At 41.6% G+C, this 71881-nt stretch overlaps 2 protein-coding genes, 2 long non-coding RNA genes and 1 pseudogene across 8 annotated transcripts in view; 4 read left to right on the top strand and 1 right to left on the bottom strand.

Annotated features, from left to right (window-relative positions):
* LOC113019361 (alpha-tectorin-like) overlaps positions 1-7335 on the top strand; it is a 14343-nt gene extending 7008 nt beyond the window's left edge. Inside the window, exons 8-22 of the mRNA XM_026163021.2 lie at positions 323-875; positions 968-1566; positions 1996-2153; positions 2381-2781; positions 2948-3144; positions 3323-3718; positions 3806-4089; positions 4347-4624; positions 4743-4862; positions 4999-5183; positions 5304-5464; positions 5749-6000; positions 6169-6328; positions 6431-6533; positions 6631-7335. Coding sequence (XP_026018806.2) covers positions 323-875; positions 968-1566; positions 1996-2153; positions 2381-2781; positions 2948-3144; positions 3323-3718; positions 3806-4089; positions 4347-4624; positions 4743-4862; positions 4999-5183; positions 5304-5464; positions 5749-6000; positions 6169-6328; positions 6431-6533; positions 6631-6761 — 3978 coding nt within the window. The 3' untranslated portion in view covers positions 6762-7335. The remainder of the gene's footprint in view (positions 1-322; positions 876-967; positions 1567-1995; positions 2154-2380; positions 2782-2947; positions 3145-3322; positions 3719-3805; positions 4090-4346; positions 4625-4742; positions 4863-4998; positions 5184-5303; positions 5465-5748; positions 6001-6168; positions 6329-6430; positions 6534-6630) is intronic.
* Positions 7336-23539: 16204 nt separating this feature from the next.
* Positions 23540-25515, top strand: LOC145430409 (uncharacterized). The gene is made up of 3 exons (XR_013910981.1): positions 23540-24140; positions 24859-24947; positions 25145-25515. It is a non-coding gene; the product is annotated as an uncharacterized LOC145430409 (long non-coding RNA).
* Positions 25257-33834, bottom strand: LOC145430408 (uncharacterized). 3 transcript variants are annotated; one of them, XR_013910979.1, is made up of 4 exons: positions 33534-33834; positions 29257-30020; positions 27490-27584; positions 25257-27351 (listed from the first exon to the last, which is right to left on the bottom strand). It is a non-coding gene; the product is annotated as an uncharacterized LOC145430408 (long non-coding RNA). The 3 variants fall into 3 exon arrangements; XR_013910980.1 differs by lacking the exon at positions 33534-33834 and adding an exon at positions 28150-28217 and having other exon boundaries at positions 29257-32288; XR_013910978.1 differs by lacking the exon at positions 33534-33834 and having other exon boundaries at positions 29257-32282.
* LOC113019362 (alpha-tectorin-like) lies at positions 30780-59723 on the top strand. 2 transcript variants are annotated; one of them, XM_080305500.1, is made up of 20 exons: positions 30780-30886; positions 32996-33019; positions 33211-33326; positions 34169-34447; positions 34742-34837; positions 34937-35102; positions 47496-47896; positions 47983-48559; positions 48661-49244; positions 49362-49914; positions 50007-50605; positions 50774-50931; positions 51082-51482; positions 51639-51835; positions 57640-58035; positions 58133-58416; positions 58492-58766; positions 58854-58973; positions 59149-59333; positions 59422-59723. In XM_080305500.1, exons 1-20 carry the CDS (start codon positions 30853-30855, stop codon positions 59611-59613), a joined length of 5637 nt encoding a protein of 1878 aa, XP_080161626.1. In that variant the 5' UTR covers positions 30780-30852; the 3' UTR covers positions 59614-59723. The 2 variants fall into 2 exon arrangements, with proteins under 2 accessions (XP_080161626.1, XP_026018809.2); XM_026163024.2 differs by lacking the exon at positions 30780-30886 and adding an exon at positions 32325-32841.
* A 6311-nt stretch (positions 59724-66034) lies between these two features.
* On the top strand, positions 66035-67884 carry LOC145430529 (uromodulin-like; annotated as a pseudogene). The gene is made up of 3 exons (XR_013911107.1): positions 66035-66285; positions 66388-66544; positions 66662-67884. The product of XR_013911107.1 is annotated as a uromodulin-like (transcript).
* Positions 67885-71881: the final 3997 nt, after the last annotated feature.

Raw genomic sequence — 71881 nt, 5'->3', positions numbered from 1 at the left:
ATTGGCACTTTAAAGCATAATAAATTAAAACAGTCAGGATGTAAGATAGACAGAAAAGGCTGTTGCAGAGTTTTGGAGCTGCATTAAGGAAGACCAGTTAGCTCTAAGAGTCAATCTGGAAATTGTTACAAATAAAAATGATCTAATATAATAGCTCCAAACTGGTTGTTTGGTAAAAAAAAAAATTATCTACTACATTCTACAATAAGTACCAAGCTTAGGACTTATTGGGAAATGACAGATGGAAACATCATTAACAAAATGGTCTTTACTTAAAAGTGTTATTATAATTATTATGACTGACTATTTTAATGCCTTTTAGGTGGCTGGTCAGGTGATCAGGCTGCCTTTCAGTGCTGGGTCCAATGGAATCCAAATTTTCTACAGCAACCTGCGCAGTGTCATCATTCGCACCTCCTTTGGTGTAACTGTGCAGACAGTCTGGCCTCACTTTGTCCGTGTCACTGCTCCTGGTGTCTACAGCGGTTCACTGGGTGGACTCTGTGGTAACTACAATGGTCGTCCGCATGATGACTTCCGCACACCCAACGGTGTCCTGGTCAACAGTTCTCAGGACTTTGGAGACAGCTGGCGAGTTGGCTCTCTGGCTGCTCACTGTGTGGAAAGCAGAGGTCATGATCCTAGGACCGATTTTAATTCTAGTCAGTACTGTGGCATTCTCAGATCACCAGATGGGCCATTTGTACCCTGTTGGTCTGTGGTTGACCCAAGGCAGCAGGTGGATGTATGTGTGGAGATCATGAGGGGCTCTAACAATCCAGCATCAACTCTGTGTGACGTCCTACGAGATTATGCACTAATGTGTCAACAGAAGGGTGTTGCCTTAGGACAATGGAGAAATGCAACTGGCTGTGGTAAGCATTCAACTGTTTTTGAATTAATTCTAGCCACGATCTCCAAATGTTTAAAAATGCTTTCATATGTTAACCTGTTTGTTTTTCTCCAGCACTAACCTGCCCATCAAACAGCCATTATGAACTCTGTGGAAGCTCTTGTCCTTCTGCTTGCCCCAGCCTCTCTTTCCCCTTCACCTGTGATAGTGTGTGCCAGGAGGGCTGTCAGTGTAACAGTGGTTTTATCCTCAATGGTGACCAGTGTGTTCCACCAACATCTTGTGGATGCTATCATCAAGGACGCTATCGCGAAAGTGGTGAGCAGTTCTGGGATGGTGAACAATGTCAGAGCTTGTGTACCTGTAACGGAAATACAGGGAACGTCCACTGTACTCCCAACTCCTGTGGGCCCCAGGAGTCCTGCCGTGTGGTGGAGGGCGGGTTTGGCTGCCATCCCAACCCTTCTGGCACGTGCTCTGCCTCTGGAGACCCTCACTATTTCACCTTTGATCGTAAGGCTTATGACTTCCAAGGAACATGTCGCTATGTTCTGGTGACCCTTTGTAATGCCACTGATGAGCTGAATCAGTTTTCTGTGGAAGCTAAGAATGAGGCATTGAATGGGTTGCCAGTTTCAGTCACAGCAGAAGTTTTCGTGAATGTGTGGGGCTATCATGTGCACATGTCAAGATACAACAGGGGTATGGTAGAGGTGAGCGGAACTGTTTCTGAACAATTACTCATATTTTACATTATAAAAAGCAAAATTTAAAGCCACAGACAGTTACAGATGAACCTACCATGAGAGAGACCTCCACTTAACTGCAAAGTATTGTTAGAAAATGGACAACAAAAAATTGCTGTAAAGGAATGTTAAAGAGAAAGTAGTCTGGAAACTTCAATTTCTTCACTAGAGAGCCTCACTGAATTTATTTTTAACAATGAGCTATCACTTACACTTGTAGGGACAGTAATAAAAAATAACCAAATGTGAGAGACCCTTGGTAAATAATTGCCATGTGCTGTTGGTCATTGTGCTGCTATTACATTTGTTTAGTGCTGACATATGACTACGGATAAAGGGCATATGAATAAAATTAAATATTTTTGGCTTTCCTAAATTGTTCTTCCAATGTCTCAGGTAAATGGAATAACACAGAATGTACCAATTCTCTTGAATGGAAGTCGAGTATCTATCTTTGCCAGTGGATCTCGAACAATTGTCCGCACTGATTTTGGCTTAAGCGTCATATACGATGGATGGAGTACAGTTTCTATCACTGTGCCTCCAAATTACAGGTATCTGCCATTCATCTTCGCTCAAAATCAGCTGGTGTTGCAATTACTCACACACTCACACCTTTAAAAGTGTTCATAGTTGTGCACTACCACACTTTTATAACATAATTCGAATGTACAGGATTTTATTTGGCTCAGAATGGTCTTTTGGGGTGTCCCATAAGATTGATAATCCTCCCCACAGTAAAACCAATGAATCTGTTTTATCTTACTGTTCTCATCAAAAGGGGAAAAACATGTGGACTTTGTGGAAACTTCAATGGAAATTCAAATGATGACTTCTACACCCCATCTGGAATAACAGTCGCATCTCCAGATGAGTTTGGGAGAGCCTGGAAGGTCCCAGGAAACTACACCTGCAGTGATGGATGCGGCTCATCATGTCCGAGATGTCCCAATGAACAGCCCGCTAGAGATCAATGTGAGGTGATCCAGGCAGCTGATGGGCCCTTCAGTTTCTGCCACGAGGAGGTGGACCGTGCACCATATTTCAACGACTGTGTGTTTGACGTGTGTGTGGCAGGAAATCGAGGTCATGACCTCCTTTGCAGGGCTCTTGAAACATATGTTAGAGCCTGTCAGTCTGCTAATGTTCGAATCTACCCTTGGAGACAAAATACCACCTGCGGTGAGTGAACCTGCCATTGTGTTGCTGATATAGTATCAAGCACAAGAAAATAAAATGCTTCTTTTTTGTTGTTGTTTTTGTAAGTGTGTTGAAATATGGTGTCTAAGTTTCATGACTGTTTTTTTTAACCACCTGACATCCATCTTTTGCTTTCTTGATTTTTTAGCACTGGACTGTCCAGCCAACAGCCATTATGAGCTGTGTGGTACTGACTGTGGCCACACCTGTGCCAGCAGTAATGATACCACCTGTGAACGGGCTTGCTCTGAGGGATGTTTCTGTGACGAAGGCTACCGCAGGAGTGGAACCAGTTGTGTCCCAGTGGAACGCTGTGGCTGCCAGTATAATGGATTCTACTATAATGTAAGTTCTACAAAGAACCATAGAGCTATATAAAAGAGGGATATAGTTTAAAGGTTTTAATTGCATAAATGATTTGAGCAGATAATTAACAATGACAGCTTGGCAACAGTAAATACATGGTAGGCTTTACTATAAACTGCGGTTATTCTTCCTCTTTTTGTTACATTCTCTCACACAGGCTGGCGAGTCCTTCTGGACAGACGGTTGCTCACAGAGATGTGAATGTCACGCTCCAAATGACCTGCGATGTTCTGCCTCGTCTTGCACTCCTGCACAACAGTGCTCCATCAGAGACGGCCAGCTGGGCTGTTATGATGCCATGTCCACCTGCACAGTGTGGGGGGATCCACACTACATCACCTTTGATGGAGCAGTGGCTCATTTCCAGGGAACTTGCTCCTACATCATCACTGAGAGCACAAACCATGGCACCAATGAAACCCAGTTTCAGGTGATAGCCACCAACAATCACCGTGGAAACAACCGTGTGTCATTTGTGTCTGCAGTGGACATATACCTCTCAAACCATCCAGAAAGTGTGCACATCAGGATCGGACCCAATAAAAGAGTAACGGTAAATACTAAGCTTTCTATGTTTCGCTCATATGAACACCTTCACAGCAGGTACTTTGCATGTCTCTCATAACTCTTGTTCTTCTAGGTAAATGGTGGAGAAGTGTCTCTTCCCACCTCTGCAAGAACTTTAGCTCAGGTGGTAAGGGAAGGAAGCTACATAGTTGTCGATGCACTTGACCTGGCGGTCCAGTTTGATGGCCAGAGTACTTTGTTGGTAAGAATCGCCCAAAACCGTCAAAACAGAGTCACAGGTATGTGTGGAAACTTCAATGGCGACTCTGGGGATGACAAAGTCTCACCCAATGGCACACTGGCACAAAATGACAATGACTTTGGACAGAGCTGGAAGTCAACAAGAAGCCAACCAGGGTGAGCTGTTTGGAACTTCTTTAGGACATTCCAAAAATAGAGTCTTGTTGACCTTCATCAACTCATATAACATAATGTCTTGCTTTGAATGAGAAGATTTTATGGACATTTAAGGACAACAGCATATATATTACATCCCAGTAAAAATAATAAATGTACCGTTGTGTTGAGTGTGAATTGGGAGTGTAGATGTACAGGACATTTTACCAAAGTACACAAAATTTCCCAAAGTGTTAAACATATAATGTCTTTTCCAGATGTGGGTCTACTGATCAAAGAAGTGGTGATGGACTGAATGACTGCACCTTTAGAGAAGAATACTCCCAACTCTGCAGTGTCATCACCAACACCACCGGTCCATTCAGAGCCTGTCACCTGCACTCTGACCCCGAGCCATTTTTCACTTCCTGTGTCTATGACCTCTGCCTCTACACTCCAGCCAATGGCATGCTGTGTTCTGCTGTCTCAGCCTATGAGAAAACCTGCTCTGTTCTAGGGCTAGACATCCCTGACTGGCGCTCTGGTTTACTGTGTGGTAAGTTTGTGCTGGATAATTAAGTGATGTCTTTTTGATGTCTTTTGATAGAGCTTAACAGGTTTTTCTTGAAAGATTGGCTTTGTTTTATTGTACTCCTGTCACTCTTCTTCTGCAGAGGAGTCAGACCCATGTGAACAGCTGGACTGCACAGAGTACGAGTGGTGTGGTAAGAAGGACGGTGTCTATGGCTGCTTCTGTGATGAACACCATGACCGAGGCAACAGTGAAAGCTATGGTGAAGGAAGCTCCTATTTAAACCTTGTTTTATTTTTGGGTCATTGGCAATGGTACTGCAGTGCAGTTTGTACAAGAAAAATGGGATTTGTTAGTTATTTGTTTTCTTATTCTTCTTTTTAAACTTGTATTAACAGACTCAACCATCACTTGTGCCAGTAGTTCAGGCACCATGTCCGTGTCCCGTTGTCAGCTATTTGAGGCTGGCTTTCACTCTGATGCCCTCCATCTCCGAGATGAATCCTGCAATGGGACTCTTGAGTATGGTCGACTGGTTTTCCACTTTGACAATGACAACCATCTGTGTGGGACAGCACTCAGGGTACAGTTATAAAACCAAAATATTATGGATAGTCACTGTTATTATACATGTCATGTTTTGTCATTTATATTATAAATGACATCATATTCAATTTGTAATGTTTTGTTTTTTTAATTTTAGAGCAACGGAACACATTTCATGTATGAGAACATCGTCCAGGGTTTTGTGGATCCTCATGGAAGTCTTATCAGCCGCCAGAGGAGCATCAATCTGCGTTTCTGCTGCGAATACCCCCTGAATCAGGCCCTGTCTATGGCTGTGGGCATCAATCCTGTAGAAAGGTAACAATACATCTCCTATGCATTATATACAATACTTAGATTCGATTTTTATATATTCCAGTGTTTTATGTAATTAAATGTGCACTTCAGGCATCTTTTGGGAACTTATTTTGAAAGATAGTGCTTTAAGATCACAATACTGACAATGAGACAAAATAAAAACATGAAAATGAGAACGTCATTTTTGCCGCACATTAACATTACACTTTTTGATATTCATGCATGTTAATAATGTTCATCATTTAATAATGAACTCATTTGTAGTATTATTATGTTTTTTGTAGCATCATTAGGAAGAAGATTGCAACCGGTCAAGGACAGTACAGCATGAGAATGATCCCCTTCCAGGACCCTGGCTTCCGCTTCCCATTCAGGAGTGACACAAACATACAAATGGAAATAGATCAGAGGTTATATGTGGCGGTGAGAACAGAAGGAGTGGATCAAAGCCAGATCTCCACTATTTTGGACTCCTGCTGGGCCACACCAGTCAACATGCCAAATTACCCCGTCCGCTGGGATCTTATTACTGCAGAGTAAGAGCACGTTTGCAGTGTCACCTTGTCTTAGTATACTTTATTAAAAACTTGAAAGAATCAGACCCAGACAGACTTCTCCTCGGTTTTTCTCCAATTCTTCCTCATAATGAATTCTGCTGCTTTGCTTTATAATGTGGGATATTTAAACGTCTGCCTGTCTTCCAGGTGTCCCAATGAAGCCGATGGAACGGTAGAGCTGATTCAGAACGGCATCTCTACTGAGGCCCGATTCTCCTTCAGGATGTTCACTTTTACCAACTATTCATCCATTTACCTTCACTGCAATGTCCACCTGTGTCTTTTGAGACACAACAATTGCACAGCTGTACGTACCACTGTTTTAAATTCTTATTGGTTTTCATTTTTACCTAATAAATTTAAAAACTGTTAAATCTGCAGAAGCCTATAAACATTTTTTTTCTCTCAGCGCTGTTACCCGGGTTACCACAGGCGAGTTCGGAGGGATGCATCCTTCCATGACACTTCATCCATCTCACTTGGACCGCTTGTTTCAAGGCCAGGTAGCAGAGGTACATTGAAGCTCTCATGTCTCTTCACCTTGCACTCTTATTGATCACATAAAGTTCACGGATAAAGTAAATGTAAACTTTGGTTCTTCTCTTGCAGACCCAGTGATGCAATTAAACAGTGGCCAAAGCCAGGTGACACCTCTGCTGGCCCTGCTGGCCAGTTTGATCCTAGCCAGCATGCTGGTAACCCTGCTGGTCAAACGGTTTGCTCCCAAAATTCCAGTCTAGAAACTGCCAAAACTCTGGAGATCAAAAATGATCCATATTTTGAAAATCATTCATTATTCAGTTACTTCTAAATGGTATTTTTCATCTGAGTGTTGTCTTTGTCTTTCTTGAGGAGTGTTTCTTTAGTTGTGGTAAGGTTTGCAGTAAGTTGGCTTTAAATCTAAATGGGATAAAATATGTGTGATATTAAAGTTTTAACCTTCTTGTTGCATTCACTGTTTGTTGATAAGATTAACTTGTTCTTGGTTTCTGTGTGAGATTTTTATAATTAAATCTACATCATAATTAAAATAATGATGTATAATCAAGGGCAAATCAAGGATTAAATAAAGTATTTAGTGCACATATACTTGTCTCTCAGAAACGCAACCAACACTACTTTGGATTTACAAAATAAAGTGATAGTACAAAGTGAAGTACAATAAACTGGGTACCTACTGTTTGAGCTACAATTTAATATCATAACATGATTACTATTTTTGCTTCGTTTTATCAGTTGAAATAAAAGTTAATGAATAATCGCCTAAATGTATCACAAATCATTCATAATATGTAATAAAAATCTGATTATGAACAATGTCTATTTTTTTTTTATCTCCAGTAAGATCATACAGTAAAATGTGTTGCTGAATAAAGTCTCACTTAGTCATTCTGTTATTGAAGTAGAAGGCCAAGTTGATCTTTAGCACCCAGCTGCAACCCGCAATACTGTTATAGATTTTTATCCATGTTTATTTTTGGAGTAAAGGTATTTGTGCACAATATGCAATCTTTGCTGTCACAATTCCACAAATCAGTGACTCATCTGTTAAAACATTTGTGCTTATGATTCTAAATTGAGAGTAGGAATGATCACCCAAATAACATAGTTTTAATTGTTGCTCATTGATTGTTAAGCGCATCTGTGCTTGTTTGTTGCAAGCGTTACCTTTAAGACATTGTAGCTTAAACCTATTCGCTGGAACGTTCAAGACAATTTAATTACACAGCAAAGCAAGACAAGAGTAGGCAAAGTTGTTTTTGTTTCTCGTGCACGGGAGAGAACTGGACAAACGCCGTTCCTTCGCTTGACCCCAGTCGCTCTCGTCCGCTCCCCCGTAACACTGCTTTTTTATTGAGGTTACATGAATATACATAGGTTCATTAACATATGACGTCTACATACACACAAAGAGTACCTTGCCTGTGCGTTGTGTAAGTGTGTGTGTGGTCTGGAAGTCCAGCAGTTCATCTAAACAAAAGGCACTTAGAGTAAAACAGATATAGATGTGTTTGCTATACCATATATCAGCAAGAAAAGATAAAACCTTGCTCATGATCCCAAGAGGTGTGTGATCTATGCCAGAACACTCTGGAGAGGAGTGAACGCACCCCCCTCTTCATGCTACACAGAGTTGTTACAGACCTCCTAGGATGAGACATTCTTTCAATCTACAAATGATTATATACTTCTAAGCATATATGAGTAGATATTTCTAAGCATAAATGACAATCGACAATATAAACCTGACATAATGACCTATTTAAGAATAAGACGAGGCTTGGCTTGATAGCATTTATTATAAGACATTTTTCCTCCTTCCCTGCTCAACAAAAATTGGGCTGTCACCACAAATTCAGGCCACAAATTCTTACTATGGTTAATTATTAGAATCAAGAACTCATGAAGGAAAGGAAAATACCGGGAAAATCAACTTGGATTACAGTTACAGGAGTAAAAACATTAGACCCACCTGCTTAAATGATGCTTTGCCCATGAAGAGGTTTTGATTGTGGCATTCATAATACTTTAACAGAAAAGTAGCTGTGATTTGAAGGCAAGTTTCACAATGATTTATGTGAATCCACAGATCCATGTGAATATTGGGCAGTGTGTTTGCCTGACAAATTTCCTTTTACTTACTTTGTTCATTTACAACATGGTGATTATGTTTAACAGTTATCTGTCGCACTCTCTCGTGATATTTCCATGACGTGGCTAGCACATGCACTGGTGTTTGAAAAGTTGAACTTTTCTCAGGATTTCAACACAAGCACTGTAAGTGAAGCAACCAATGTCACGTTCAGTTTCTAATTGTCTTCCCCATGTGATGTTTTTGTGTAATGTATGTATGGTCGGAGGGTAAGATGGCGCCGCCATTGCGTGCAATAGGTCGGCAGCCTTAACATGAAATTTCCCACTCGTGGGACTAATAAAGGTATCTTATCTTATCTTAATTATATGAGTGCTGGAACTGTAGATGTGTAAATACTGCACTGGGTGAACTTTGACGGGAAGCCAGGAATTATTGGGTTGGGTGAAAGCCAACTTGATGGTGGAGTAATGAATAGGTTGAGCCTGCACACAGCTTTAAACCTGTTCTTACTCTAAGTAGGCTAATGCTGTGCAATAATTGCTGACCTAAATACATAAGAGAAACAATTATTATCCACATCCCATTGTCATCATTGCTGCCAGGACATTTCATGTTATTCCTATCAAAGCTATTGTTTATTCTGATAAATTGCAAAGATTATGTGATGATTATGATTACTATGTGATTGATATTAGTTTCATTTCTCAGTAAATGAAAATGAAAGAATGAAAGGAGGAATGTACCCAAAAGGAGCCGCGCAACCTGCACAAGGCCCACATTTTTGTTTTTTACTTATGGTATCTTGAATACTTGGATGAGTGACAAAACGTTTCTCCCACTGAAGACGCTACATCCAGATGAACAGAATCAACTTTTGGGCATTTACTTACCTGGATGATTGAGCATGTGTTACCGGCACCAGACCTAGGGGAATCTGGACCGGCAGCAAGCGGCACACAGGCTAGAGAGCACTGCGTAGCCAAGTATGAGCAAACTGTGGATTAATAGAGAGGACACCGAAGTTAGCGTCTTGCTCAGGCCGGAGCTCATTTATTTCTGCAATATATACACAATACAAATCACACTAGACCATGCATTCTTCCCATAAAATAACAGAGTTCATAAACAAAAATAAAGTTACAAATAGCATTCTCTCAAAAGTAAAATAAATACAAACTAAGTCAAAATAACTTTACATACTCACAACTTAAACAAAACATGGCTAAAGCATAACAACACCAAAATAACCCATCTCACATTCACACAACCTTTCCCCACACTCGCGCCATATACGCTATTACTTTTGAACATGGCGTCCCGTGAACGCAACACAACATGGCGGCAGACGACTGCAAACGTTGTTTCACCAACGAAAAGCTTTCCCCTTAACACATGTACTCAGTACTGCTTGGCTAACACTAAAACAAACACTACAACACATTTTCTGAAGTCGCAGGTTGCCATCGTCATAGCATATACTTATAGTGCTACGTAGCATTATAGCATTATGCAGATGACACAACAATACTCATTACAACATAATACCACAAAACAACATCAACACAATCATCTCAAAATATGGCCGAACAGTTGCTACTCAACTTACATGACATTAGGAACCAATTCGGTAACATAAAAGTTTGTATGTCAGTACCTACGGATTAATAGAGAGGACACCGAAGTTAGCGTACTGCTCAGACCGGAGCTCATTTATTTCTGAGCTGCGCATGCACAGATCCTATAGCTAGAGTCAGGGTTCATACGCCTTTTTCAAGGTCCCTTTTCAAGCTTTTCCAGCAACCCCCCCCCCCCCCCCGTCCCCTTACCAAAAAAAATAAATAAAAAAAAATAAAATAAAAATGCATGTTTCAATTCGCATCACCTCAGTAAGACCATGTAAAAAGACACCTTTGTTCCCGTTTTGTTAAGACATAGAAAAACACACCACACAAAAATACTGCAAAAGGAAACGGCCACCTTATATACATAGTGTATAAACTCAAAATGCACATTTCACTTAAAAATTAAGATGTGAAAATGTGAACAAATCAACTTGTTAGAGATATTCTTCTCCTTTTGGGGAAAAAAAAAAAAAGGAAAAAAAAAAAAGAAATAAGTCTTCTCATCAGATATTGATGCTTCTTTCCTGTGTGACAAAAAATAGGAGACAGATGTTTGTTTGTTGTTTGTTTTTTTAAGTTAATTCCCAATAAAACAGTTTTATTGCTAACTACATTGCTGTCTGTATTATTGCTGAAGTCCTAAATGATCACCTTTAAAGTGTTTGTGCTAATAACATCATGGCAGACAGGCATGGAGAACAGCACTGATTGTTTAAGTAGTTTAATGTGTCGGTGCTGACGATAAACACATTTTGAATGAAAGCCGGGGAACTTTGGTATCACAGAAACATGTGGCTATTCTTTGTGACCATATGGATCGATCCCTCATATTACCATTATTTCACCAAGTTAATACTCAAAAAAGCTGCAGCAATACACACAAATATAAAAAGTACTTGGTGACAACTTTGCTTTTAGCCTTTAACCCTCTGGGGTCCAGGGTATAATTGACTGTTTTTGACTACTTTTGATTTGTCCTCTATATTTCACCTTTAAAAACTGTTTATCTTGCCAATCTGTTATTTACTCATTTTGACATAATGTGTCAGCACAATTTATCTATATTCAGACAAAATTTAAAATACGAGTAGAAAGTGATATTTTTGACTGTAAAAACCACAACCATGTTTAAGGAATCATTTTCATAACTCTAAAATGCAAATAGAAATTATACATTTTTTAAAAATATGCACAAGTTTTGCAAACAAAGTTATATGGTACTATTTACCTAAAAATGCAGCCAAGGCTCAGATGTTTTTCATATAACCATTTAAAACTATTTACAGAACAATCAGGTGCTCTGCGTCAAATAAGAAGGCACACAAATTATTTATGCAACTCCAAAAAATAGTTTGTGTCCACTATAACACAGATGAGAACAGCACAGGGATAAACCTGCAGGTCTGACAGCAGGTGTGTCACTCAGCATTTACACTGCAATCTGCCTTTGGTGGCTTTTTTGCAGCAACTGTGACATTCACTAGTAGAACTGACACACAAAACAAAACAACGACTACACTACACACTAACTACACAAGACAACACACTAACTTGACTCCAAACATGGTAAACGTCACAAATCTCTCACGTATCAAAACTCGCTTTCTCTCTCTTTCGCTCACTCGCGCTCTCTCTCTCTCTCGCCGGCCACTCCTAAAACTTCCCTCTCTTCCCAAACGACCAAATTGCACATGTTGCCATATCATTTTTTGATTGGTCGACATGGTACATTTTTCCACCAATAGGAAAGGAGTGTTTTTTCTTTTTTCACTCACAAGCAAAGCGTGTTTGCTAGCGCTCTCCTTGGAAAACGCCATTTTTACCGTTTCTTCCCGGAGTAAACGCCACTGTTTTATTCAGAAAAAAACAAAAAACATCGGTTTTACGTGGCCTATCAACACAAAACTGGTATATAGTTTGAAGTCCGCACGTTCGACCCAAGTTGAAATGGAGACTCTGGGTCCGTCAACCCCAGAGGGTTAATCAGAAAGCCTTAAGTTGGCTAGTTATGTATCGAGCTAATGTTTAAAGCTTTCACTTGAGTAAATTAACTCATATTACTGCTAAGTAATGTTAGCTAAGTTCACAGAATATTCCATGATAGCGCTGCCATACTGCATCACACTCAGTGCATTTCAATCATTTCTCCAACGAGTTTGGTAGCTAGCAAAATAATAATCATAATTTTAAAAATAGCATGTGTAACGTACACGTACTGGAAAATTATTTACTAGGACTCACCTATCACGCGACTGGAGAGCGCAAACTCCGCCATTGTCGTTTTCCATCAAACACTCATCAACATCATCAACAGCAACCTACAGGTATGTTAGCGCACTCATCCCCGACTGTCCGAGGGAGGGGCGGGGTCACATATTGAAACAGACGCAAGGCAGCTGAGATGGGGAAATTTTGCTTTTACATTTTTTGACTGATTTTATTTCTCTATCTGATAAGAAAACTATTCAATCAGATAGTTATTTATTGTGAATGAAATACAGTTACGTTTTCAAGCACTTTTAAGCACCACATCTGAAATTCAAGCACTTTTCAAACCTTGAAAAGACAACATTAAAATTCAAGCATTTTCAAGGATTTCAAGCACCCGTACGAACCCTGTAGAGCATGGCTATTCAACTACGAAGTTAGTTGGGCCAGATTTTCAAACCGAGGAATTTATCTGGGCCAGATATTTTTTTGAAGCCAGTAAGCAGCAGATCATGATCAATTTCAAACCCACACAACTGTATTGAAAAACAAGTATTTTTTTTATTCCTATTCCCCTGTAAATCTGGTGACCTCTCACAAATGCACACCAAAAGGTCCATTTAAAAAAAAAAGGGAGCTATAACTAAACTATTTTTTGCACATTTGAAATAATAATAATAATAACAAAAAAACATTTTGATAATTCCCTTTCAAATTAAAATAAATATTTCGCTGACCACTCACGTTTCCTGCCATGGATGGAGCCCCATCCGTCACAAGTATACAGACACGCTTCATATCCAGACCATTTTCCTCAAAAAGAGCTGAAATCTTCTCAAACATTATTTCGCCAGCCGTGTGTCCCTCTAACGGTAGTAAGCAATCAATTTCCCATCCAAAAAACGGACATATACGCACAACTGTGCATTATCAGTTCTGTCAGTGACCTCCTGCTATAGACATTACATCAGTTTTCTTCAGGTCATCTAACAGTATTTCAAACTCGTCTGACGCCAGAACTTCAACTCTACGAATATTTGAACTGTCTGACAGGGGTACGTTTTTAATAGCAGATGTCACACTTACTTTAATTTTTCATCACTTTTCACCGCATCCACCACGGTCAGCATGCAGTATTTCGCCTTTTCTTCTTCGCCAAGAAGCAAACACGAAGGGAAGCTGCTGCAGCTCTCTCTTGGGCTGTACAGGACCCTCACCATGGTAGTACAACTCCGGTTGTAAGATTATTAAACTCGGTAAAATGAATAAGTATTTGTCAGTCCAGGCAGGGTTAAACAGACAGTTTTCATTGTCAATATTGCGCTTTTGGAGTGAGAAAGACATGCTGTTGTCACATCATATATTACGATGATTGTTTAATATGTTTACATCACGGTGCATTGTGGGTTAAATATTGCTAGGCTACTAGGAGTGTTGCATTCACAGTCTACACTACGCTGTAGGAATTTTTTTTTTTTTTTTAATTAACTAATTTTTTGCGTTTTCTCTGTGTTTCTGCCAGGACCACAGGCAGGGCCACTCGCAGGTTGCTTCTGGGCCGCATTTGGCCCGCGGGCCGCCATTTGAATAGGCTTGCTGTAGAGTCTCTCTGGTAGTTCCACAGCAGTGCAAGAGCACCATCTACTGGCATAATGAAATATAACCATGGTCTGGCAACGCATAACAATGTCAAAAATAATCACAATAATAAACCAAAAATAAGGGGGTAATTGGTTTTCTTACAAAAATAAACATGTAGCCTTTTCCAACCTGCTACACATGCATCAGGACGTTTCATGGGTTATGTTTTGAAACAGGATCAGGATTTTGTGCTATTTTACCTTAAATTGTTATCCATCTGCTTGAGTGCAGTAACTGAAGCAGATATCTTGTAACTTGTTTAGCCATCCTGGAGACCGTGAAGTTCTTTACAACAAAATAAAACAAAACAAAAGACAAGGAAAAGTTAGTATGCAGCCACTTACAAAGCTTACAAAGACACAAAAAATATCACCTTCTGTGAATAAAAAAATATTCAATCCACCATTCTTTGTACTATAAAATACTTTAAATGTAGACCTTAAAATAGCAATTTCAGTTTTCCAGGAGTTAGAGTTTGTAATTCAATGTATTTCAATTCAATTCAATTAAAATGTATTTATGTAGCAAATCAAAACAACAAGAGTGTTTTGATTTGAGTGTTTCCCATCCAATCACGGGCTTCCTGACCGGCCAAACCGCACACCTCAACAACAAAAACACTTCCTGTATACAGTCCTCATGACACTTCACTGGTCACTCAGAAGCCAGGAAATCCTATATTCGGACAAATGTAGGGAAAAAAATGAGGTAGATTCAACACATACTTATAACTGGTTTGAAAGTGCAGGTGTGAACATTCAAATGTGCAAACATGTAAATATCAAAACATGTAACCACCAAATGGGTACATAACTAACTCTATAACCCTCCTAAACACCTCTTTGTGTATTAAATGACATAGAAATTTACTTCTACACTTTACACATGCATTGATTCATAAGGAAAGCATTTTCAATTTTGGAATTTTGCACACAGTGTGCCATCTCTGCTGTCACGTTTCACAATCAGTGAACATGTCAGTGGTAAAATGTTGATTCATACTGATCATAAACAACGCCTGTGCTCTTTTGTCTGAGGATCCAGTGGCACGTATAAGACATGAAAACTTTATCTAGGAACAAAAAAAGGCTTGGCTTGATAACACTTGGAATTTGATCGAATGATGGGTGCATGCAAGAAGCACAACACAACCGCTAGCTGGCTTATCAGACACAGCGAGGCCCGGCTAACATGCAACGGGCGAACCGCCTGAGTGTTCTCCGGCCTGGCGCTGGCTGAGCATCAGACACAGCGAGGTCCAGCTGGCACGTAAACTGGCAAAGCGCGGACAATACGCCAGGGGAACACAGCCTGCAGCAGCAGCAGCTGCAGCATCAGCAGCGGCGGCGTCTTAAGCTGCAGTCAGAGCCGAGAAGCCGTCCAACTCAAGCAATGACAGGAACCATGCTGGCCTTGTAAACTGCGCACTGCGGGGAACACGCCAGACAGAACAGGCTACACTAGGCTGGAGAACACTCTGTCGCTGGCTGAGCATCAGACACAGCGAGGTCCAGCTGGTGCGTAAACCGGCGAAGCGCGGGCAATACGCCAGGGCAACACAGCCTGCAGCTGCAGCTGTAGCAGCAGCGGCGGCAGCTTAATCTGCGGTCACAGCCGAGAAGCCGCCCCACTCAAGCAACGATAAGAGTCCTGCTGGCCTTGTGAACCACGCACTGCGGGCAACACACCAGACAGAACAGGCTACACTAGGTTGGAGAATGCCACTCCGCGCAGCGAGGTGCAACTGGCGTATAAGCTGGTGAACACGGGCAAAACGCCAGGGCAACACAGCCTACCAAGCCACTCGAGCACAGCAGCTGGCTATGATATGCGAATGATGCCCCAGAAGGGAAGGCGGATTCGCCAGCTGGATAAGTCAAGTCACAACAGATCCCTGCCTGGCACTAGGCAGTGACACAGTGCCAGGGAGGGAGAGCCCGTCGCAGCAGCTCGGCCATTCAGTGGATGGCCGACGTAGGATGAGGCCCAGCGCCTGTCCCAGGAGTAGAGCACCTGCACCATCCACGACAGGGGAGGTGCTAGTGGCTCAGGCCACTGAGGGCCCAAGTGAGAAGCAACCCAAGGTTCGTCACCAGAGTATAGCAGCCACTCTGCGCCGTCTGTAGACAGGGGGCCAGCAAGAGTGGGCCCGATGAGACACTGGACAGTCGGGAAGCGTCAGCTCACTGAGCGGGCACCTGCTGGTCATGTGACCCGCGACACAGGGGCAACACACTAGACAGAGAGCCAGCGCTGCGCGCTGGAGAACACTCGCCCGCCAGCTGACGTACCAGACACAGTGAGGTCCGACTGCCGTGTGTGGCGGCGAAGCGCGGGCAGTACGCCAGGGGAACACATCCCACACCAGCAGTACAGCTGCAAGATGCAGGGCCTAGGCAGGGATGCGACCCAAAGGGTCCATCCAACCACAGAGCCGCAACGAGGACCGGCTGGCGTGTGAACCGGCGAAGCGCGGGCAATACGCCAGGGGCTGCAGCAGCTGATATGCCAGAGAGAATCCAGCTAAAAAGGCTGGAGAACGCTCACTCGCCGCAGCGAGGTCCAACTGGCGCGTAAGCTGGCAAATGCGGGCAACACGCCAGGGGAAGACAGCCTGGCACTGCAGTGCAGCCAGGGTCGTGATTCGCAGGTGGGGGTCAGCTCACTGAGCGGGCCCTGCCGGGACTGTAGACCCGCACATTTGTGCAATGTGCCAGACAGTGAGCCAGTGCCGCAGGCCAGAGAACTATCAACCCCTGGCCGAGCCGTCAGACGTAGTGAGGTCCGACTGGCGTAAGAACCGGCTAGGCGCGGGCAATAGTCCAGGAGACACAGCCTGCAGCAGTGCTGGCCACTAGGCCCACCCATATGGAAAAGATACATATAAATCTTATAAAGTTTGTATCTGTCTTGTGTGAAACTTGTAGGCGTTGAGTAGGCTAACCACGTTATTACATAAATGCATGTAAGGTGAACTAGCAAACATCATCATAGCTTCATGCAGCTGTCTTCTTGTTTGATGGCAGATACTCCCTTCACCCTGGCCAAAAAGGCTAAAATGACCAAAGAAAAAGTGGAAAACAGTTAAACGTGAGAGGTTTAGGACAAAGTTTGTGTTTTTTCCATTGTTTAAGCACTGCTTCCAGCCAAGAGTGATACCATATATGCCCCATAGCTGCAGAAAAGGCTAACATTGTTATCTTTTTACAAAAAACAGCTGAACATGAGAGGTTTTTGGACCAATTTTGTGTTCTCCATTCTTTAAGCACCGGTTTGAGCACCGTTTGAGCACCGGCACCGTTTCAAAAGTACCGATTTGGCACCGGTATCGGATAAAACCTAAACGATACCCATCCCTCGTCAGGAGGGCGGCTGGAAGACAGCTGAGCCTAGGCTCCGAGTCCTCCCCGCCTCAACTGAACGCCAAGCGTCATACACATCAACCTCCTGACAACACCATCGCATTAATCTAGCTAAGTGTAAGCAGCAGTAAATACTAAATATTGAATGTTGTTGTGCAGCACGCAGGACAGACAGCGCACAATGTGCTTTGAAGTAGCAGCCAAGAAAGGTGTAGTTTATGTCTATGAACAGTGAACACCCGTGTGCACACCTGTGTGAATTAGCGTGCTTGTATTCAAAAGGTTTCCCCATGTAACGCTCTGCTAGAGTGTGTAGAGAGCCATAGCCCTGTCGCCCAGGGCATGAAGCATGCATGGAGGAGATCCAGGCTCCAGACATCCAGAGGCCCCAGAGTGCGGGAGCCCAAGGAGGACCACCGGAGGGGCATCCGTGCCACCCTCCTGGGAAGAGCTGAGGAGAGCCCCAGATGAGGGGTCACCCAGTAGCCACGGAGCAGAAGCCAGAGGGGGCTGGACAGGCGTGCCCGCCGGCTGTGCCGGCAGCCAGCTGTGCCAGAATGAACCGAGCCGCAGGCCCAGAGGCCGAAGGCCCGAGGGCCCCCTACAGAAGAGGCCTGACCGAGCAACAGGTGCCAGGCCCCGCCAAGTAGCCACCGGGAGTGAGCTGGTACATACCTTAGCGCCCAGCCCTGGACACCAAGAACCACCAACGCACTGATGCCCCCTGAGGGAGTTCCCAGAGAGGTGGAGTCTAAGACCCGACCTGACATATAGACACAGACAAACAGGCACACACAGACACAAACATGCATTCCCACCTTCCCACCAAGGCAAGGGAGCCCAGGCCCATCCAGACCGGGGCCTACAGCAGCAGCACCGCCAAGCCCACAACCTCAGTGACACATCAACAAGGACCGAAGCCCCCAAGGCCCAGCCAGAGGCCTAGCACGGAGGCGAAGCACCCCCGAACCCTAAGCCCCCACGCCTGCCCCGGATCCACTCAGGGGCAGCCAGCCTCCAGGCCAGTAACCTACGTCCGCCAGCACAGACCCTCCCCCAGCCCTGCTGCATGCAGCCACAAGGAGAACACCCTCTAAGAGCAACCAGGGCCACTAACCAGGTTATGACCACAACCCCCGGATTAAGCCCTCCAGGTATAACGTCCCTAGGGATTCTCCAGACGCCCTACGTCCATCCCAACCTCCATATCAACCACAATGGCGAAGGTGGGACCAAACCACGACCCCCCACCCCCGCTAGGTGATAGAGCCGATTAAAGGAGCCCAGAGGGATTGATCTAATGTGGTGGCAGAGGCTGTATCGAGACTAATGTGATCTATTAGATGGTTTCTATATTGGCTAGAATTAAGATTATTTTTATTTTTCCAGTTCATGAGGACCGTTTTCTTGGCAATGCATAGGGCAGTAAAAACCATGTGGACTGTATTAGTTTCTGTAGTGACATCATCCAATTTGCCCAACAAGCACCCTAAGGGGGAGGTTGGAATTTTACATTTCAGACACTTTGATAAGTCTTCACATATCCCACGCCAAAACTTCTGCACTGGTGGACAGAACCAAAGAGCGTGGATGTAATAGTCTGGTGTATTGCCTTGACAGTGTGAGCAGTTGTTGGAAGATGTAAAGCCCATCTGGAACATCCGATGACCTGTATAGTGCACTCTATGTAGTATTTTGTATTGCATTAATTGCAGACTGGGATTTCTAATCAATTTAAAAGTTTTTAAGCATATCTGAGACCAGAAGTTTTGGTCTAAGCTTACTGATAAATCTGCTTCCCACTTTGCAATAGGAAGTGATATTAATTCATCTGTTTTAGAAAGTGTTCTGTATATTTTAGACAATAATTTGTGGGATTTAAGAGTAAGAAAATGTACCACACTTGGTGGTGTTTGTAGTTCAATTTGACCCGGTTTAAATTTCTTTTTTTACTATGGATTTAATTTGTTGATATTCTAAAAATCTTTTGTTGTTGATCCCATATTGTATAACTAGTCTGTCAAATGGAATAAAGTCTGTTCCTTCTAATATATGTTCTAAGTATTTAATTCCTTTACAATTCCATTCTGGAAAATTAATCATATTATTGTTTTGTAATATGTCAGGGTTATTCCAGATAGGTGTACGTTTGCATGGGATTAATGAAGACTCCGTTATCTTTAGAAACTCCCACCATGCTGTCAGAGAAGAACTGATGTTGATGCTTTTGAAGCATTCATGTCTTTTGATGTTTGAGCTGATAAATGTTAGGTCTCTAGATTATTGCATAGTGCCTGTTAAACATCTAGCCAGGGCTCATCTAAGAAGGTATGTTTTAACCATCCTGAGATGAACTGAAGCCTGTTGGCTAAGAAGTATTGTTGAAAATTAGGCAGATCTAATCCTCCTCTATCCTTGGTTCTTTGTAGCGTTTTTAAGCTGATACGCGGGGATTTATCTTTCCAACGGAATTTAGAAATATACGAATCCAGAGATCTGAACCAATCTTGTGATGCTTTGTTCGGGATCATCGAAAATAAGTAATTTATTTTTGGCAAGATCATCATTTTTATAGTGGCGACCCTTCCCATGAGTGATATGGGTAGGGATTTCCATCTAGTCAGATCGCCTTCTACTTTCTTTAGAAGTGGGATGTGATTTAATTTAGTTAAGTCTGAAAGCTTAGGAGAGACATTAATACCTAAATATTTAATATATCCAGATTGCAGTGGGGCAGAGGAAGAATTATGGAAGGAGCAGTTAATTGGAAGAACTGTAGATTTTGACCAGTTAATTGAATAATCTGAAACTCTTGAAAACCAGTTTATTAGAGTAATTACCTCAGAAAGGTTGGTTTGTGAGTTTTGGAGAAAAAGCAACACATCATCCGCATAGAGACTGATTTTATGTTCTACGTTCTTACATTTTATGCCCTTAATTGTTGTAGCCTGTCTAAATGCTGCTGCTAGTGGTTCGATAAAAATTACAAAAAGTGAAGGGGAGAGTGGGCATCCCAGTCTGGTGCCCCTCAGGAGACAGAAGCTGGAGGATGTCTGGTCATTTGTTCAGATATGAGCTGTTGGGGAGTTATATAATATTCTTAGCCAGTTTATGAAAGAGTTTCCAAAACCAAATTTGTGTAAAGTTACAAATAAAAATTTCCAGTTAACTCTGTCAAATGCTTTTTCTGCATCTAGAGATAATATTGTGGTATCAAAAGTTTTTACTGTATGAGTAGTCTATTAAATTAAGTAATCTACATGTGTTTGCTGATGAGTGCCTGCCTTTTATGAAACCTGTTTGGTCAGGATGAATTAAAAGGGGGGTTATCTTCTCTAATCTTTTTGAGAGAGCTTTGCAGATTATTTTGAGGTCTACATTTATAAGGGCTATTGGACGATAGCTTGAGGGAAATAAAGGGTCTTTGTCTGGTTTTAGCAGGAGACTAATGTTGGCAGAATTCACATTTGGTGGTAGTCTGCCATTTTCCTTGATTTCCTGCAACACTATGTGGAATACTGGTGCCAAAATTGTCCAGAATTCTTTGTAGAATTCTGCAGGGAAGCCGTCTGGACCTGGAGCCTTATTATTTTGCATACTTATCAGCGCTTCCTGGAGTTCACCTGGTGTCAGTGGCAAATCCAGTGCCATCGCTTGACTGTCTAGTAATTTTGGAAGAGTTACATTGTCAAGAAACTGATCAATTTAATTTTTAGATGGGTTTATTTGTGGTGAATATAAAGTTTCATAGAAATCCCTAAAAATGTTGTTTATTCTTCCAGGGTCATATATTGTGTTCCCAGATAAATCTTTAACAGCACATATATTGGTGTTTTTTCTTTATTTTGAACTGGTTAGCTAGAAATCGACCGGACATGTTACATGTTAAAATTCTGCAAGCGAAGTCTTTGTACTAGGAATTGTGTTTTTTTTAATTAATAATTTCATTTAATTCTAGTTTTGTTTTACGTATTTTGTTCATTATTTCTTGATCTTGGTCGGACGCGAAGGCTTGTTCTAAGGATTTGATGGTTTTTCTAGTTCCTGAATATTTTTGTTTTCTTCTTTCTTTTTGTGTGATGAGAAAGAAATTTTACCTCTCATCACAGCTTTCCCTGCTTCCCATAAAACAGAAGCTGATGTGCAGCCATCATCCTCATGTAGCCTGAGAGGCACAGGATTGGGGCGGGCTCTCCATCTTGAACATATGTTCATACAAGGCAGCTCGTTTACCATAAATTGTATGGGTTGTTGCGAAATCAGTTTTACCCCGGTTCTTTTTATTCCTCGAGCATCCAGAGATGGCACCGGACTCAGTAGTCATTTTCACAAAATCTTTATTCATCTTTATTCATCTTCATTTAAGCATGCACTTCTAGAAGGGAAGATGAGGCTGGTGCCCCTCTGCAAAATCTTCACCCCTTTGTTAGTTACAGCCAGCTTTATAGAAACGTCCCCATCATAACCCCCCCCCCCACACGGTGTGCTGCAAACTCTGTGTCTGTGTTCCCGCGTGCCTATATGAGTGCTCGTGTGTGACTGTGTGCACATGAGTAAGTGTGCGTGTGGATGTGTGTGCGTGACCGTTAAAACACTGTGGGTGTAGGTAACCCCCTAGAGGTCATAAAACCCCTCTCACTTCCAGACCACAGGTATCCAGTTACAATGTTGAGACCCCCCCAACCATACATCCTCTGGGGAATTTCCACTCAGCATTAACTCTTCTCTGTTTTACTTTCACAGCTCAAGTGGGGGAGGGGTACCCTACTCCTAAATTCACGACAGATTATATTGAGGGCAGTGTCAGTGTCTCTACAACAGTTCTACATTCTATGATAACACATTTCTAAACTCTACATCAGCTAAATATTCTACAGGTTGTACATTTATTTCTGCATATTTAGCAAAAATGTGCCATTTCTTCACTCAGTGAGGTGATGGTTAAGCTTCAGCAGCAGTTTGCTCTCAAGGTTCTTTCTGTGAAGCTGTAACTGTTTAGCAGTGAACAGGAGTCCTGCATGACTAAGAAGTCCTTCACATGCTCCAGATGCATGAAGAGCTGTATTGATTTTGATCAACAGCTTCTTGATGTGAGGAAAGCCATGCAATAGATCCATACCTCCAGTGAATGGACATGAAAGGTACCTCTCCAGCTCCACTGCTTCTGGCTTTCCTGACCTCATGGATCCATCATCTTCGTCGGTTAGGCTGCTGTTTGTGCTGGCCTCACCCAGCTCTGCGTCTAGGTGACGTCTGATGAAGTGGAGACCTGTGGAAAGATGTATGGTTTTCAAAAGAATTAGGTCTGGTCATTATAGTGCTGTATACACTGCCAAGCTGCAGATGTTTGTTTGGAGCTAGCCTCCAAAAGCTGGCCGTACACTGTGCGATTTTTGGCACATTTTGAGACGATTTTTCAGTCGCACAACCGTTTTGGGGATCGGCCCGAGTTTTGCCTTAATTGTTTGTGCATTGTGTAGTATACATGAGGCAACGAGCAGTTAACACCTCACGACCAGCTCCCAATCATCAATCGTATGGTCGCAAGATAATCAAACCTGTTTGAAATCCTGTTGCCTCTCAACGCAGCCTCTCACACTGCGCATACACAAACACAGAAATGAAAGTGACAAGGTGGAGCAGCACGGCAGTGCAGCGTGTGATCCGGACATGGGCAAGCTCATCCGAGTACGTAAGCGTAGAGCTGCCACCGGGGCAAAAGAAAAATACAGCTATATCACGTTATAACAAGTTTATTGTTCTAACAATATACTTTTCATGTTCGTGCAATATACCTTTCACGTTTGAACAATATAATATCACGTTCGTACAATATAATATTTATACTGTACGAACGTGATAATTATGTATATTGTAATAATGTGATATTATATCGTTCAAACGTGAAAGGTATATTGTACTAACATGATAGTATATTGTACAAACGTTAAAAGTATATTGTTAGAACAATATATTTTTCACGTTATAACGTGATATAGCTCTATTTTTCTTTTGCCTGGGTGGCAGCTCTACGCTTACGTACTACGCTTACGTATCCGAGGCTTTTCAATGTGGCCTCACAAAATTATCACTACAACAACCGTGAAAAGAGTTGGCTGGACATTGCTGCTCAATCACAGCTGCCTGGTCAATGTTTTTCATTAGTAATTGAGCAAAGTTGATGGTGGTGGTGTGTGTGCGTCTGTAAGACAGAGAGAGGAAGAGCGAGAGACAGATTTTGTATGATAAGCTTCATGTTATGGATGCACAGTTTGAGCACTCAGGTCACATCAGAGCATCAGGCCGTATAGTGTGAGACCCTGCATCGTGACCTATGAACTTCTAACCCTTGCGATTCAATTGTACAGTTTGAGCAGGAGCTGAATAACGCAACTCAAAATAATCACACAGTGTTTGCCCAGCTTAATGTAGACTGTTTAAACTAAACAAGCTGCTGGGGGGGGAATTCCGACCCGCATGTATTTGCATATATTATAATGCTGACCAATGACTGGAGAAAACGACGCGGCTGCGGTCACGGACAAACTCGCACGTGTCTGTTCGGGAATGGCAAATGCCGAGAGGTCCAGCATTTACATTACCGACTATTTCAAAGTGACAGCCTGAGGTGTTCTTCAGTAAATTGGACTACCGGACAGGAGGACCTGAGGCCCCACCGCATTATTTTTGGTAAGTTAAATGTGTTTGTAAGCTAATCCGTAATTTAGGTCCTTAGCTGATCTCAGACCTGCACAACTTCTGTTTTAAACACTGAATGTACTCAGCTACCTAAGGACCTAGCTAGCTAAAATGAGCATTCGGCTGTCGGGGAAACTTGTTTTGTAAAGTTCGTTTAGCTAACCCGTGCAGGTGAATGAATTTACCCTGACTAAAGAAATCAAGAGAAACGCACCGGGCTGCTCAGTGACTAACCACGGTTACTGTACTTTTATTATGAGTATTATACTGTAAGAGCAACAGGCTGGACTCTGCTTCTGCTCCTGTGCAGAGCTGATTATTAAATATGTGCAAACAGCAGCATGCTTTCCACATGTGGAAGGACATTAACGCCAACTTTTAAATTCCCCCCATTAGTCAATAGCTACGGATTAAATAGCAAAGCCCAATACTTATGTACTGAAACCAACTACTTCCGCTTGTCAGCTTAATTTAAAATGTTACATTTTCCCCTGATTATTTTTTTTAGCTTTTTTTTTTTTTTTTTTTTACTGAGTTTGTTACAAATATTCAGGTTAACAAACTGTCCAAATTATTTTTAATGAATTATGTTCACAAAGTCACATGTGCAGTGCTCTGTACAGCTTGCATCCTTTAGGACAAATAATTTGAAACATTAATATTTCTTGTTCAATACTGAGCTGATAACACCTCTGTATGTTGTGACCAGGATGCAGCAGCAGACTGAACCTCGACTGAAACCTGCTCCATCATCTCATCTTTGCAGATATCCATTTATAAAGCATCAACAACTCAAAGGTAAACATGATATTAGAAAATGTGTTAGTAAGGCCTTTAAAACAAATAAAACAAATAAAAAGCTGTCGGCAGAACTGTAGGACTGAACAACTTCAGATCCCGAGTGTGTGAGGACGGAGAAGGATCAGCTCTATTTCAGATTTGAGAGAAACTTTATATTTCAGTTTGTGATGATTCTGTTCTGTTTGTGACTACAGGAGCTGTCGTCAGATTCAGACCTCAGCACCACCCAGTGACAGCAGACAGATCATCCTATATCTTCAATCTTTGTAGTAACTCCAAAATTAACTGAAGAAAACAGTACAAAGGTTAAAGTACCACATGTGCTGTCAGTGAAAGCTGCAGCTGTTTTATTGATAAATTTAAAGACAAAAAGTCAAAAGGATTAATCACCCCTGTAACTGTGTCACTATACATCAGCATTAATAGTGCCTCAGTTTGGTGTTTCACAAAACTGCTGATCTCAGACCTGCACAACTTCTGTTTTAAACACTGAATGTACTCAGCTACATGAAGAGCACATGATGTTTTCTCTGACACAATTAAATAAAACCTGATTAAAGTCAAAGGTTGTTACTTGTATTTGAACTAAAAACTTGTGATCTGGAATTCTTTCACTGTTTTTTGACAATAGTGTTATTTATCATAAAGTAATTCAGAGTCATTCATACCAGAGTAACCAGTGAGCACAACATATATTTAACTTTCTACAGGACTTAAAGCTATTACTATAGCTATAGCTATTACTTAACTGCACTAGGGCTGCCACGATTAGTCGACTAGTCACGATTACGTCGACTATCAAAATCGTCGACGACTGATTTAATAGTCGACGCGTCGTTTGAAGCTTTGTAAGATCCCAAAAGACGCAGGAATAAGTAGCAGGATTTAAGAGTGTAATAACGGACTGAAACAGAAGATGGCAGCACTGCATGTACAAGGATGCCAGCTGCCGTTAAACCCTGAAGAAGAAGAAGCTCTTTCCCAGAATTCATAGCGCGGCCCAGCTCAGTTTCCAACAATGGCGTCAGCTAGTTACTTTTTATATTACTCTTATTATTCTTTCTGGGTCACAAAATAAACGTTTAACATATTTTCAGGCGGGAATGTAGCTGTGTAAACCTCAAATATCTGCTCAGTTTATCAAGACACCGCATATTTTCGAAAGCGCTCCGACGTTTTCGGAGACTTCTGTTACCCACTAGCTCGATAGCGAGCCGGGGGCAAGGCTCACTAGCGCCGTGAGAACACCGGACTCCCAGCAAATCGTTTTCAAACCCACCGCCGTCTTTCGCTACTCAGGTTAAACATGATATATAAGTCACTTAGAAAACTTAAAATGTTATTGTTTGGCTTTTTTCAGTATTTTATTTGTTCCTGAGTAAATCGGTTTGGCTGAGATTAAAGTTATAGTTTTTACACAGCTGAATAAACGTCAAGCAGACAGCTGATTATCAGAAGTGTGAGATGCTGAGAATTTACTCCGGTGTCCTGTTATATTTTAGATAGCAAGGAGTTTATTAAACTGAAACAATCTGCAAACTTCATTAAAATTTAATAAACTATCATCTTGTCTTTATCTTTAGTTAGCACATACCTTAAACACTTAAAGCTGTAAGCTAATGATAGTTATATGAGAGCAGATGCTGCTGGTGCAATAAGCTGTACGTTTTACGTCCAATGGATGATGATCTGATTAGTCGACTAATCGCAAAAATAATCGGTGACTAGTCGACTATCAAAATAATCGTTTGTGGCAGCCCTAAACTGCACTACTGTATAGTTCTGTGTAAATAATCATTCTGTACATATGATAATTTTTAATCCTACAACTTTATAACTTGCATAGTTCACATTTCTGTATAACTGTATATCTCAGATTTCTGTATAGTTTTTCATATTTATATCCTGTTCATAGCCTGTACATAGTTTGTACTCACTACAGCCTGTACATACTTATAGTTATAGAATATTCTTAACATACTTCATACCATGTACATTGTAACATACCATAATAGACCCATTTCTGTAATATACTTACATATCTATATTACTGCTAATATATATTGTAATATATCTATATCATGGCTAAAGCACTTCTGGATGGATGCAAACTGAATTTCGTTGCCCTGTACCTGTGCATGTGCAATGACAACAAAGTTGAATTCTATTCTATTATATTATGTAAAAGTCCAGACCCTCTGAGGATTATCTGAGTACTTCTAACATTACACAAAGCAAAGGTCTCCATCAGTGTTCATGAAATGCTGGGTTTATCCTTGTGAGGGAGCTGCTGGTGAAGATCACGAGCCCTGCTTGATCCTGGCGACGAGTTTCAGTCTTCCTGGTGTTTCTGAAATGATGCCTCTCACTGTGGGTCAACAGAACTTCTGGCACAGGACAGCTGTAATAAAAGAAATTGAAGAAGTTTTGGAAAAAAAAAATCTTGGAAATGCCCTAAATTTGAGAAGCAGATTTTGTATTTACTTTTCTTTTGCCAATCAAGATAACAAAGTATAATTTTCACTATACAATTACTAACCTTGTCATCTCCTGCACTGTCTGTTTTGGGCTCTGGGCTTGTCCTTCCCAGCGCTCATGAGATTGCTTTGCTGCACTGTGGTATGAGGTGCTAACCTGTTGACAGTGTTGGAAAGGTTAATTTTAAAATGTATTCCACCAAAGATTATAGAAGTAATGTATTCTGAATACTTTACAACTACATGAATGTACTATTGCTGTGTGATTTATTACTATTACTGAAGGCTACTCTGTACTCGCCATACCAATACCAACTAGATGTTAAAATCTTAATATAAATGAGTAACAGTAGGTGGACATTTATGGGCTCAAAATGTGGTCATAAATATTTTGTACTTGTAAAAAAGATTTGTGTGTGTGTAAGAAAGATTTGTGTGTGTGTAAAAAAGATTTGTGCGTGCGTAAAAAAGATTTGTGTGTGGACTTAGAAAAAAAAAACCTGCAAGTTACAACTACGGATTTTGACCCTATTTTTCTTCCTTTCATCTGATTGGTCAATGTCATGTCAATCACAAATGTAACAATCCAATCAGAGAACAGATGGGTTTGGCTGTCGGAGGGGCGCTTTTTTGAACTGCAGGTCCTTGAAGGGTGATACATAGTGATGGCCAAATGAAGCTTTCCAAAGCACTGAAGCTTGTATTGAAAAATGGTTCATTACTCGAAGCTTTTCAACACAGTCCTCTCCGGTGACATCTGGTGGCGAATATTTTGAAGAGCAGCTTGAATCTGCAAAATAAAACGGACTGCTCAATCATCACTGCTCACTCAAGAGTGGAGTTCTCTCCGATATTGGGCCACCGTTCCGTTGCTTTGAACATGTAATTGGTTTTGTTTTCTCGATTGGGGGGCTGAAAAAATGTAATGCGTATTTGCGTAATACATTTTGATCAATAAACTTTCCCTATTTAAACATGCACTATGGTGTGGCCTTTCTCTGCTCATAACTCCTTGATGTTGGTAAATACAATAAGTGAGCAATATATATAATATACATATGAGAATGCACAGCACATTATGGAGTATGCCCCTGCTGTGGAGTCCTGCCTCCATCTACTTGTCATTTAATCACTGGACAGCTGGACAGGTTCATACAAAATATTAGATGAGGCCAATTGTCCTATACATATTTTTGACCTAGGGGTGGGATTGATTGTGAACTGGAAAGGGAAAATGCTTAGGGGGCTGAGTATGGCTGCATCGTTACTGATTTGTAGAATCATTGTGATTCGATACAGGATCCGATTCAATTTGATTGGAATCTGGAAAGTTTTGCCTCAGTCAGAAATATTACAATTCTGGTCATGTATCAGTATATATCCATAATTTCGTATCTATTAAAAGAAAGCTGACACATGTGAGACTTAATTAGAGATGTAAACAGAGAGTTATGAAACCTGCAGCTGCAGAAGCCAGCGCAAAAACAGAGGCAAACACAGCTAGCGCGGACCTGACGACACACCAAAATCTGATTCTGACGCGTCGGGTCCGCGCTCTGTGTTCACGTTTGTATGCAGAATCCGTAAACCTGCTCCCAGGTACTGTTTTAGCTGTATGGTGTTTGACGACATGTTGTGAGGTTTAACCTGATATGCTGGCGTTTCAGGCATAATAACGTTAATTTACAAATCGACACAGGATTGTAATGAATCAATATCACTTTATTCAATTTAGCATGGATTGTAATCAGAAAAGCGATAATCAAACCTAATCAAGAACTTGCAAAGTAAAAACATGATCAATGTAAGGTAGCCCTTTTGTTATTTACATTTAAAAAGAGGATTAGTGTTACTGTGCGCTGGCTGAGTCGGTTTCTTTTCTTAGAAATAGTTTCTCCTGCCCTGGAGAAAATCCACTTGCATGGAACAGAAGAGGCTGTGGAGTGCAGGAACCACACTGCAAGCTGGTAGATATGCAGGTATTCCTGGGTCCTGCAGACTATCACCTAAAAACAATAAACAAAATGATTTTCAAAACTGTGTAGCAATGTAATGTACGTATAGTGTCAAATACATTTTTGTAGTCTTCATCAGCTTTAATTCACATGGAAGTGTTCCTAAAGTCATATGCTGTAATGATATTTACATTATGAAAACATGATTTTGGACATTTCAAGTTTTTCACTTCGGCAGATAAAATGAATTGAGCAAAATCAACTCAAAATATCTCCACATGCCAGAACGTCCTCTCTTCCTCGCTGGCTCCATATCTGTCAGTGGAATGATCACCTCTTCGCTCTCTGTCACCATCAACACACTCCACGAATCCCGTGGATGATTCACTTCCTTATATCCGTTTGAATCAGGTACCGAAGCAGTTACGTGCGTAATGAAGCTTCGGACGTCACTGGTCACGTGACTTTTGCCAAACGAAGCAAGCCTCGACACAGTGCTTCTGAACCAGTGTGTTGTTTTTTTCGACACACGCTCCGGAGCGTCAGCTTCAAGCGGGCCATCACTAGTGATACAGTTTGAAGCTGGAGGATCACTATATAAATATCCGATAGCAGCTAGGTCCCCTAACTTTCAGTAGCTGTTGAAAGGAAAAAGTTGTGGTATATCAGTGGTTAGAAATACCATTATTACTTTAGGATTAGTTTAACACAAAGTCAGGGCTGACCCAGGACCATTGCTGTGAGTCACAGTGCGCATCATAAAAGTCCGCAGGATGTGCTGCTAATGCTAACTAAAAGCAAAGGATCCAGAATTTGTTATGCTGGCTGCTGGGCTCTGTGGGTTTTTGCAGCAGCTCTACCTGTACTAGATGCACCTTCTCCTTGTCTTTTCTATCTCTGACTTTATGTCCTCTACAAGAGTTTGTTTTTTTTTCCTGGTTCTTCAAATGTTCAATAAAAACATGTATGCTAATTCATAACGAAGAAAGCTTTGTAATGAAGACTGTCATTTCCAAAACACTGCCCGCCCCCACCCCGCGGTCCGCAGCGCTGTTGAAAAGGCTGTGGAAGTCCCTGTATTAAACACCTGTGACACAAAAATCACCAAACTCGGACGACCACAGACTGTTTTCCTTCGTGGTGATGAAGGAAAACGCTGGGTTGGGGTACGCACACACAAATCTTTTTTACACATACAAATCTTTTTTACGCACACACAAGTCTTTTTTACACATACAAATCTTTTTTACAAGTACAAAATATTTATGACCACATTTTGAGCCCATATTTTTCGCCCAGGCATAGCCCCACTGCTCGTGCCTATCGTAAAAAGGCAAAAATGAAGACATGACATGTTTGGGACGTGTGGGCTGCCATACTTCTGCTACCAAGCAAGGGGGCGGGGCCGCACGCTAACCAGGAAGTGCTAACAGGTAGCCGGCACTAGCCGCAACCTGAATTCCCCCTTCAATGTTTTTAAGCTCCCGCTTCACAATGCTAACAGGTAAAAGCATATGCTTGGAACTCTGACACATCTCGCCAATGTAGCCGAGCTGAGTCCTGCTGGTCGCGTTAACCCGCGAGCTGCGGGCGACACGCCAGACAGGCTAACCGGTTGGAATGCTACGAGCCGGCTAACGATTAGCCGGCACAAACCGTAGCGTGTTTATTATGTTTATTCCCCACGCCGACAGCGAACGCTTGGAACCTTGAAGCCGTATCCCCGCTGTGTGAACACACATAGCAGCCGAGCTGCACAGTGCCCAGGCGACAGCGTATGCCTAACGCCGAAGCCGTGTCCCTGCTGTGTTTCCTCACTTGTAGCCGAGCTACTCGCTAGCCAGCAGCCGCACGGCGTGATCCAACCGGCGCATAAGCCTATTTTTCGAGGCGATAAGCCGGGGAAGGGAGACCAACAAAGGGGAAGCAACAAGCTAGGGGATACCGGGGGAACACCAGGGCATATTGGGGGGATACCGGGGAACACCAGGGAATATTGGGGGAATACCGGGGCTACCAGGTAGTGATGGGATTTCCGGCTCATTTTTAGAAAACCGCTTCTTTCGGCTCGACTCACTAAAAAGAGTCGGCTCTTTCGGCTCCGAACCGGCTCTTCAGGTTGTTTTGTTGCTTTAATTAATTTATTATTAATAATAATATAAAATTATGCACAAAAGGAATTACTAATGTTAAAAAAGTGGTTTTATATATATATATATGTTTATACATAAATATATACAGTGGCCCCTAGAGACAAAGCACGTACAAACTCCAAAACACATTTCTAGCGTTAACTGAACTTCCAAAACAGAGCTACCTAGATCACTTAAATTATACGATTGAAAGCATACATGTATTGTTTGTGTATTTACACACAAGCACTCATATATGTTCAAATAATTTAAAAAAGAAATGTTCGTTTACCTGTTACTACCACACACCAAATCCGGTCGTTGGCACTTGCTGGCTTGTGTAGCCTCTAGGTAACAAAAGCTCAACACTGCGCCTAGCATCCTGGAGCACTTCTGTTGTGTTTTTTACGTGTTTCTGAGTTTTTATGTGTTTTAGAGTTTTTACGTGTTTTGGAGTTTGTATGTGCTTTGTCTCTAGGGGCCACCGTAAATATACTTTTATTTATTCACTCAACATAAAATGTAATAAATAAATCATATAATACAAAAACCAACTAGTCACAGTTCAGCTTTTAACTATTTAAATTTTCAGCTTTTTCCTTTTAAACAAATTTAAAATGAAACAACACAAAACGCTGCAAACCACAACACAATTAAATGTAAATTCAAGTATGAAAACAAAAAGTACATGCATATTCTCTGTCATATATAGGCCTGCATGAATAAACTTTCTGAATCCTTTATCATCCGCAACTGAAAATAGTTGTGGATGATTACTATACCTTTCTAATGTGACGTTGTTGTCCCTGGCTCTCTTTCTCTCTCTCTCCGTCCCACTCTGTTCCTGTGCTACTGCGTGTGTAACTACCGCCCCTCCCCCCTCTTCCCAGTGCAAAGCACAAGGCCCGCATGCGGAGTGAAGCGGGAAAAAAGTGTGAAAGAGAGGGTAAGAGAAAATAACAAAACCCACGGCTCGTGTCGTTCACGTCAAAGAACCGGCTCTAAGAGCCGTTTCGTTCGCGACAACACATCACTACTATCAGGGGAGCACGCTCCTGACAGACGCAGCACGCTCCTGACAGACGCACATGCATACAGCACTCTCAAGGCACTCCAACAGAAGTGGAGATCAAACGGTCACCGGTCATCTGTTTTATACGTAAGCTGTGGAGTGTAGCCGGGCGTGCCGGAGTGTCTTAAAGAAATATCCACATGCCACGACCAAGGAGGGTCGTTGTGTGGAGAGATAGTGTCGATATGCTAGAGAACCGATTTGACAGAATGGTGGGTCAAATAATGTTTTTTGTGCTGCTTTTGGGAATGACAGGTAAGTAATTGTACTTATGTTCCTTTAATCCATTTTATTGTTTTTTTTATTTTTATCTAAGTGATGACTCAAATTTTTTGGATCAGAAATAACATCTTACAATCTTAGAAAACTTGTCATAATTTTATTTATCCGTGTTTTGTTTCATGTACAGGTGTAGTGACTGCTCAGGCTGTCAGTAAGTATCTTTTCAAAACTCTAAAGATTTGACTTTTATTGCTTTATCCTCAGTTTATATCAGCCTCACATTTCATAGAAGAGTAAAGACTGAAAGCCTGTGAGAAATATGTTTCATATTTATGTTTGCAGAATATTAACCATATAGGCCTTTTCTATCTTTTTGTCATGATCTACCTAATTGCTTCTTAGGACCTCTTTACCCAACATCTGGAACTAAATGCATCAACAAAGATGATGGAAGTTCTCCACAGATTACCCTGCTAAGACCTTTTTTCTATTTTGGGAGGACATATAACAGCATTTATGTATGTAAAATTAACATTAACAATTCATTTACTACATTTGTACCATTAAAATATTTTGCTGTCTAATTAAACGTACTGCCACTAATTACAATATAAAACATTGTTACAGGATAAATATATATTCTTAGTGCTTATATTCTGTTTATTTTGTTTTATAGAGGCCAGAGTAGGAGAAAGCCAGTTTGAGTACAATGTCAGAGTACTTACAGGAAACCGCATGCTTTTGCAGAGCACAGGAAGCGTGGCAGACAGAAAGTGAAACTAAGCAGAGTTGTTTTGATCGGAACTGTGTGTGTGACGTATAGCAGAACTACAGGGTGGGCCATTTATATGGATACACCGTAATAACATGGGAATGGTTGGTGATATTAAAGTCCTGTTTGTGGCACATTAGTATATGTGAGGGGGCAAACTCCTCAAGATGAGTGGTGACCATGGTGACCAATTAGAAGTCAGCAATCTTGGATACAACTTTTGTTTTTTCAATAGGAAGAGGGCCATGTGACACATCAAACTTATTGGTAATGTCACAAGAAAAACAATGGTGTGCTTGGTTTCAACATAACTTTATTCTTTCATGAGAAAGACAATGTATTTATTAAAATGTTTTTTCCTTACATTACATACACATCCTTACATTTCCTTACAAAGACACAATATTATAACAATGTGACTGGTCAGTTGTAATATTGATCCTGGACTATAATTACTATGATGATGCAGGAACAAGACCAACACAGTGATATCAGATCCATCATTTTAATAACAAGTGATCAACACCTGTGTCTGAAGATACCTAATTTATACTGGTTTTGACTTACAAGAATGTTTTTATTTTCTAGGTAAACCACAATGGGCATCTGACCTTTGATGCATCATGGTCTAGCTACACCCCGCAACTGTTTCCAATGTATGGATCCAGAGACATCATCGCTCCATTCTGGACAGATTTAGACAACAGAGTAAATGGTCAGATCTACTACAACCAATACACCAGCGGCAGTGTTCTCCAGCAAGCTACACAAGACATCAATCAATACTTTCCAGGACTGAACTTTAATGCCAACTGGGTCTTTGTTGCAACTTGGTTTGAGGTGGCCTATTATCCCACAAGTGGAACAGTAAGTCAGCTTCCAAAATTTGGAATCAAATTATGTGCTTATGTGTGATGTATACGTGAAAGTCTGTTGCCTACTTTACTAATTCAGGAACCTTCCAGACATAAAGACATAAATTCCTGTGATATATTTCATACAAAGATTATTTTTCAATATTGAACTTTTTTTTTTTTTTTAAAGTGATACCTGAAGATGACCTAAAGCATACATGAAAAGTGTATCATAACCAAATTAGGTGTAAATCCAGCAGAACACTGATCAAACAGAACATATAATAACTGAATTCATATTTTCCAGCGCACTACTGTCCAAGCTGTGCTGATCTCTGGAGGCCAATATTCATTTGTGCTGATGAATTACGGTATAATAGCCTCAACAACACTGAGAATTCAGGTCAGACCTACTATAGTCAATACTCTGCATATTTACTAATGAAAAAACATTCATTATTTCTAAATGTAATAATCATAATTTTGTGACTCACATTTGCAGGCTGGTTATGATACAATCGACTCCACTCACTATTATGTCCTCCCTGGATCATTCACCAGTGCTGCATCAGGGAGTAACTCAAATTTTCGCCTTGGCAGCAACGTCAATGAACCAGGTCGCTGGGCCTTCCGGACAGACCATGGATCAACAGGCTGCACTTTTAATGGTAAGACTGCAGGATACAGAGGGCAACTGCTTCTGTAGCCTTTGTGTTATATAACATTATAGTGATGTGCATCTGTGAAAGGCAAGGCAAGAATTCTAATCACAGTGCATTAAGAGTACAGTAAAGCAATGAGGTTGAGGTTATTAACATTAAAGTCTCTGACTGTTGTTGGAATCAAGAACTAATGAAGGAATTTCAAATTATTAGTTGGAGGCTTAAAAACATTCTTCCTACCTGCTTAAAGGATGTTTAGCCATGAATTCAGAGGTTTTGAAAGATTTTGAATGGCAACATATGGCAAGCAAAGAATAAAAAATGCTAGAGAGAGAGAAGCTGTTCCCAACAAAGTGACTTATCCTAAGGCAGGATTCACTTCTTCATTTTGGTCCTTAACTGCATAAGGTATGCTGTCCTCACTAAAGTTTGTTGCAGGCAACGTAATTTCAGCTATACAGCTTAACATTCTTTATTCCCAGCTCTTCATCCTCCAAGAAATAGGCCGCTTGTTGTGTTTGTAGTGACGTGTCGTCACGAACGAAATGGCTCTTAGAGCCGGTTCTTTGACGTGAACGACGAGAGCCAGCTCCTTATCGCGAGCTTTGGGTTTTTTTTTTTCTCTTTCTCTCACCCTCTGTCTCGCACTTTTTTTCCGCTTCACTCCGCATGCGAGCCTTGTGCTTTGCGCTGGGTAGAGGGGGGAGGGCCGGTAGTTACACACACAGTAGCACAGGAACAGAGCGGGATGGAGAGACAGAGACAACAACGTCACATTAGAAAGGTATAGTAATCATCCACAGCTATTTTCAGTTGGATGATAAAGGATTCAGAAAGTTTATTCATGCAGGCCCATATGACAGAGAATATGCATGTACTTTTTGTTTTCATATTTTAATTTATGTTGAATTGTGTTGTGGTTTGCAGTGTTTTGTGTTGTTACACTTTAAATATGTTTAAAAGGAAAAAGCTGAAAATTTAAATAGTTAAAAGTTGAACTGGTTTTTGTATTATATGATTTATTTATTACATTTTATGTTGAGTGAATAAATAAAAGTATATTTACGGTGGCCCCTAGAGACAAAGCACGTACAAACTTCAAAACACGTCCGAACTCTGAAGCACGTACAAACCCCGAAGCACGCACAAACTCCAAAACACGTAAAAACTCCATAGCACGTACAAACTCCGAAGCACGTACAAAACACAATAGAAGTGCTCCAGAATGCTAGGCGCAGTGTTGAGCTTTTGTTACCTAGTGGCCACACTAGCCAGCAAGTACCAATGACCGGATTTGGTGTGTGGTAGTAGAGTTGGATGTCTCGAGACCACTTTTACATGGTCTTGCCCATACGGAAAAGAAATAGTAAAAACTTATATGTGATATAAGGCTTACATGATTTACTCATGAAAGTGGCCACTTTCGCATTACTTTCATACATTGTTTTAGTAAGTATCAGAAACATACAAGTTTCATTATATAATTTTTCAAGGGATCTTATATCTGTTTTCACACTTACATGCTTTTCATACAAGTTTCACACAAGACAGATACAAACTTTATAAGATTTATATATATCTTTTCCATATGGGTGGTCTCGTCTTGGTCTCGACGGACTTTTGTCTTGGTCTCGGTCTTGGTCTCGCTGTTTCGGTCTTGCGTTCTCAAATCGACGTAGTGTTCGGGAGATTTGGAGTCAACCATCAGCGGAGCGGGGGGTGGCTTACTGGGCTTAAGCCCGGGTCATTTTTTCAGAAGCATGGGGTCTTTTGGAGTGTAATTTGTTAGTTAGATGCCTGACTGACAACTGTATAAAACAAAAACAACACACGAAGCACAGAGCGCAAAAAACTCAGGTAGATGTTATTTTTTATATTATGCTTTGGATGTTGTTCAGTATATCTATGCAAAACAAGAGGAATTTCAATACACAGCAGTATATTCACAGTTGAAACCAGATATTTACATACACTTTAGGGAGAATACATAAAAACCTTTTTTTACTGTTAAACATCAATTTAGAGTAAACTTGTTTTGTTTTAGATAAATAAATGTTGAAATATCTTTTGAATTAGTTAAATGTCAGAATAAAAAGAGGGAGCTGTCTATTTTAATCACTTTCATCAAATTTAGGAGTACATATACACTAAGTTTATTGTTAATTAATAAGAAAACTCCAGACAATTCCATTCTGAGCTGAAGAAGCTTCTGATAGGTTAGTAGAGTCCATGTGAGTGAATTGGTGGCACACCTGTGGATGCATATAAGGCAAAACACAGAGCCTGTTTCTTTGACATGGGAAAATCAAGAGATATCAACCAAAACACCAGGAAAAGAATTGTGGACCTCCATAAGTGTGGCTCAATTTGAATACAATTTGGTGCCATTTATAATTGAGAAATACAGATAGTTTCTCTCTTTACTCTTAAAGTTAACAAATATGTTTTTTATATTTATCAATCTAAAAAAATAAACATTTAGTCTGATTTGATATTACAATTAAAAAAGTGTTTGTGTTTTTATCTAAAGAGTACATAAATATCTGGTTTCAACTGTATAGTTGATGATGTTGGTGTTTGGCTTGATTGTCAGCACAAAGAGGGAGAGAGAGGAACAGAGAGGGAGAGAGAGAATGACGACAGAACAGAGATGAACAAGAGCAGGTGAGACACACATGTTAGTCAAATGGTTGTTTGCCAAAACTCATCAGAACATGTATCTAGTACCTAGTGTTTCTTTTTAGATACCATTTGTTACTTTTCAAATTCTATATTTATTAAGTTATGCTGGCTTGTTTGCACAACAAGGCTAAATAATTATATAAACTTTTCTCAATCTAAATATTGTACTTTGGTAGAATTAAAAAATAAGTGTAGTGCAGGTCTATGATGATTTTTAGTGCTACTATCATCTAGTTCTGATTCTGTCTTGGTTACTGTTGTAGTCCTGTTTTAATTCCGGATCAGTTCTGCGTCTGGTTGAATTGGGGTTTAGTCCTCGTGTCTTGATACAGGCCCGACTTTGTTCTGCCTTGCTGCTTAATTAAAAAACTAGTTTAAGGTGTCCTGCATATGTATATAGAAGTACATATATATATATAAAAAAACACCCAGCACGCCCCTGCGGGCGGTTTATCCTTCAAGCTCGGGTCCTCTACCAGAGGCGCCTCAGGATCAGTAGAAACTGGTATTAACGGCCTTGCATTGACAATGGCACTCACCTCAGCCATGAAAGTGGTTAAGACCTCATGAGTGAGTTTTACATGTCCAACCTGAAGAAGCATAGAATCTAAAATCCGTCTTGCCACTCCAATCATGCGCCCCCAAGCGCCGCCCATATGAGAGGATTGAGGTGGGTTGAAAACCCAAGTGCATTTTTGTTGAAGAAGATAATCCTCTACGCTCTTATTGCCAGGATCCATCTTCAGCTCTTTGAACGCTCCAGTGAAATTGGTCCCACAGTCCGAGCAAAGCTGTTTGATATGACCCCTGATGTAGAAAAATCTTCAGAGCGCATTTATAAAGTTTGAGGACGTCATTGTTTCAATAACCTCAAAATGTATGGCTCGTGTGGACATACATGTGAAAAGGACAGCCCGCCTTTTGTCTTGTGCTTGACCGCCTCTGGTACGGCTTATCACCACTTCCCATGGTCCAAAAACATCAAGGCCAGCGTAGGAAAATGGAGGGTCAACCTGAAGGCGCTCTGTGGGTAGGTCTGACATTTGTTCCTGCTCGGTTCTTCCTCTTAGTTTCCTGCATGTAACACACTTGTGAATGATGCTGCTGATGAGATGTTTCCCTCCAACAATCCACTGACCACTGTTGCGAATTGCACCTTCAGTGAAATGCCTGCCCTGGTGCTTCACAGCCTGATGATGATGACAAACAAGCAAGCTTGCTACATGGCTGCGGCTTGGTATTATTAGCGGATGGACTTCACCACTTTCAAGGTGTCCTCGGCCAATGTGTCCACCTATTCTTAACATACCTTCGTTGTCAAGAATGGGTCGGAGTTTGTACAGAGTGCTGGTTTTCGGAAGGTCATGTTTCATTTTGATGCATTTCAGTTCTTCTGAATACATTTCTTCTTGCACGCATTTTATGATGATCTGTTCTGCTCTGACAATGTCAACGACTGACAGGCCACTTTTGCAGATATGCCATCCAACACACCTTTGATTCTTTGAGGAGTGGGAGAAACACTGAGCAATATGACACAGACGTGCCACAGTCTTACTGAGTGTGGTCCAGCTAGAAAAATGCTGGAAGCGTTTTGAGCCAAGCTTGTCTCTACTAACTTGTGTGGCGAGCGAGGTTACCTCAGGACGTACATCAGCATCAGCATCTGGGTTCACAAGGTCAAATGTTGATCCATTATCGCCACTGGCAGCTACCTTTGGTTGTTTCATTAGGAATGCTGATCCTGTTAGCCACGTGGTGTCAGCAAGCTCGGCGGCTGGAACAGAACGTGACCCATGATCAGCTGGATTTAGTTCTGAAGGAATGTAGTTCCACTGCTCTGGTCGTGTTGACTGCCGGATGCGCTGCACACATACAACCCCCTAGTCTCGTTGTGTATGTATCCCAATACAACTCTGCTGTCAGTGTAGAATTTCACTGCCTTGAGATCCAGATCAAGCTCCCTGATTACAAGATCGGCTATCTCAACGGCCATGACAGCAGCACAGAACTCCAGTCTTGGGATTGTAAAGCCTGGGTTGGGAGCGAGCTTGGATTTCCCAAAAACCCACCTCTTGAAGACCTTGTTCATTTGTTGACTTAAGATAAGCAACTGCAGATATTGCTTTGACAGAGGCATCACAGAAAATCGATAATTCAGCGTGCTGTGCTTTGGAAACAGAGAAAGAGGCATATGCTTGTGGAACATCAAGGTTTTTTAGTGCTGACAATGATTCATTCTATCTTCTCCAACTTTCTTTTTTAGCCTCAGTGAGTTCTGCATCCCAGTCTGCATTCTCGGTTGTTAGCTCTCTTAGAATCAGTCTCCCTGTCACCACAACAGGAGCTATACCCCAAAGGATCGAACAGACTGTTTACTGTTGACAGGACACCACGGCGTGTAAATGGCTTTTGATTCTCAGGAATATTGAATCCGAAAGTGTCAGTCATTATGTTCCAGCTGACTCCAAGACTGCGTTGGACTGGTAAGTCATCCACGAAGAGGTTATGGTCTTTTACATTGTCTGCTCTTTGATCTGCAGGAAATGCGTTCATTACTTCAGCTCGATTTGGAGCTATTTTGTGCAGAGTGATGTTAGATGCTGCCAACATCTTCTGTGTTCGACGCAGAACATCAATGGCCTCTGCTGCTGTAGCAAAAGATCGGAGGCTGTCATCTACATAAAAGTCTCTTTCTACGCAGCACCTTGCATCACTGCCATATTCAACTTCTTGGTGCTCTGCTGCTTTCCTCAGACCAAAGATTGCCACTGCAGGTGATGGGCTGTTTCCGAAAACATTAACACGCATGTGATAATCCACCACATCCTTACTCAGATCGTTATCCTGGTACCACAGGAATCTAAGGAAATCCCTGCAGTCCTCACGAACAATGAAACAGCAAAACATCTGCTGAATATCTGCAGTTATGGCCACAGGATCTTTTCTGAATCTGAGGACACCAACGAGACTGTTGTTAAGATCTGGTCCAGACAGCAGCACCTCATTTAGCGAGATTCCATCATGCTGAGCACTGGAATCAAGTACCACATGAATCTTGGTTGTTTTTTTGGGATGGTAAACACCAAACGTGGGCAAATACCAGCATTCTGCCCCCTCCTGGAGTGGTGGAGCAAGTTCAGCATGTCCCTTGTCTAACATATTTTGCATGAAGTCTGTGAAATGCATTTTCATTTCAGGCTTCTTATCTAAAGTCTTCTGCAGTGACATCAGACGTGATGAACATAGCATCTGTTATTTGGTAGACGTTTACGTGGGTGCCGAATAGTGATGGGATTTCCGGCTCTTTTTAGAGAGCCGGCTCTTTCGGCTCGGCTCACTAAAAAGAGCCGGCTCTTTCGGCTCCGAACCGGCTCTTCAGGTTGTTTTGTTGCTTTAATTAATTTATTATTCACAATAATATAAAATTATGCACAAAAGGAATTACTAACGTAAAAAAGTGGTTTTATTTATATATGTTTATATATAAATATATGCGGTGGCCCCTAGAGACAAAACACGTACAAACTCCAAAACACATTTCTAGCATGAACTGAACTTCCAAAGCAGAGCTACTAGATCACTTAAATTACACAATTGAAAGCATGTGTGTATTGTTTGTGTATTTATACACAGGCACTCAAATATATTCAAATAATTTAAAAAAAAAGTTCATCTACCTGTTACTATCACACACCAAATCCGGTCGTTGGTACTTGCTGGATTGTGTAGCCACAAGATAACAAAAGCTCAACACTGCGCCCAGCATCCTGGAGCACTTCTGTTGTCTTTTGTAAGTGTTTTGAGTTTTTATGTGCTTCTGAGTTTTTACGTGCTTCGGAGTTTGTACGTGTTTTGGAGTTTTTACGTGTTTTGGAGTTTGTACGTGTTTTTACGTGTTTTGGAGTTTGTACATGCTTCAGAGTTCGTACGTGATTTGAAGTTTGTATGTGCTTTGTCTCTAGGGACCACTGTAAATATACTTTTATTTATTCACGCCACATAAAATGTAATAAATAAATCATATAATACAAAAATCAACTATTCACATTTCAACTTTTAACTATTTAAATTTTCAGCTGTTTCCTTTTACAAATTTAAAGTGAAAACAACACAAAACACTGCAAAACACAATTAAATATAATTAAATATAAATTATAATATGAAAACAAAAAGAACATGCACATTCTCTGTCATATGGGCCCGCATGAATCCGCACTTTCTGAATCCTTTATCATCTGCAACCGAAAATAGTTGTGGATGATTACTATACCTTTCTAATGTGAAGTTGTTGTCCCTGGCTCTCTTTCTCTCTCTCTCCCTCTGGCTCTGTTCCTGTGCTACTGAGTGTAACTACCGCCCCTCCCCCCTCTGCCCAGCGTAAAGCACAAGGCTCGCGTGCAGAGTGAAGCGGAAAAAAAGTGTGAGACAGAGGGTGAGAGAAAGAAAAAAAAACAAAAAACCCACGAGCCGTCACGGCTCGCGATAAAGAGCCGGCTCTCGTCGTTCACATCAAAGAACCGGCTCTAAGAGCCATTTCGTTCGCGAACGACCCATCACTAGTGCCGAAAGGGAAGAGGGGCAACTATTAAACCTTCTTTGATCCCCATGATAGAACAGAGAAAACCCGACTCAGAGTGGTCAAAACATTTGTATATTTTTTATTCAATCATCTTCCGGAAGAGAGAGCCCTGCACAGCCCAAAGCCAGTTGCAGAATCTCTAACATTAGAAGCTCAAGATGAGTCTCATATAGGTGTTATTTTAGTACTTCAGACGCCACACACAGTTTCAATACACCCAACTCCTTCTACTCAGTTCCTCTTTTCCTTGTGTCTTACTTCCTGTGCAGCTTGCAATAACTTCCCCTTTCTGAGGTCTGTTGCCAGGGCAACCTGTCACCCCTCGTCTGAACTTAGTTTCACTCTCTGTCTGCTCCTCATATACTGCAAAAACATGCAGTTTCCTGTCAGCCTGTGACCTAGTCAAGTCTGGGCCTCTCATAAAACAATCTAATCAGCAAATAAGCATTAAGAATATATATTTATTTCTTAACACAACCCAGCTTTTTGTCTCATCCTGGAAGACTTCATCTTCCATGATCTGTAGGAAGACTGAATCCTCAATGGAGTGTGCTAGCAGGTTGTCATTTTCTGTGGCATTGAAAACTGTTTCTCCAAGTTTAGTCACCGTCGATGCATTTTGGATGTCTCCATTGGATGGGGTTCTCTTTCTCTCATCTTTGCCATTAGGATTTTCTTTCACCTTTATCTTATTCTCACACGTGGCAAAGTGACTTGGTCTGCCATTTTCCAGGATGCAGGTTTTCATAGCACTTACTGTAGGCGTGTTGTGAGCATCTTCTATGCAAGAAGAATGTCTGCATCTGGGTCAAGCGCTGGAATCTTATTTGCCACTCTTTTAAGATAATGGTGGTGACATGCAGCTTTGGGTGTGGGTATCTCTGACCTGTTGTTTGGGATATCATTACACTCTATAAGTGCAGGCAAGGGAATGGTAAGTTTTCCCATCCAACGATTCTATCATAAAACTGTGGGCTCTTCTCCCAGATGCTTCTGTGATGCCTGGACAGGTTTTCAGTGTGTATGGCATGGCTGCTCCCTTGAGACCAAACATGTCAAAAAACTCAGATCTGGCCAGTGAAACATTACTTTGGTCATCTAAAATGACATACATCTTCTGCCATTGCTCTTGGTGGCCATTTGGGTACACATTCACCAGACAGATCTTTGAGCAGGATTTGCCTTGAAACCCATCCCCACATACCTGGGTACATCTGGATGTGACACTCTGTGCCTCTGTGTCCGACCTCTCCCCCCCATTCTCTGTCGAGGAAGTAGCGTGAAGCTGGTCTGGGGTGCAGAGTGGAAATGTGTTTATCACTGTCACATTCTCCGCATTTAACGGTAGCCTCACAAGATTTGGCTTGATGAGTCGTAGAGACGCAGCAGCAAAAACATATGTTGTTTTCCTTTAAGAACCTTTTCCTCTCTTCCAGGAGCATTTTTCGAAAACCTCTGCATTTTTGAAGAGAATGAGGCTTGTGGTGCATGGGGCATAGCTTCTCTGGATTTCCTATTTTGCGCTCCAAAGCCATAGATATGTTTGTCTTGTGCACGGAGACAGATCTCACTTGATTTTACTTTTCTTTTCTGTAAGAATTTGTGAAAAGATCTGGATAGTTAAAACTGGGATCATTTCTCTCTTCAGCCTCTCTGCAGATGAATTTTTTAAGTAGTAAGTAGGAGAAAGGAGGAAAGGCAACATGATGATCTCTCTTGTATTTGCACCCATGTGACAGCCACTTGTCTTGGAGATTTAAAGGGAGCTTTTCCACAATTGTCTGCACACCTCTTGATGTATCAAGATAGGCTAAACCTGGCAGGTAACCCTCTCGTTTAGCAACGTCAAGTTCAGTAAGCAAGTCAGCCAGTTCTTGTAGTTTTTGACACTCTCTGTTGTGGATCTTCGGAAAACTCTCAAGTTTACAAAAGAGAACTCTTTCTATCACCTCTGGAGCACCATATTTTTTATTTAGTCTTTCCCAGATCATTCTAAGTCCCACCTTAGGCTGTCCGGTATTCACAGACTCTATTCTGATTGCATGCTCACCAGATTCTTTACCCAGCCATTTGAAAAGCAGATCCATTTCTTCACTCGCTGATAGACTCAGACTTTCGATTGTGTTGATGAACGCTTCTCTCCAGGCTTCATAATGTTCGGGTAAGTCATCAAACTTCGTTAGGCGTGAAGAAACCAGCTGGGATTTAGCAAGGTACTTGGCAAGATCTGTAGATGAGTCATTATTGTGGGAGCTGTTTGGATGTGGTCGGTTGTCGGTCAGTACCCTGCGCTGGTAGCGCTCATCTTCTTGCTGTGGAAAGTTCATATGGAGTGGCTGAGCATTATTTTGAGAGAAGCTGGCTCCGTTGTCGACGAGCTGGGGCTGTGCATTCTGATTGTAGCTTGGAAACGGAGTGGATGTTGGCGGTAAAGTTGAATCATTCTCTACTTTGGGTTCTTGTGGGAATTGTTCTTGTGTGTGCTGTGTAACATAGTGATCAGTCCTTTTCAATGCACACTCTGGCAAGGGCAGAAAGTCAAATTCTTTGTTGTTGAATTCGTTCACATCTCCTGCATCTGCCTCCAACACCTCAGTTTCAGCTTGGGCAGCCTCAGCCTCTTTCTGTAGATTAATGTAATCTTTCTTGGCTTCTAGTCTGGCCTTTTCAACTCTCAGTTCACCTTCCTTTTCCGTGAATGCTATTCTGGTTTTCGTTGCATCTGCTTTGGCTTGCGCCCTGGCTGCTTCATAGCTTACTCTGGAGCTTGCTGATGAGTGTGACCTCTTTGAGCTGTGGCGAGAATAAATAGACCCCAATTCAACTTCATCTCGTGAGCCTTCAGCTCTGTCTTCCTTTGAAGCTAGTGTTGAGGCGCTTGTGGCCTCCATTGCAGTGTGATGCAGACTGACAATACTTCACTCTTTTTAACTTCCACGTTGAGTGGTCATCCTTTTACTATGCTGTCCTCACTAAAGTTTGTTGCAGGCAATGGAATTTTAGCTATACAGCTAGCTTAACATTCTTTATTCCAAGCACTTCATCCTCCAAGAAACAGGCCCCTTGTTGTGTTTGGCAGGATTTAATGATGAAAATAAATTCTCTCTCTCTCTTTTTTGTAAGATTGTACAAAGAAAAGGAATGCAAAATACACAATGAAGACATGTTCCATTACACTGGGAGAATAACATTGCTCTAATGAAAGATACATGACCACAAATGAAGCATCTGCTGAAAAATACAAGCATCTACCTGCTTCCATATGATTTAACTCAAAATAGTGTCAAAACTTACTAATACACATTAAATATATAGGAACTTACGGATGAAGCTGATATTGTGGACTTTAACACCAGGATTGCAGAGATTGCCATCAGATTACAATTTTTTTCACTGCAGCAGCTAAAGAGCACACTACTTCCTGTAGACCACTTCCTCTACAAAAAAGACATTCTGCTTACTTAGCACTAGGTGGTTAGTAACTCTTCTTAAACCACTATAATATGTCCGTTCCATGACATAAGGAACTATCTCCCACGCTCAGGATATGTCCACTGATAACTGATTTAGTGGCGTCTGCACTGGTGTTTGAAAAGTTCCATATTTCAATACAAGCATTGCATGCTAAGCAGACAATGAAAAATGAAGTGGATGAGGTTTCTCAGTACATTGCACATTACCTTAAATATGTAAATATGAATCCTGCACCAGTTGTACTTTGGTGGCCAGGAATCATTGGGTTAGGTGAAGGTCAACTTGTTGTTGAAGCAATAAAGAGTGACTTGGCACTACACCAGTAAGCTACATACCTGTTCTTTATCTAAGTAGGTTGATGTTGTGCAATGAGAGCTGACCTATATACAGAAGAGACACAATTGTGATGCACATCACACACCACTGCTCCTGGAACATTTTTTGAATAGTTATTTCACAGAATAATAATTTACACTTTTATTGCCCATTCCCATTTTACACATATTATTGTTATTGCATGTGTTTAGTCTGCTTAATCAAAGTGCATTGTCATATATTTCATTGAGGATTTACAGCTCATCACAGTATGGAAACAGCTTTAGTGAAAGTTGCAGATGGCCTCTGACAGTGGTCTCATCTCTGTACTTGTGCTGCTAGACCTCAGCGGAGCGATTAATAACAACAGTATTTTATTGCAGAGATTAGAGCAGGCCATAGCAATTAAGCTCTTGTTTGAATCATGTCTATCTAATAGACTCCAGTTGGCTCATGTAAATGGGGAGTTGTCTTCACACTAAGGTTAATTATGGAGTTCCACAGGTTCTGTGCTAGGACCAGTTCTGTGTACATTATACATGGTTCTCCTAGGCAGTATCTTTCAAAGGCATTGCGTATATTTTCACTGCTATGCAGATGATCTCCAGCTCTGTCAATGAAGCCAAAAGACAAAACTGTGGGAACGTCTTAAAGACATAAAAACACAGGTAACCTTCAACTTCCTGCTTCTAAATTCAGATCAAACTAAGTTGATTGCACTCAGCCATGAAAATCTTACAAACATGATGTGTAACCAGATGCATACTCTGGATGGGATTACCTTGGCCTTAACACTAACAGAAATTTTGTTTTTGACCAGGTTATGTCCTTCACTGCTTATATTTAACACATATTCAGGATTGCTTTTTTTGCATTTATGCAGTATCTCTAAAATTAGAAAAATTCTATTTCAGAGTGATGCTAGAAAATTAGTTCATGCATTTGTTACTTGAAGAATGGACTACTGTGATTTGCTATTATCAGGTTGTCCCCAAAACCCACTGAAATGCCTTAAGTTGTTCCAGAATGCTGCTGTACTGGCAGGGACTAAAAGGACAGAGCAGAATTCTCAGAATTCTCAGAATCAAACTTAAAATTCTTCTCCTCGTGTATAATCAGGGCCCATCTTTTCTTAATCAAGGTAGGGGCTGTAAAACAGTTGGGATTTACCTGCTGTTATTTTGGGAACTTTACTCATATAAAGTGCCTTGAGGCAATTACTGTTGTTATTTGATACAATATGAAAAAATGTGAGGTGTGAAAGTTTTTTCCTAAGGTTTTATGAATGTAAATATCTGGAAATTTTACACTTGGCATAAGGGACATTTCCTTTTACTCTTTTTAAGGTGAATTAGTGCAGCTGGGTGGTTCATTCTGGAGTGACAGTACCTGTGCCCAGAAGTGCACATGTACCTCAACAGGCCTGCAGTGCCGCAATGAGCCGTGCTCCTTTTCACAGATCTGCAAGCCAGCTTCCTTCCAGTTCTCCTGTCAGACAGTGCCAAGAGGAACCTGCACCATAAGCGGTGATCCCCATTACTACACCTTTGATAACACAGTGTTTCACTTTCAAGGCACTTGCACGTATGTTCTCTCTGAGCAATGTAATAGTGGACGGCCCTACTACAGAGTAGAAGGCAAAAATGAGCACAGAGGCAGTACTCAAGTCTCTTGGACACGACTGGTGAAAGTGCATGTCTACAATGACACAATTGAGCTTGTCAAAGGACGTCGTGGTCAGGCTAAGGTTGGTCATTTTGATTCTGGATAAATTCTACACTTTATGACCAGATATACTTTTCTCACTTGATATATTTGCTGGTTTTTTTACAGGTTAATGGGAACTTTGCATCCACTCCATTCTCCCTTAGCAATGGCACCGTGCAGGTTTATGAGTCAGGTTTTTCTGTGTTTGTCAGCACTGACTTTGGTTTAGTGGTGTCTTATGACACAATTCATCATGTTCAGATCAGCTTGCCCTACACTTACCAGAATGGTACATGCGGTCTTTGTGGAAACTTCAATGGCATTCGTAGAGATGACTTTCAAACTCGTGACGGTGAGGTTGTGAGCTCTGATGTGGTTTTTGCTAACAGCTGGCAAGCATCTGGGGATGATGAGCTTGGCTGTGGGCCACAGTGCGGAGGTCTGGACTGTGCTGTTTGCACTGTAGAAGAGACAGCATTGTATAGCAACACTGACCACTGTGGTATCCTCAGCAGTAGTTCTGGACCTTTCACGGCTTGCCATCAGCAACTTCCTCCACAGTCCTTTGTGGACAGTTGTGTGTATGATCTGTGTGTAGGAGGAGGGTACCGACCTATTCTCTGTCAAGCCCTAAGTGTGTATGCAAGTCAGTGTCAACAAAGTGGTATTCAGCTACCAAGTTGGAGGACACCTGGCTTTTGTGGTATGTTAATCACTTTCTTTTTTTTTTTTTGCATTATTTCAAAATATTATTGTATTAAAATTACACCGATGTAAATATCGATGTTGTTCTCTTATTCCTAGAAATCCCATGTCCAGCCAACAGCCACTTTGAGTCTGAAGGCACAGGATGTCCACCTACCTGTGTTAATCCCAACTCTACCCATAACTGCCCTCTACCTCCCCAGGAAAGCTGCATCTGTGATTCAGGCTACATCCTCAGTGGTGGGGTCTGCGTCCCTCATGCTGAGTGTGGCTGCAGCTTTGAGGGCCGTTACTACCGATCTGGAAAAACTGCAATACTAGACGGAGACTGTGGGAGACGTTGTAGCTGCAGTTATGGGTCCATGACTTGCCACTCTCATGGTTGTGGCCCACTTGAATCATGCAGGGTGGAGGATGGAGAAAGAGGATGCAGACCAAATAGCTATGAAACATGCTGGATCAGAGGCCCAGGGTCATATCAGACATTTGATGGACTGACATACCAATATCCTGGGGCGTGTCGATTGACACTTGCCAAAGTTATGGGACTGTCCAGTCACCCACACTTCATGGTGACAGCAGAAAAAGTGCCAAGAGGCCAGCATGGTTTTGCACGAATTCTGCATTTTGAAGCAGAGGGGATACACGTATCTATTGAGATGGCAAGGAACAGTAAAGTGAAGGTAAGTGAATGGAACACTTACTTAAAATTATGTTCTTCCTTTAATATTTATTTATGTGTACACGGACACAATACTGTTTAAGTCTTGTTAACTGCAAAAAACTGGATGATCCTGCAGGTTAACGGTCAGCTGATCAGGCTACCTTTCAGCACTACATCCAACCGAATCCAGATCTTCCACAGCAGCATTTACAGTGTCATCATTCGCACCTCCTTTGGTGTAACTGTGCAGACAGTCTGGCCTCACTTTGTCCGTGTCACTGCTCCTGGTGTCTACAATGGTTCACTGGGTGGACTCTGTGGTAATTACAATGGTCATCCACATGATGACTTCAATACACCCAACGGTGTCCTGATCAACAGTTCTCAGGACTTTGGAGACAGTTGGCGAGATGGCTCTCTGGCTGCTCACTGTGTGGAAAGCATGAACCAAAATTCTACAACTAATTACAATTCTAGTCAGTACTGTGGCATTCTCAGCTCACCAGATGGGCCATTTGTACCCTGTTGGTCTGTGGTTGACCCGAGCCAGCAGGTGGATGTATGTGTGGAGATCATGGGGGGCTCTAACAATCCAGCATCAACTCTGTGTGGTGTCCTACGAGATTATGCACTAATGTGTCAACAGAAGGGTGTTGCCTTAGGACAATGGAGAAATGCAACTGGCTGTGGTAAGCATTCAACTGTTTTTGAATTAATTCTAGCCATGATCTCCAAATGTTTAAAAATGCTTTTTTATGTTAACCTGTTTGTTTTTCTCCAGCACTAACCTGCCCATCAAACAGCCATTATGAACTCTGTGGAACCTCTTGTCCTTCTGCTTGCCCCAGCCTCTCTTTCCCCTTCACCTGTGATACTGTGTGCCAGGAGGGCTGTCAGTGTAACAGTGGTTTTATCCTCAATGGTGACCAGTGCGTTTCACCAACATCTTGTGGATGCTATCATCAAGGACGCTATCACCAAGGTGGTGAGCAGTTCTGGGATGGTGAAGAATGTCAGAGCTTGTGTACCTGTAACGGAAATACAGGGAACGTCCACTGTACTCCCAACTCCTGTGGGCCCCAGGAGTCCTGCCGTGTGGTGGAGGGTGAGTTGGGCTGCCATCCCAACCCCCATGGCACATGCTCTGCCTCTGGAGACCCTCACTACATCACCTTTGATCGTAAGGCCTATGACTTCCAAGGAACCTGCCGCTATGTTCTGGTGACCCTCTGTAATGCCACTGATGAGCTCAATCAGTTTTCAGTGGAAGCTAAGAATGAGGCATTGAATGGGCGTCCACTTTCAACAGTAGCTGAAGTTTTTGTGAATGTGTGGGGCTATGACGTGCATATGTCAAGGGACAGAAGAGGTTTGGTACAAGTAAGTAGATATGATATTACAGATTAGATGACTGCAATGAATAATTTCAGATTCATGAAGTAAACGGCTGCTACATGTTTTAGGGATATTTTTACTACTGTCAAAGAAAAAATAACAATTAAAAAGTAGAAAAACTACCCACTGATTTTCTTTGCATATCTCTTCTAGGTGAATGGAGTAACTAGAAATTTACCTATTGTCTTGAATGAAGGTAACGTTTCTATCTACGCAACAGGATCTCGTATAGTTGCCAGCACTAATTTCGGCTTGAGTGTTACCTATAATGGATATAGTGCAGTGTTTATCTCCGTACCACCAAATTACAGGTACACTTCCCACCCATCAAAGCTACAGTATTTATTGTTTGACATGCTTTAAAAAACAGGATAATCCCAGCTATATAAATAATTTATTTACTAATAATTTATCCTTATGAAACTAACACAAGGTCTATTGTTAACTATTGTCATCAACAGAGAAAAAATATGTGGACTTTGTGGAAATTTCAATGGAAATCCAAATGATGACTTTCACACACCATCTGGAACGATAGTCACATCTCCAGATGAGTTTGGGAGAGCCTGGAAGGTGCCAGGCAACTACACGTGCAATGATGGCTGTGGCTCCTCCTGTCCACAGTGTACCAATGAACAGCCTGCTAGAGATCAGTGTGACGTGATACAGGCAGCTGATGGGCCCTTCAGTTTCTGTCACGAGGAGGTGGACCCGGCACCATATTTCAACGACTGTCTGTTTGACGTATGTTTGTCAGGAAATCAAGGCCACGATCTCATGTGCAGTGCCATTGAATCATATGTCAGTGCCTGTCAGTCTGCTAATGTTCGTATCTATCCGTGGAGGGAGAACACCACCTGCAGTGAGTCAACATGTTGTTTTATTATATTTATATCTAAATTTACAAGAAATTTGCTAACCACTTAACTAATTTGACAACACTCATTATATCCAGATTGTATTACATTAAAAGTGGTATGTCTCACTATTGCCATTTTTTGCTTTTCTCATTATTAAGCATTGGACTGTCCAGCCAACAGCCATTATGAGTTGTGCGGTACTGACTGTGGCCACACCTGTGCCAGTAGCATTGATGAAACCTGTGAGCAGTTCTGCTCTGAGGGATGTTTCTGTGATGAAGGCTTCATCAAGAGTGGGACCAGGTGTGTCCCAGTGGAAAGCTGTGGCTGCCAGTATGATGGATTCTACTATGATGTAAGACATATTAAAGTCAATAATAATATGACAATATTGAGGTAACAAGGTGGAGATAAGAAGATATAAATAGAGACATAGCAAATAATTGTGATCTAGTGAGTACATTTCATATATACTAACCTGATAATAATAGGGTAATAACCCACTAATATGATTTTAGGATTTAATTTATTAGGATACCATTCCCATATTGCCATAATGCTGGAATCTTTCCTGCCTCAACCACCAGCATTCTTCTTTGTTTGAAGGCAGAACGATGCTCTAACTCTTTAAACTGCAGTTTAAAATAAAATAAAATAAAATGCTATTGCTAAATAAATGAATGCATTAAACAATCAGTTGAAGATTATACAGCTACATCAGCGTGATTAAATACATTTTTCATGCAACTCTGTTCCACATATTTATTGAAATTTCAGCATTTAGCATCTGTCTTCTCTGTGGGAGAAAGATTAACAGTTACAACTGGTTGCTCTGTCGCAATATTTAGTATATTATTAATTGCAGTTTGCAGTGATCTAGCAATTACTACACTAAATCACCTACAATTAATTAAAAAAATTTCAAAATGGTATTTTAAGATCTATATTTGTTGTATCATTTTGGCTATGATTTGGTGTGGTGTGATTCCAGAGGTGGGTAGTAACGAGCTACATTTACTCCGTTACATTTACTTGAGTAAGTTTTTGAAAAAAAGGTACTTTTTAAGTACCTTTTTAAGTACCTTTTTTTCACGATACTTTTTACTTTTACTTGAGTACATTTATGAAGAAGAAACGGTACTTTTACTCCGCTACATTTGCAAAATTCGACTCGTTACTTTAAAAAAAAAATTAGTTTAACACATTAGATAACATGCCGTCAGTGGAGTTTCCGGTAACTTTTTCACCAATCAGATGTGGCCATGCAGTCACATGACCAGTTTGAAACCATGGCGGTCGAAGCGTTTCAAAGTAGCGACACACGGAAAGAAGAAATATGATGGCAGAGTCTACGCTAGAGCTGAAGAGGATGAACACCCTTGGCCTCACATACAAAGAATGTTTCGCTTAAAAGCAGCACAAAAGAACAGCTATGTCTTCAGTGAGAGCCGAAACAACAACTTTTCAGCGTGAAACAACTCAATTCGTGTAACCTGAGGAATCGGTAAGTTTTCTCTAAATATCTTTTTAGCTGTGGTTAGCTGGATGTCAGTCTTATGTTACAGCAGCTGTGTCTAGCTCGAGCTGCGAGTCATATTTTCGGCGCTACGTTGTAGTGAGATAAGTTTGTGGGTGTTTTGTGCAGCATCAGCTGTCCTTTTAACTGCTCGCTGGTTAGCTAGCGTGAGCTATAAGCTAACAGCTAGCCTGGTTAATGACGCTGGAGTTCAACGCACATGCAAACAGCTCGTCTCTACTGCTTTAACTGTTAAAACAGAAAGCAATACTGCGACTGACGGGGTTTATTATGTGAAACAGCAGCTTGTTTAGTTTAAACAGTTTGCATTAAGCTGGGCAAACACTGTGCAATTTTTTTTCAGTCTCGTTATTCTGCTCCTGCTCAAACTGTACAAATAAGTCGCAGAGGTTAGAAGTTCATAGGTCACGATGCAGGGTCTCACACTATACGGCCTGATGCTCTGATGCGACCTGAGTGCTCAAACTGTGCGTCCATAACATGAAGCTTATCATACAAAATCTGTCCTTCGCTCTCCCTCTCTCTGTCTTACAGACACAATAATTTTGTGAGGCCACATTGAAAAGCCTCGGATACGGAAGCGTAGAGCTGCCACCGGGGCAAAAGAAAAATAGAGCTATATCACGTTATAACATGAAAGGTTTATTGTTCTAACAATATACCTTTCATGTTTGAACAATATAATATCACGTTATTACAATATACATAATAGGGCTGGGCGATATGACCCAAAATTCATATCTCGATATTTTTTAGCTGGATGGCGATATAAGATATATATCTCGATATTTTTTTTTAAAGCCATAAGTTAAGAACAAAAAGAGAGTTCTTAGTCACACTGTGTCCCAGATGTCACACGGGCACTTTTATTTACATACAGCGTAGATGTACATGAAGAAATTACTTAAAAATAAATTATCAGCATTTATTAAATAATCATGGTCCATAAATAAAAGAAAATGTTGTTTTTGTGCATAACAAAAAGCTCACAATTGTGCAGTCAAAATGTAAACTAATAGACGCTGAGCATAATAACAAAGAGACAGATTTCACAGCTGCACCACGTCTCTGAACAGGTGCCATTTATGGTCCTTATACACACACAGTACGGTAATATTACGTTGAAGCACAGTACGTATCACTCCGCGAGGCTCCTCCCCGGTAGCCGTAATCCTCCAACAATCCATCAAGCGGTGCAGCTCCGTAGCTTAGCAAAGTCATATTAAAACATTTTTTGACAGATTGCTGAGCGCTGTGTACCACATAAAATCGGTTCGCGGTCAGTAAGCACAACCAGAATTAATACATAAGGCGCACTGTCCAGTTTTGAGAAAATGAAAGGATTTTAGGCCGTGCAGCTCCTCCGGGCTGCATGTCGTTAGCGCGGTTAGCTCGTTAGCGTGGTTAGCTAGCTAGCACGTTGACGCCGTCCAGCCCCACGCACGGGACGATCCGCGGTAACTCGCTAACGGAGATTTTCCGCTTTCATCTTGTCATTGCCTGCAGGTGAAGCTATGGGGGAGGCGGAGTTGTGTTCAGTGAAGGAGAGGCGAGGCCGAGTAACGTTGCGTAGAGACAAAAGTGGACGAAAGAGAGGCAAACCTGCGGCTCCACAAGTATAATTATAACGTAACATAGGCTATATCGATATAAACGATATTGTCACATCTTATATCTCGTATGAAAATATATCGATATTTTTAAAAAACTTGATATACGCCCAGCCCTAATACATAATTATCACGTTCGTACAATATAAATATTATATTGTATGAACGTGATATTATATTGTTCAAACATGAAAGGTATATTGCACGAACATGAAAAGTATATTGTTAGAACAATAAACGTTTTACGTTATAACATGATATAGCTCTATTTTTCTTTTGCCTGGGTGGCAGCTCTACGCTTATGTACTGGGATGAGCTTGCCTCCATCTCTTGTGTCCAGATCACACGCTGCACTGCCGTGCTGCTCCACCTTTTCTCTTTCATTTCTGTGTTTGTGCGTGCGCAGTGTGATAGGCGACAGGATTTCAAACTGGTTTAATTATCATGCGACCATACGATTGATGATTGGGAGCTGGTCGTGAGGTGTTAACTGCTTTTCGTTACCCCATGTATACTACACGATGCACACACGATTAAGGGCAAGACACGGGCCGATCCCCAAAACGGTTGCACGGCTGAAAAATCGTCTCAAAATGTGCCAAAAATCGCACAGTGTACGGCCAGCTTTTGGAGGCTAGCTCCAAACAAACATCTGCAGCTTGGCAGTGTATACAGCACTATAATGACCAGACCTAATTTTTTTGAAAACCATACATCTTTCCACAGGTCTCCACTTCATCAGACGTCACCTAGACACAGAGCTGGGTGAGGCCAGCACAAACAGCAGCCTAACCGACAAAGATGATGGATCCATAAGGTCAGGAAAGCCAGAAGCAGTGGAGCTGGAGAGGTACCTTTCATGTCCATTCACTGGAGGTGTGGATGTATTGCATAGCTTTCCTCAGATCAAGAAGCTGTTGATCAAAGTCAATACAGCTCTTCCTGCATCTGCAGCCTGTGAGAGACTTTTTAGTCATGCAGGACTCTCTGACCAAACGGTCACAGCTTCACAGCAAGAACCTTGAGAGCCAACTGCTGCTGAAGCTGAACCATCATTTCACTTACTGAAGAAACAATTTATGGTAAAGTGAGCCATACACATATGTACATCCACATAGTGGAAATTTGTATTTGTCTTTTATAATTAGTTTTACTCTGATTTCAATGTTTATTTGTGAGTGTAGTTTTTACGTTTTTACATATTACATTGTGTTAATCCACTGTCTATACTTCAGGGTATTTTAGTATACAAAGAACATTTTATACTTTTGTTAGAATGTCTATTCCTGTGGAATTTTAGCAGGGATGTGTTGTGTGTGTGTGTGTGTGTGTTTTTTTTTTTTTGTTTGTTTGTTTTTTTTTAATTCCTGCTGTCCGCCTTGGGAATAAACTTCCTGATTATATCTGTTGCATCTCTGTGTCATTTGTTTCTGATTTACTTAATCCCTTCTTGTATTTAAAAGAACCACCCCTAGTATGACATTCTGGCGCATCAGCTGTAGTCTGTTATGTTGAAGTTGCCTCGTTCTAATGTTTTCTCTGAGGCTGCTGTAAATACGAATATATTTACTGTGGGTTTTGCTTGAAAAAGATTTACATTGTGAAAAACTGAAATCTTGAAATTAGAATTGTTGTGCCTTATTTTGTGGATCTTTTTACATATATTCCCTTTGAAAATACTAAAATTTGTATATTTATTTATTTTTGTTTGTCTCATAGCATTTATGTATAAAATAAATCAGACAAACAGTTACTCGTAGGGGTGGGTTTTTATAATCGATTCATCGATTAAAATTGATTCTGGCTTGGATAACGTAAAATCGATTCATTAAAATCCTGAATCGATTTTTTAATATAAATTTATTTTGCCCAAAATGCCAGAATCTCAGCTGACATCTCACAAAATTTCAAGAACCACCAAACAGTTAAGACAGTAAATGAGAGCAGGTACAGGGATTCTGCACATAGACTTAAACACACAGCGCGACCTGCGGATCAGAATTAGTTAGATGTTGCCTTTCTCACGGTCGGGGCTGAGAGCCGACAGCTCGCTGATTCTGATCTGTGGGCGGGTCCGCGCTTTGTGTTCATGCCCTTTATGCGCTGATTCTAAAGCTGTTAGTTTGATCTCTCTCCAAACAATATTGACCGAACCAGCAGCAAAAAAAGATCCAAACGCTTCACATAAACATCGTCATGAATTCACTCTGACTTTTACTGTTTTGCTTCCAGCTCTCGCTCTCTTCAAGAACAGTTTCCCTTTCTTCATTATTCGCTTGCTTGTTACACACAAGTCTACTGTTGTTTACAGCGCTGTCGGCTGCTGTTTTTTTCCCTTTTACATTCTTCCGAAAAGAAAACCTCATTTCTGCTGTTCAATACTGAACAAATTTAAACTTTTTAAAATTATTCAAAATGCAAAACGCTTAGCCGTGTCTCTAATAAAACCGCTGTAATGTCAGAGGTAATGTTCATATGTTGATTAATGGTTTTCTTTCATTTTTGATGTACTGCAGAATATTTTTATAAAATCCCAGGCCAGGAAAATCACCTTCATGTTTTTCTGTGTTTTATCTTCAGTTACTTTGACACAAAGGCATCTGCTGTGGCGCTCACACCTTTGATAAAGTCTTGCGTGTGTCAGCTTCCTTTTTATTGATACAAAAATATGTAAATGTACTGATCTGAATTATAATATTTCTGACTGTCAAAGTTTCCCAGATTTAAATCAAATCGAATCGAATTAAATCGAATCGTGGATCGAATCGATTCGGGACCTTGTGAATCGGAATTGAATCGATTCTAGAAATCAGTGACGAGACCCAGCCCTAGTTACTCGCTACTTACTCAGTACTTGAGTAGCCTTTTCACCAAGTACTTTTTTACTCTTACTCGAGTAACTTTTTTGACGACTACTTTTCACTTTTACTTGAGTAATAATATTTTAAAGTAATGATACTCTTACTTGAGTACAATTTTTGGATAAGCGACCCACCTCTGTGTGATTCACAGGCTGGCGAGTCCTTCTGGACAGACGGTTGCTCCCAGAGATGTGAATGTCACGCTCCAAATGACCTGCGATGTTCTGCTGCATCTTGCACTCCTGAACAGCAGTGCTCCATCAGAGATGGCCAGCTGGGCTGTTACGATGCCATGTCCACCTGCACAGTGTGGGGGGATCCACACTACATCACCTTTGATGGAGCAGTGGCTCATTTCCAGGGAACTTGCTCCTACATCATTGCTGAGAGCACAAACCATGGCACTAACGAAACACAGTTTCAGGTGATAGCCACCAACAATCACCGTGGAAACAATCGTGTATCATTTGTGTCTGCAGTGGACATATACCTCTCAAATCATCCAGAAAGTGTGCACATCAGGATTGGACCCAATAAAAGAGTAACGGTAAACTATCTATCACTTTTAAGATGAACAGCATTCTACTTTGTCTAATCTGCACAAAAGTAACAACACACACTTATTGCATCTCTTGTCCTCTCAGGTAAATGGAAATGATGCTTCTCTTCCCACCACAGTGGGAATCTTAGCTCAGGTGGTAAGGCAGGGAAGCTACATAGTGGTTGATGCCTCTGACTTGCTAGTCCAGTTTGATGGTCAGAGCACTTTACTGGTCAGACTGGGCCAAAACCGTCATGACAGAGTCACAGGGATGTGTGGAAACTCTAACAATGATCCTTCAGATGACAAAGTCTTACCCAATGGCACACTGGCACAAAATGATAATTATTTTGGACACAGCTGGAAGTCACCCACCAGCCAACCAGGGTGAGTTGCAATGGAAATCACTATTGATGCTTCAACAAGGCAGTAGCTGATGGCAGTATGATTTGTCTTTTCCAGATGTGGCTCCACTGATGAAGATGATGATGGACTGATTGACTGTACCTTTAGAGAAGAATATTCCCAACTCTGCAGTGTCATCACCAACACTACTGGCCCATTCAGCACCTGCCACCTGCACTCTGACCCCCAGCCATTTTTCTCTTCCTGTGTCTACGACCTCTGCCTCTACACTCCAGCCAATGGCATGCTGTGTTCCGCTGTCTCCGCCTATGAGAAAACCTGCTCTGTTCTGGGGCTAGACATCCTTGACTGGCGCTCTGCTTTGCATTGTGGTATGTTTGTACTGCTCAAATAAGACATTTAATACAAATTTAAATCATTGCCATTCATCACTGATGATCCTTTCTCTGTGTCTGCAGAGGAGTCAGACCCCTGTGAAAAGCTGGACTGCACAGAGCACGAGTGGTGTGGTGAGAAGGACGGTGTCTATGGCTGCTTCTGTAATGAGCACCACCATCGGCCAAACAATGAGAGCTACGGTGCGGGCTAACTAAAACCTTCAGCAGTATCTGTAGTGTATTTATTGCATTAGTCAGCCTTTATATTAAGCAGTCAAGTCAACAAATGTCTTATCAGCCAAATTAGTAATGATGACTCAGCTTTAAAAAATATCATGCTATAACGAGTCAGATTGTGTTTCTCTCTCCTTCTTAGACTCGTCCATCACTTGTGTCGGTAGGTCTGGCACCATATCTCTGTCCCGCTGTCAGCTGTTTGAGGCTGGCTTCCACTCTGATGCCCTCCATCTTCGAGATGAATCCTGCAACGGGACTCTTGAGGAGGGTCGACTGGTTTTCCACTTCAACAATGATGACCAGCTTTGTGGGACAATGCTGAGGGTGAAATTAGTACATTGAAGGAAGCTTCTGGGCAGCATTTTTAATTTTTGAATGTATGCCTAAAATGTTTTGTCTTCTTACTCTTAAGAGCAACGGGACCCACTTCAGTTATGAGAACACCATCAGCGGGGATGTGGACCCTCATGATGGCCTCGTAAGTCGTGAGAAGAGCATCCACCTGCATTTCTCCTGTGACTATCCTTTGACCCAGGCACTGTCTATGGATGTTGGTTATATGACATTGTGGTTGCTACTTTTCCAAAGGTACATAGCTCGCTGAACTTTATAGAAATCTCAGTGTTTGTCTTCACTACTAAATGACCATGTGAATCATTATCATTTTACCCTGTCTTTGTTTAATAAAAACATTGTTCTATTGTGCTTTTTGTACACCGACTCTGTCACCTCAATTTGTTTTGATCATTTCCAATTGCTATCTGCAATATGTTCTAATTGGTGGTTGAATGCTTTTATATGTAATTTCTTCTAGGCTGTATCACCCTATCTTTGTACTGCTGTTTACTTAAGAGTTAGAGTGCTTTTCTATTAATGCATTAACTGTGTATTCCCCTCATTTGTGTTACATATTTTTGTATATATTTTGCTACAGATTGCACACACACCTGACCACTTTATGAATTCCAAATCCTGAAAACATCTTGTTTTATCATGTTTTCCTGTAGCATTGTGAGCAAGAGACTTGTATCTGGTCTGGGCCATTATCATTTAAGGATGATACCCTACTGGGACCCTGGCTTCCACTTCCCTTTGACCAGAAACAGAAATTTAGAAATGGAAATAGATGAAATATCACGATAGAATATGGGTAAAACGCGCATGCGCGGTGCCTTTGTTTTTCATACACACATGGCCAAAAAAGCACGGCCGCAACGGAGAATGAAGAGGTGGAAAGCGGATTGTTGAGTGAAATGGATGAACCAGAATTTTTTTTTTTAAAAATGGTGCAGCTTCACTGGTTTGGTGTTTGTCCGTCAGATACACAGCAAAGAACATTTTTTTGTAGAACATTCAAGGGGGCCATCATTATTGCTGTATTTGTCGGACTAAGGTGCTCGTAAATCTGGGAGTAATCTGGGTCCTAAACTCCGGCCCTTCAGGTCCCAAAGTCAAACAAACACTGCAGCATCACTGAGAGTTAAAAGCTGTCTAAATTCTTTCATCTTTAATAAAACGATCAGCATTGCTGCTTTATCAGGTGTAACTATGAAGTTTAACATACAGGCATCCATGAAAACAGAATTTATTACATTTAACGGAGTTAGAAGTTAGCAGGAAGTTAGCGGAAGTTAGCTCGCTAGTTTCGCTAGTTACACAAGCATGATATAGCATGTTCTGACCAGAGGTCGGTCGAGCATCCAAAAATTGTACTCAAGAGTAGCATTACTTTAAAATATTATTACTCAAGTAAAAGTGAAAAGTAGTCTTCAAAAACATTACTCAAGTAAGAGTAAAAAAGTACTTGGTGAAAAGACTACTCAAGTAGCGAGTAAATGTCTGATTTATTTTATAAATAAATGCTATCAGACAAACAAAAATAAATAAATATACAAATTTTAGTATTTTCAACAGGAAACAAATTTTTTTCCAAATTTCAGTTTTTCGCAACATCAAGCTTTTTTCACCAATGCCTACAGTAAATAATATAAACAGTGCAAACAATTTCCAGTGACAAGATATGCTGTAAACTTTATATTCATTTTTGCTCCAAATGGCACAGCAGCCTCAGAGAAAACATTAGAACAAGGCAACTTCAACATATGTTCATACAAGGCAGCTCAGTTTACCATAAATTGTATGGGTGTGCATTTATTTCTGCATATTTAGCAAAAATGTGCAATTTCTTCACTCAGTGAAGTGATGGTTAAGCTTCAGCAGCAGTTTGCTCTCAAGGTTCTTTCTGTGAAGCTGTAACGGTTTAGCAGTGAACAGGAGTCCTGCATGACTGAGAAGTCCTTCACAAGCTCCAGATGCATGAAGAGCTGTATTGATTTTGATCAACAGCTTCTTGATGTGAGGAACGCCATGCAATATATCCACACCTCCAGTGAATGGACATGAAAGGTACCTCTCCAGTTCCCCTGCTTCTGGCTTTCCTGACCCCATGGATCCATCATCTTAGTCTGTTAGGCTGCTGTTTGTGCTGGCCTCATCCAGCTCTGAGTCTAGGTGATGTCTGATGAAGTTGAGACCTGTGGAAAGATGTATGGTTTTCAAAAGAATTAGGTCTGGTCATTATAGTGCTGTATACACTGGCAAGCTGCAGATGTTTGGCAAGAAGATTTGATCACACTGGAGATGTTTTTTACTAACTCTTGTAGAAAAACAAAATCCTGTCATTCATATCCCGCACAAACGGTTTGCAATGAATTCCAGATTAAGTTTAAAATAAGAATGCGTGGAAGGCTAAGCAGTGCTAGCCAATAGATCCTCCTGTTTGGCTGTTACTCTGGGAAAAGACGAGAAAGACATTGATGGAAGCCATGACTGGAGCTGCGATGTAGCCTATATAATATTTATATTGTACGAACGTGATAATTATGTAATGACGTGATATTATATTGTTCAAACGTGAAAGGTATATTGTTAGAACAATATACTTTTCTATTTTTCTTTTGGCTGGGTGGCAGCTCTACGCTTCCGTATACGAGGCTTTTCAATGTGTCCTCACAAAATTGTGACGACTACAACAACCATGAAAAGAGTTGGATGGACATTGCTGCTCAATTGCAGCTGTCTGGTCAATGTTTTTCATTAGTAATTTAGCAAAGTTGATGGTGGTGGTGTGTGTGCGTCTGTAAGACAGAGAGAGGGAGAGCGAGAGACAGATTTTGTATGATAAGCTTCATGTTATGGATGCACAGTTTGAGCACTCAGGTCGCATCAGAGCATCAGGCCGTATAGTGTGAGACCCTGCATCGTGACCTATGAACTTTTAACCCTTGCGATTCAATTGTACAGTTTGAGCAGGAGCTGAATAACGCGACTCAAAAAAAAATCACACAGTGTTTGCCCAGCTTAATGCAGACTGTTTAAACTAAACAAGCTGCTTTTTCACATAATAAATCCTGCCAGCCCCAGTATTGACTTCTGTTTTAACAGTTAAAGCAGTAGAGACGAGCTGTTTGCATGCGTGTTGAACTCCAGCGTCATTAACCAGGCTAGCTGTTAGCTTATAGCTCACGCTAGCTAACCAGCGAGCAGTTAAAAGGACAGCCGAAGCTGCACAAAAAACCCACAAACTTGTCTCACTTTTCCACATAAAAGTTAACGTGAAGGTTCCTGATGGTTAGAGACAAATGCAGTTGCATGGTAGGATGTTGTAAACGGACCAAACTTCAGCCAGGAGAACAACTGAGATAATCCATCCACAATACGTAGTTAGTCATTAATTGTCAATGGAAAATTGTACTTAGTAGTCAGTATAATCTTTTAATAATATAAGTTTACATATGGTAGTGATAGGATGTGCGATCCTTAATAGTCTGCAAAAGCTTTGCGTGCATTCCAGAGTGCTCTGGCATTCACACCCACATCCTGGGCGCTTGGGAAAGGTCGTACCTTGTCTTATTGTTTTGCGGTAGGATTAACGTAGCTATGTCGGTTTTAGTCTAAATGCCCTTTTTTATATATAGATCAACTGTTGGATTTTCCAGACCAGCAGGTTAAGGGAAGTCGTTTATGGGGTCACACTCTGACACACACACGCACACACACATACATATACACCTCCACATTCCAATGTAAGGAAGAAACGCCCACTGAAGTATAAATAAAGACAAGGGCAGTCTCTCAGTGCGAGTCTCTGAGCCTCACTCTTGTGCGTGCGCTCTGGTGACTGCCCTTGCTAGCAAGAAAATCTGTGTGTTTCTCCTCTCTGATTCTCTGCTGAAGAAGTGTTTTAGAATATATCTCTTAACATTAATATACTGCAACAACATGGGAATAGAGCAGCTGTGACAGAATACAGCATTAATGAATGAATGGTACAGAAGTGGAGGAAGCAAGAAGAATGAGTTGAACAAAGTTTATCTGACTGCTTTGTTCCGCTTATTGTGCCTTATAATCCCGTGCACTTTATGGTCCGAAAAATACGTATTTGACTTTTTTATTTGGCACATTGCAGTTTAATGTTGCAAAGCTCCTCTTTTTAACTTAGTGGATATTATAAATAGTTATGCTCATGATATGTCAGCCCATTTCTACTGGAAATGCCTTTTGGTTACACTTTCAGCAAGAAATTTGCATTTGCATTGTTAAATGTTTATATAGCTTTAATGCACATAAAAACAGCTGCTTATTTAAGTGAAAATAAATGGATGGGGTTTTTTTGTGCTACTAAAGTTTTGGAGTTGTATTTTGTCTCGCAGAAATTATATCGTCAGTTATATTGTTATCGCAAATTTTCAAATATATATCGTGATATATATATTTTTGGCCATATCGCCCTGCTCTAGTTCAGACGCAGGGAATTGATGAGCGGCAGATCTCCACTATTCTGGACTCTTGCTGGGCAACGCCTGTTAATCATGCCAGCTACCCCGTGCGCTGGGATCTGATCACCACACAGTAAAGACATTGTCTTAACTTTTCTTTTCTTTTCTTGTCTTTTGTGATGGGTGAACTTTAATCATCTTCTTATCATAACTAAGTTGTTTGCACATTAACACTGTAACTTTCACATTATGCTGTTAACTAGGTGTCCAGCAGATGGCACAGTAGAGCTGCTTCAAAACGGCCACCCTAGCCCGTTTCTCATTCAGGATGTTCACCTTTACCAACTATACCACTTTACCAAACGCGAGACAAGTACTCTTGGACTACGAGTGTGGATACTACTGTGGATGATGATGTTAAATGACAATGATAATAAAAACAATATGACAACCTAATTTAATTGAGGAATGTCTATTTATTTACAAATTTTAGCATAAATAAAATATTAATGTTGCATCTTTTAGCAATAAAAGGAAAATTTTCATTTTTGTCAATGTCTAGCTTTAGTAATGATTAAAAAAAAACAATGTGACAACAATGAAACATTCATTTTGTCATCTTTTAGCAATAATAGAGAAACTGTTTTTAGTAGTCATAAAGTGAACAAGTTTTAATGTCATCTTTCAATGTCATCTGGAACCAGGTGTGTCCCAGTGGAAGGCTGTGGCTGCCAATATGATGAATTCTACTATAATGGCTTGGTAACAATAAATACATGGTGTACTTTGCTATTAAGTTTGATCATTCTTTCTCCTTAAGTTAAATTTTCTCACACAGGCTGGCGAGTCCTTCTGGACAGACGGTTGCTCCCAGAGATGTGAATGTCACGCTCCAAATGACCTGTGATGTTCTGCTGCATCTTGCACTCCTGAACAGCAGTGCTCCATCAGAGACGGCCAGCTGGGCTGTTACGATGCCATGTCCACCTGCACAGTGTGGGGGGATCCACACTACATCACCTTTGATGGAGCAGTGGCTCATTTCCAGGGAACTTGCTCCTACATCATCACTAAGAGCACGAGCCATGGCTCTAATGAAACCCAGTTACAGGTGATAGCCACCAACAATCACCGTGGAAACAACCGTGTGTCATTTGTGTCTGCAGTGGACATATACCTGTCAAATCATCCAGAAAGTGTGTACATCAGGATTGGACCCAATAAAACAGTAACGGTAAACACTAAGCACTAACACTATTTGGTGCCTGCCACCTGCACTCTCACCCTGAGCCATTTTTCACTTCCTGTGTCTATGACCTCTGCCTCTACACTCCAGCTAATGGCATGTTGTGTTCTGCTGTCTCAGCCTATGAGAAAACCCACTCTGTTTTTGGGCTAGACATCCCTGAATGGCGCTCTGGTTTGCTGTGAAGTAAGTTTGTGCTGAACAATTAAGTAATGTCTTCATCATAGAGCTTGTCAGTTTTCTTTGAAAGATTGGCTTTCTTTTATTTGATTCTTGTCCCTATGCCTCTGTAGAGGAGTCCGACCCCTGTTAACAGCTGGACGCAGAAGGGGCGAGACCACCAGCAAGGAGTTTACATCTACAGGGAGGGTGTGGCTCAAGTGGTAGCATGGGTTTTCCAACACTTGGAAGGTTGTTTAACTCCAGATTCCTCCACTCCACATCCCAAAGTATCCTTGGGCAAGATACTAAATCCCAAGTTACTCCTCATGCATCCACTGTTGTGTGAGCCTGTGAATGTTTGAAAGCACGTAGGCATTGATAAAATGTGCTGTATGCACAAATTAATGTGTGGGTGATTGGGTGAATGAGACAGAAACAGATTTGAGTGCTGAGTAGAAAGATGCAATATAACTACCGGTCTGTTTACTACTTGTCAAAGCTACAGTTTTTTGAGAGGGGTGGGGGTTGTCACACATCAGTGTTACATATTTTAATGTTCATGGATGTTAAATTGCAAATATCTACAGCTAGCACAGCATTCGCAGCTAAATGTAAACGCACTACATTGTAAGCTCATAGTTTACATCTGTAAAAATGGAAGTGAACTGGATTCACTATTAAAATGTAAAATTTTTATTTTTGGGAAGCTCTTGAGATAAAATGATAGATAAAACATATTTACAATCATTTGGTAATCAACCCATTTTTAGCATTATTATGTGTTTTATACCATCATTAGGAAGAAGATTGCAACCGGTCAAGGACAGTACAGCATGAGAATGATCCCCTTCCAGGACCCTGGCTTCCGCTTCCCCTTCAGGAGTAACACAAACATAGAAATGGAAATAGATCAGAGGTTAAATGTGGAGGTGCAAACAGAAGGAGTGGATCAAAGCCAGATCTCCACCATTCGGGACTCCTGCTGGGCCACACCAGTCAACATGCCAAACTACCCCATCTGCCCATCTTGTTACTGCAGAGTAAGAGAAGTTCACCTTGTCTTAGTATACTTTATTAAAAACTTGAAAGAGTCAGCCCCAGACAGACCTCTCCTCGGTTTCTCCACCAATTCTTCCTCATAATGAATTCTGCTACTTTGCTTTATAATCTGGGATATTTAAATGTCTTCCAGGGGTCCCAATGAAGCTGATGGAACAGTAGAGCTGATTCAGAACGGCATCTCCACTGAGGCCTGATTCTCCTTCAGGATGTTCACTTTTACCAACTATTCATCCATTTACCTTCATTGCCGGGTCCACCTGTGTCTTTTGAGATACAATTGTACAGCTGTATGTACCAATGTTTTTAATTCGTATTGTTTTCATTTTTATTGGTTTTCATTCTTGTGTACAAATTTGAAACTGTTAAATCAGCAGAAGCCTATAAACATTTTTTTTCCCCCTCAGCGCTGTTACCTGGGCTACCACAGGCGAGTCCGGAGGGACACATCTTTTCATGACACTTCATCCATCTCACTTGGACCGCTTGTTCCAATTCCAGGGAGCAGAGGTACATTGAAGCTCTCATGTCTCCTCAACTGTACTCTTATAGATGACATAAAGTTTATGGACACATTAAATGTAACCTTTGGTTCTTCTCTTACTGACCCAGTGATCCAGTTAAGCAGTGGTCAAAGTCAGTTGACACCTCTGCTGGCCCTGCTAGCCAGTTTGATCCTAGCCAACATGCTGGTAACCCTGCTGTTCAAACAGCTTGCTCCTAAAACTCTGGTATAGAAACAAACCAAAACTCTGAAGATCAAAAATTATCCATATTTTTTTTTGTAATTATTCATTATTCAGTTACTTTTCACTGGTATTTTTCATCTAAGTGTTTTTTTTTTTCTTGAGGTGTGTTTCTGTACTTGTGGTAAGGTATCCAGTAAATTGGCTTTAAATCTAAATGACAAGATTAACCTGTTCTTGGTTTCTGTGTGCAGATTTTTATAATTAAATCTGTCACAATTAACATAATGATGTGTAATCAAGGGCAAATCAAAAGGACAGTTGGTTTCAGTCGGTTTCCCCAGCCTAAAAAGAGTGCCATTCAGACAACAATGACCTGTTCTTATTCTACTTATAATTATCTCCTGCCTATTTATTCCTCTATTTCTTGTAACTTCTACTGTGTTTTGCACTCTATATGAATGTCTCCCTTTTACTGCATTTTCCATAAATTCTTACTTTCTTTCCAAACTATACTTGTCCCTTCAGATTTCGACAACGGAATCTGAATATCAACATCTACTTTTTTAATAGCTTCTTTAGTCAACCTATCTGATCATTCATTACCCACAATACCTATATGAGCCAGAGTCCACATTATTAATATATATTTTTTTCACACAATCTATGATGAGCAAAAAGAACTTCATACAGAATTTGCTGGTGGCTACTTGTGTTTCCATTTTTAATGCTTAACAATGCTGACGATGAATCACTACAAATTATTATTTTTGAAATTCTACTGTCTTCCACCCATTCTAAAGCCAAATAATATTGTGCATAACTCTACTGCATATATATTCCAGAATGATAACTGCCACACTAGTTGCTTCAGTTTTTGGATCTTTCAATCCATCTGTAAATAGTCACTGTACTTGTTCTGCACTTGATTATAAAATTCTTGACAAATATCTGTTGTCATTTTTCTCTTCTTAATATCCGATAATGATCTATCTATTTTAATGTATTTCCATGTAGGCCTTAAACCCACCCAACCCACCCAAAACTATTTTTAAAATTTTTTCCTCTTTCCCAACACTTTCCTAACAGGATGATTTTTATTATGACCTTTCAAATTTATCCAATCGTTAACCATTAACTGTTGCCTTCTAATATATAGTGGTATTTCTCCTGATTCGACTTCAGGGCAATTTTTTCCTTCTTCTTCTTCTTCTTCTTCTTCTTCTTCTTCTTCTGACTTTTATTGGCGGTTGGCAAACAACAAAATGGTGCATTACCACCACCAACTGGTATGGAGCGTGGACTGGAACGTCGATTAAAAAAAACTAAAAAAAAACCCCTCAAATCCTCCCAAACAATTTAGTGTCTTTTGCAAACTGTAATAAGGCCTGTTAACTTTCACTTCTTGACTACTTTTGCAGTAATTCAATAAGATCCAGTTTCATTTTTATGCTGCTGAGGTTTTGGGTCAGTTGTCTTCTCTCCACCTGATACTTCTGACAGTGTAATATAACATGTTCTATAGTTTCCTCTTCTCCACAGTAGCCACATTTCCCTGTATAATGTTTCCCTATCATGAATACTGTAGTGTTCAAACCAGTATGTCCAAATCCTATTCTATTTTTTTTGTTTTTTTGTTGTTGTTTTTTTGTTGTTGTTTTTGCCTGTCCCGTTAGGCTCTTTTGCCATCAGAATTATTGCCTAAAGGCGAAGAAAGATGCCCAACGGATTTACTTTACCAAATGGACCATCCCAGCCTTGCCGTAATGGTCTATTTGATTCACCTTTTATTGTTTATTTTATTTTATTTTCACTTGCTAAATACGGGACAGACTTGACTGGGGAAAAGAAAGGGGAGAAAAAAAGAGGGAAAGAAAAACAGCGGGGAAGAGGGACGGGGGAGAGGGGCAAAAAACAAAAACCAACAAAATAAGCAGACAAAAAATACATATATCAATCACCTGGATCACCTGTTGAGAAAGAAAAAAGAGAAAACAAGCAGAAGGGAAAAAAAAGAGCAACATAATAAACAACATCACGATGATCTATGGGAATATAACAGTAAATACTAAATATTGTCCAGCACGTAAGATCGACAGCGCACAGTGTGCTTTGAGATAGGAGCCAAAAAGGGTGTAGTTTGTGTGTGTGAGCACCCGTGTGTACACCTGTGAGCATGAGCGCGCTTGTATTTAAATGATCTGCTAGAGGGTGTGGGGGAGCCACAGCCCCGTCCTCCAGGGCATGAAGCAGGTATGGAGGAGATCAAAACTCCAGACATCCAGAGGCCCTCAGAACACAAGAGACCAAGGAAGACCAACAGAGGGGCAGCTGCGCCACTGTCCCGGAAAGAGATGAGGAGAGCCCCAGATGAGAGGTCACTCAGCAGCTGCGGAGCAGAAGCCAGGGGGAGTTGCAGTGACGTGCCCGTGAGCTCGGCCGGCAGCCAGCTGTGCCTGAGTGACCGAGCCCCAGGCCGAGAGGCTGAGGGCACCCCACCCCCGAAGTGGCCCGAGCGAGCCCCAGGCTCCAGGCCCCGACAAGCAGCCACCAAGGAGTGAGCCGGTGTGTACCTGGACGCCCACCCCCGGACACAAAGAACCACCAACACACCGATGTCTGAGGGCGTCTGCCACTGGCAGGGGAAGTGGTGGGGGAGATAGTCCTCCATACATTGGAGGGCCTGAGATGTCCCCAGAGAGGTGGCGTCTGATACCCAACCTGACATATAGACACAGACATACAGGCACACACAGATACAGACATCCATTCCCACCCTCATGCTCTCATATGCAATTACTCAACACTCACCCAACGTGGAGACAGACATGAAGAGACGCTGTACACACAATCACACTCCCCAAGCTTACTCTATACCCCAGGTCTAGGTACCCTTGTCCCTGGAGGGGGAAACTGCACCCAGACCCAGGTAGTGTTACCCTTTTCCCTGCGGTGGGGAGAAGCAGACCGCCCCGACTCGGCAGCAGCAGGGAGGCCCCACATTCCAGACCCCAATCGGACGGCCAACTCCTCCTCCCAGACCCCCCGCTCCAACAGTTCGCAGAGAACGGGGGTGTGTGAAGACTCCAAACCTCCCTCCGCCCGCTCATATGTAGTGTTGATGCATGTGTGTTCTAAGGTGCATTTAAAACCCAGGAGGGCATGGAGCTACCTGCCAGAGAGCAGCAGGTAAGCGCATAGTCCCTCCTGCTAGCCCTCAATGTCTACATGTATTTAAAATTGAGAGGTGGGCAACGACGCCAGGGGTGAGGTTGTACACCCTGATGGTCTTTTGGATTCCGTGTAGCGTGCCCACCCCCAAGGTCCTATGTGTATGTGTTATGAGAGTGTGAGTAATGTCTAAGTTGTGGGATAAAATTGAGGCACAGGCAGCCAGAAGGGGACAGAGGGGGGGGATGCCTCCCCTGCACCCTGGTGACACACCTTTACCCCAAGGCCCTGCATGTGTGGGTGATTGTGGTGGAGCGGGAAGAGGGAGGCAGCTGGAGATGGGGAGGGAAGGAAGGGAGGGGCAAGTGACCCCTCCCTGGGGCCAGCTCCCCCGCTGACCCCAATAGGCACCCCCATACTCTGCAACCCACGAGGGAAAGGGGGCCCAGGCCCATCCAGACCGGGGCCCAGTTCAGCAGCGCCGCCTGGCCCCACAGAGCCCGGGACAGTCCACCCAACCCCACCACAGAGAAAACTGCACCCACCCCGTCATACACTCATCTTCCAGACTACACAAGACGATAGACGGCCAGGCTGAGATCTTCCTCCACCTCTCCTTTATCTCCCCCTCCTGCAGAGTGAGTTCCTGAAGAGAGAAGACCACCTGCAAGATGTAACAGCCTCCCCCACCAGTTGAAGAGCCCCCCAGGTGGCTCGATGCACTGGCGGCACCCGATGCCAGGGCTGGGCCCCCATACACCCACCCGCCCACAACCCCGGCAACACACCAACCAGGACCCAAGCCCCCAAGGCCCAGCCAGGGCCCCAGCCCAGAGACGGAGCACCCCCAGAACCTCACGCCTGTCCCAGACCCACCCAGGGGCAGCCAGGCTACCAGGTCAGTAACCCACATCCGTCAGCACAGACCCTCCCCTAGCCCCGCTGCACGCAGCCACGAGGAAACTGTCACCTAAGAGCCAACAGAGCCCTTAATAGGCCATGACCGCAACCCCGGGTTGAGCCCTCCAAGGAAGATGGTCCTGGGGAATCCCCCGACGCCCCAAGCCTGTCCCTACCCCCACACCAATCACAACAGTGAAGGTGGGACCAAACTATGACCCCCCCACCCCCACTAGGTGATGGAGCTGATCAAAGGAGCCCAGAGCAATTGATCTGATGTGGTGGCAGAGGCTGTATCAAGACTAATGTAATCTAATAGATAATTTCTATATTGGTTAAAATTAAGATTATTTTTATTTTTCCAGTTCATGAGGACTGTTTTCTTGGCTATGCATAGGGCAGTGAAAACCATATGGGCTATATTCTTTTCTGTAGTGACATTATCTAAGCTGCCCAACAAACACACTAAAGGGGAAGTTGGAATGTTACATTTCAGACACTTTGATAAGTCTTCACATATCTCGCGCCAAAACTTCTGAACTGGTGGACAGAACCAAAGAGCGTGGATATAATTGTCCGGTGAATTGGTTTGGCAGTGTGAGCAGTTGTTGGTAGACGTAAAGCCCATCTTGAACATCCGATGACCTGTATAGTGCACTCTATGTAGTATTTTGTATTGAATTAATTGAAGACTGGGATTTCTAATTAGATGAAAGGTTTTTAAGCAAATCCGCTTCCCATTTTGCAATAGGAAGTGATATTGATTCATCTCTTTTAGAAAGCATTCTGTATATTTTGGAAAGTGATTTTGGGGTTTTAAGAGTAAGAAATTGAACCACACTTGGTGGTGTTTGTAGTTCAACTTGACCC

Source organism: Astatotilapia calliptera, chromosome 8 (assembly GCF_964374335.1).
Source record: "Astatotilapia calliptera chromosome 8, fAstCal68.1, whole genome shotgun sequence".
In the NCBI taxonomy this organism is placed as follows: Eukaryota; Metazoa; Chordata; class Actinopteri; order Cichliformes; family Cichlidae; genus Astatotilapia; species Astatotilapia calliptera.
This window is presented reverse-complemented; position numbering and strand designations above follow the sequence as displayed.

Coding starts and splice junctions, on each gene's coding strand:
- LOC113019362 (XM_026163024.2), top strand. CDS start 32,727: ATGCCACGACCAAGGAGGGTCGTTGTGTGGAGAGATAGTGTCGATATG. Junction 50,606..50,773: donor ACAGAAGAGGTTTGGTACAA/GTAAGTAGATAT, acceptor TATCTCTTCTAG/GTGAATGGAGTAACTAGAAA. Junction 58,767..58,853: donor GCGCTCTGCTTTGCATTGTG/GTATGTTTGTAC, acceptor CTGTGTCTGCAG/AGGAGTCAGACCCCTGTGAA.